Genomic DNA, 72,089 nt, shown 5'->3' on the forward strand with positions numbered 1-72,089 from the left:
CTGCAGAGTTCATGAGTGCTTTAATAAGATTAGAGTATTGGATTAAACCCACGCTCACTTGGATTGCTTCATGGATTTTATCACAGGTGATTAGTGAGATGATAACATTGTATATTCTTCAAACTGAGACGTGTGAGTTGTTATTTGCTAGTCAGTTGCACATTGATAATAAGTAAACGCAACTGTAACTTGGTGTTATAAAACTTATTGTTGTGTGTGATTCGATCAGTAAGTGCAAGTGAGCATTTGAGTCGAAGTTTATCCATTCCTTTTACCCAAAGTGGGATAAAAGCGATATATGTGGGACCCTCGATGATTTAGTGATGACACCCTAAAGTGCTTGGCCAAGCCAGGACTGATTTGATTTGTTCAATCAGTCATGGTCGTCATAAATCGGAAATCGGGAAACAGAACATAGACCGAGAGAATGATCAAAATCCATGTCTCATGTCTATAAGATATCTAGAATGGAGGAATATATGATCCCTTATCTAAAGGATACGTCAGTGATAAGATCAGAGTTCGACAACGGCTTTTGGTAGCTAAAATTTGCTAGTCAATTTTTGAAGTTCTACTTGCAACTATAGTTATTAGACTTATCCAAGTGGGAGACTGTTGGAATAGGTGCCTAAGCCCATAACTATAATTTTTATGTACTTGAATTGATAGTAGCAATGTCCTTTTGGGTTGTCTTCAAACTTGGCAATGGAATAGGATAATTGTTGGAGAGAGAAGAATGATTTATTAATTTATTACTTGGTTAATAAATTAATTTGAAATCAAGATAAATGATTTATTAATGTATTATGGACATAATATAAAATCATATTTTTTAATTAATATTTAATCAGAAATTAATTTGGAATTAATTTTAGGATTAAAGGAATTAATTGAAACTTCGGGGACTAAAGGTGATAATGTTCAAAATTTGAACATTGAAGCATTCTAGAACCTCCCTTAGAGGTGGGGAACGAAATCTAGAGTGTCCTAGGGTTTCCTTGGGCTCTAAGGGTGCCTTGGAAGCCTTAGGGAGGAAGTTAAGGGATTAGGATTATCTAAGATACACCTGCCTTATCCAAAACCTTCCTTATCACCTATATAAACCCCTATATGGTTGGATTTCGTCTAAGGCACTCCAAGAGAGGCTTAGAGCCGAATTTTCCACTTCCCTTCTCTCTCCATAGTAATCCTTGGTTGCTAGGTTTGTTTGTGAGCCATTAGAGGCGCAACATTTGTGGCGCTTGCTACCAAAGTTCAAGATCTTAAAGGATTTGATTGTTATTACAATATAACAATCAAGGTGTGTATCCTAACCCTAATTATATGTTAATTTCGAAAATTACATGTGCCTCCTAGGGTTTTCTAGTTTTTGTGCTCAATGCTTGTATGTCTAATAGTGAAAAACATAGATCCTCAAATTAGGGTTGCATGCACACATAGGATTGTTTGCTATGTATAAAACCCATCAAATATTCATATTATAATTTACCACAAAAGAATATATGAATAATCATAAATCTAATATTCACATTAGAATTACAACAATAATACACATCTACAAAATTTATAGTAAAATAATAAAATAAAACTAGTGTATTCACGTCTTCAGTTTATTTAATGTCTTCATTTGGACCCTCCCATATATATATATATATATATATATATATATATATATATATATATATATGTATGTGTGTGTGTATGTGTGTGTAAGCGCGTTCCATAGTGAACTCTGTTTATGAAAGGGAACCGACAAACTGAATAACAACACTTTGATCAATTGATAATTCAATCATATTAAAAAGATTAACGCAAGAGTAAATAGAACTAAGATTTTGCGAATTCATTTACATTTTATATTAATTTCATCTTAATTTGTCACGAAATTAAATGACATCTCTACGGACAAAATCCTCGACTTGAAGAAACTACTAGTTGTTAATGTTGATACTTGTTATCAATTCAATTAGGTGTTATTTGTTTTTTCTGAGGCAAAATGTTTGCAGTCTGCGGACCACATCTATAGACCTCTGCAATAGAAGAGGTGGACTAAACGTCTTCAATCTGAAAAAAGAAGACTGTTTGTTTTTTTAACATCTACGTGCTACTAAAATAAATTGAAATATAAATAAACTTATTTTCTTAAACTTCAAAGTAATTTTTTAATATTTTTATGACTTTGTTATAATAATTAACGAATCTATATCAACTTTCATGTATTATTGTATAAAAAATAAAAATAAAAATGGTATAAATTAAGGTATATATTTGGTAAAAACCAACAACTTTGGTTGCAAAGTTATAACTAAACATTATAATTAGTGATCAAAGAATTTCATATATAAATGGACGGAAATAAACTTTGATTTTTTCAATTAAATCTATTAAAAACGTATCATAAATATTTCTAGAGAAATTGACAGTACTGTATTAAATAATATTTTACAAAATTTGGCAAAAAACTATAAGATTATATTATGATTTTTTTTCATATTTATATAAACGACTTCAACGACTATTATTATAATAAATCTTTATTTACAAATTTATCAAAAATATCATGTTTATATCGTCGAATGTTTTTTTTTTTTTTTTAAGTTTTGTATTTTTTTTCAAATTGTTTATCATTAATAAAGTTGGAAAAATATAAATTAAAAAAAAAACTTAAAAAATTAAAGATATACATATGTTTTTTTTAGGCTGGAAGATGTCTGAAGATGTTAGAAGACTCGGGTCCACATCTGCGCCAAGAAGAGGGTGCGCAGACATTTTTAGGTCTGCAGTTTTCAAAAAAAACAAACAGTATGCGAAGGCTAATATCTGCGCGTGGTCTGCACGGCGCAGACAGAAGAGGCTACACAGATCTGCAGATAAAACACACACACACACTCTCTCTCTTTCATATATATATATATATATATATATATATATATATATATATATATATATATATATATATATATATATATATATAATGATGATAATTGCATTGATTTGGTTTGAAGTTTTGAATTAACAATTACGGTACTTGAATTAAATGAGAACTCTTCAATGGATTGTGATGATTTTACAATTTAAGGTATTTTATTTTTATCTGATCATCATTTTAATAATCAAATGAACACACATAATATTCAAATATGTAGATTTGATCAATTATTAATGAATATATATATATATATATATATATATATATATATATATATATATATATATATATATATATATATATATATATATATATATATATATATATATATATATATATATATATAGAGGTGGGTTCAATTGAGAAAATAAAAAAGGTTGAGAATGGGGGAATCATTCTCCGCCACTCATTTAATCTAAGCATAAAAGACACGGTGACAAACTTGTAAATATCGTAATAACCTTCAATCTCAAATACGTAACTATAGAGAATTCGATAACTATTCGTTCATCATTAAAAAATTTCCTCCAACCTTCAATAATCATCTAGATTTCTTCAACTAAACTGGAATTTCTTCGCTGTTCATGAAATTGGAATCGGAGTTCTGGACTCGCAGTCACAGTCGATATTGAGGGACTTAGAATCGGTAATCATAGGTTCCCAATCGGATTTTCAAAAATCAAAATCAAATTGAGAAATCGATCAGAGATAGGATGTCGCATCTGAAGTCGAAATCGGAAGTATATGATGATTTGGAATTGATAACTTGATGTTTTTAACATTTTTAAAATAGTTAACTTGTTTGCACTCCAACTGTTTGATGAAATGCATAAATTAAATTACCATGTTATATTCACATATGACTATGTTTTCTCACCTGAATCAATATATGATTATTAAAAACACAAAACAATTATGCAAGTCTATATGTTATTCATATGTGAATAACATATAAAAATTATATATATTTGTCAAAATACCTTCAATATTCATAAGTGAATATACCTTGTAATATTCATATATGAATATACTGTGTAATATTCATAAGTGAATATATCATCTAATATTCACAAGTGAATATACTCTGTAATATTCACATGTGATATACCATGTAATATATGTAATATTCACATATGAAATATCATTTAATACTCATAAGTGAATATATCATCTAATATTCACAAGTGAATATACTATGTTAACATTCACAAGTGAATTCATCGTCTAATATTAAAATATGAATATACTATGTTTATTATATGTTATATTCATATGTTAATGATACTTAAATTGTAAAAAAAAATCATACTTTTTATTAATAAGTAAATAACGAATGTACTGTAATAAAACCTGATGCATTGTTATTCATTTATGAATAACGATAGCTGAAAATATAAAAAAAAATAAAATTTTTAATTTATCTTAAAACTATATCAATATGATGTCTATTTGTAGAGAATAAAAAACTCATGAATTTTGGTATATTTAAAATCATTTTTTGATAAAAATAGCTTATAAAAATTATAAAAAAAACGAAAAAAAAACTATGTTTTTATATATATTAAGGTAATGATTAGCATAGTTTAAGGAAATATGTTATGTTGGAAAACACATGTGCATTCGTTTCCCATTTCCGCCGGTACGTTGGAGGCTTTTGCGGCAAAAATAAATGATTGGCTGAGAATGATTCCCCCATTGTCAACATTTTTTTTTTCTCAATTGAACCCTCCCATATATATATATATATATATATATATATATATATATATATATATATATATATATATATATATATATATATATATATATATATATATATATATATATATATATATATATATATATATATATATATATATATATATATAGGTGGGTTCAATTGAGAAAATAAAAAAGGTTGAGAATGGGGGAATCATTCTCAGCCACTCATTTATATAAGCATAAAAAGACATGGTGACAAACTTGTAAATTTGTTAATAACCTTCAATGTCAAATACGTAACTATAGAGATTTCGATAACAGTTCGTTCATCCTCAAAATTTCTCCTCCAACCTTCAACAATCATCCAAATTTCTTCAACTAAACCATCATTAATGTCATCCAGTGTTAATCAATCATCAATATTCGTTGATGGGAGGCTCGTCGTTCAAGACAAATTTGCAACCCAAATTCATCAATTTCATCGATTTGTTAAAGTTTGGAACTGGAATTTCCCAGATTCGCAAACGAAATCAGTTGGAATTGGAATTTCTTCGCTGTTCATGAAATTGGAATCGGAGTTCTTGACTCGCAGTCACGGTCGACATTGAAGGACTCGGAATCGATACTCACAGGTTCCCAATTTGATTTTCGGAAATCAAAATCAAAATGAGAAATCGATCAGACATAGGTGTCGCATCTGAAGTTGAAATCGGAAGTATATGATGATTTGGAATTGATAACTTGATGTTTTTAACATTTTTAAAATAGTTAACTTGTATGCACTCCAACTGTTTGATGAAATGCATAAACTAAATTACCACGTTATATTCATATATGAATATGTTTTCTCGCTTGAATCAGTATATGATTATTAAAACAAAAAAACGAATATGCAAGTCTGTATGTTATTCATATGTGAATAACATATAAAAATTATATATATTTGTGAAAACACATTGTAATATTCACATGTGAATATACTGTGTAATATTCATAGGTGAATATATCATCAAATATTCACAAGTGAATATACTATGTAATATACCATGTAATATTATGTAATATTCAGATATGAAAATATTATCTAATATTCACAAGTGAATATACTATGTAATATTCACAAGTGCATATACTATGTAATATTCACAAGTGAATGAATCGTCAAATATTTAAATATGAATATACTATGTTTAGTATATGCTATATTCATATATGAATGATACTTAAAATGTAAAAAAAAAAAAAATAATCATAGTTTTTATTCATAAGTGAATAACGAATGTACTGTAGAAAAAACTTGATTCATTTTTATTCACTTATGAATAACGATAGCTTAAAATATAAAAAAAATAAAATTTTTATTTTATTTTAAAACTATATCAATATGGATGTTTATTTGTAGAGAATAAAAAATCATGAATTTTGGTATATTTAAAATAATTTTTCGATAAAATTAGCTTCTTAAAAATTAAAAAAACGAAAAAGACTATGTTTTTGTATATATTAAGGTAATGATTAACATAGTTTAAGGAAATATGTTTTGTTGGAAAACACATGTCTATTCTTTTTCCATTTCCGCTGGTACGATGAGGGCTTTTTCGGCAAAAATAAATGAGTGGCTGAGAATGATTCCCCCATTCTCAACCTTTTTTTTTCTCAATTGAACTCTCCCATATATATATATATATATATATATATATATATATATATATATATATATATATATATATATATATATATATAGAGAGAGAGAGAGAGAGAGAGAGAAGATGGTTCAATTGAGAAAAAAAAGGTTGAGAATGGGGGAACCATTCTCAGCCAATCATTTAATGAGCTTAAAAAACGCATGGTGGCAAACTTGTAAATAATCCAAATACATTAATGAGCGGTGGCAAATTTGTAAATAATCAAAAAACATTAAACCGTCAGGGCACTTGGGTAATTTGATATCACGTCAAATCTCGACAGAAAAGAACCATTTCCCTCTTCGATACACCATAACTCGAAAACCATTTGAAGAACAATCGACAAGAAGAAACACATTTGCAGAAGCATCAAATAACATAAACGAAGAAAAATGTCTTCCGATGAAAACATGAACGAGACCATTTCCTCACTCTTGACAATGAAAGGTAACCATCGGTGTTTTTTCTCGAGTTTTTAACGATTTCGAATCATTTCTAAAATTATCACTTAATTACTTGAAATTTCTCGTAATTTTCGAAAATTATTAGTTGATTTATAACTAAAAACATTGTTTTCACACTGTTCATTCTTCAAAAAAGGTTGTTTACTTCAATTTTACTTGAAATTTATCATACTCGTTTCATTCTCGTAACCCTCCTTCGTTATTACTTTATTTACTTGAAATTTTTGTAAGAATCATCCATTATTATTTGATATATAAATGATTTTACATCATCTCTTCATTTTTCATCTTTATTCAAAACTATTCTAGTCAAAATACAAACGTTACTTAACATTTTGCTTATGTTTTCCTAATATTAACTACTTACCCTTACAGAAACGACATCAACAGTGAAGAATACATATAAACGAAAACCAAGAACAAATCAAAAAAGTAAATAAAATATGTTTTGTTTACTTCTGAACACAAGCAAAACTAATATTCATTCGTGAATATGTATAGCTTGCTGCCATACATACATTATTAATATGTGAATACAACAAGAATTACGTACGTATGTTCTATTCACATATGAATATAACAAAACATATTCATATGTGAATAAAGAAAATATGAATACATATGTTTTATTCAAATATTCATTCATGAATATGTATGTTATATTCACATAGAACATAAATTACTGCCATACATACATTATTAATATGTGAATACAACAAGAATTACTTACATATGTTCTATTCACATATGAATATAACAAAAACATATTCATATGTGAATAAAGAAAATATGAATACATATGTTTTATTCAAATATTCATTCGTGAATATGTATGTTATATTCACATAGAACATAACTTGCTGCCATACATACATTATTCATATGTGAATACAACAAGAATTACTTACATATGTGCTTTTCACATATGAATATAACAAAACATATTCATATGTGAATAAAAAAATATGAATACATATGTTTTATTCAAATATTCATTCGTGAATATGTATGTTATATTCACATATGAATAGAACATATCTTGTTGTCGTACATACATTATTCAAATGCGAATACAACAAGAATCACTTACATATGTTCTATTCACATATGAATATAACAAAACATATTCATACGTGAATAAAAAAAATATGAATACATATGTTTTATTCAAATATTCATTCGTGAATATGTATGTTATATTCACATATGAATAGAACATAGCTTGCTGCCATACATACATTATTCAAATGTGAATACAACAAGAATCACTTACATATGTTCTATTCACATATGAATATAACAAAACATATTCATATGTGAATAAAAAAATATGAATACATATGTTTTATTCAAATATTCATTCGTAAATATCAAACTCATTTATCTTCTACTTACTATTGAATGAAGGTAAGAACACTAACATTTCCGATAAAGATTCACCAACAATGAGAGAAACAAGATCAATGCAGAAGAGGAAAAATGCGAAAGGTACAAAATTCCTATCATATCTAATATATTCATATATAATAAAATTGTATATATTAGTTATATTTTTGAAATAAATAAATATTAATAAATCAACGAGCATATATCATATTCATATATCAGTAACTTATTCAAATATTATATGTTTTCATTTCCCAGGTAAAAAAGAAACAAAAGTACCAAAGAAAATGAAGCATCAAAGTAGGAAAAGTCCATCAAAAAGGAAAACTCCTGAAAAACAACAACTACAAGATTCAGACTCTAATTTTGAAAGTAGTCATCCATCGAAGAAGGCAAAAAAAAAAGGAGTCACCAATCAAAAAAGACAAAAAAAAACCGATGGTAAAAGAATTTTACTTAATGAAAAACAGATGTTCACCAGAGGCATTACTATCTATAATCCTTGGGATGAGCAAAGAACAAAAAGAATCCGTAAGATCTATGGGTTTTGGAGCTTTGTTAAAAATGAAAATCATGGATATACCACTGAAGCTGGGATTTTATGTTCTTCAAAAATTTGATTCTGAGAGAATGGTGATAGATATTGAAGGAAAGGAATTGACTGTAACAGCAAAGTCTATTCATGACATGTTAGGCATACCAATTGGTGGAACCAAACTTACACAACTGGATCAATGGCCTAAAGATGATACAAGTTATGATGAATGGAAGCAACAATTTAAAAAAGATTCAATCATCCGACTGAGTGCAATCAAAAATGTTATTGTTTCTACCACACAAGCTGATTTCAATTTCAAATTGAACTTCTTAGTTCTTTTTGTCAACACTTTTTGCGAGTCAACATCAATGGGAAGATGCAACCTGTTTCCCTTGAGTTATATTTCAAGAAAAACAGATATCAACAACATAGACTGGTGCAACTATGTTTTGGACTGTCTTGTCAAAACAAAAAACTCATACATACCATACTCAGATAACAGCTTCTTTGTTGGACCTTCAACTTTCTTGGTGGTAAGTTATTATAATGTTTATACTTAATTTTTAATAATATTGATTATTCATAATCTAATAGCAAATATTCATATATGAATAAGAAAAATATATTTGTTCACACGTAATGCTTTACATTACTTATTCATTTATGAATAAGTAAAAAATAATATTACTTGTTCATATATGAATATCAATTAGTTATCATTTATGTGCAGTTGTTCTATGCTGATAACATCCACTCGGAAGCTTTAACAGTAACACGTAAACGTCCAACAATTTGTTATTGGAGTTCAGAGAAGATTAGATATCGAGAGACATTTGAACAAGAAAAAGGTAGATTTGGAGTTGGAGAATTAAACGAAGAATTTGTTAATGAACAAAATGAAGGAGATACAGATCTCGTAGACAGTGATTCTGATAAAGATGAAGATCATTTCGGTTGAGGTAATTAGTTTTAACATGTTAATAATATATGATTACATTAAATTATTATATTAAATTCTAATCATATACTTCTTTTTGTTACATAGGCATATGAATCAAAAATATCTAAAATGATTAATAGTTTTGAGAGGATGAAGGAAAAGCTGAATTCAAAACTTAATGATGCGATGACAAAGTTCCCTGAAAAGGAAAGTTTTAGAATTTTCAAAGAAAAGATGACAAATATAATTGTTGAAGAAAAAACTGAAAGCACAACACTTTTTACTTTTCCAATTAATGAAATTGGAGTTGAAGGAATCAATTTGACACCAATAATGGGTCAAAAAACAAATGATCAAACAGAAAATGAAGATAAAGAGGGAAATGGTGAAGAAGACAGTGATAATGGTGCAAGTCAACCAGAAGTAGATTATTTGCTTGATTCAAATGAAGCAGATAATGAAGGAATAAAGAATGATGCAGATAAGAATAAAAAAGAAGGTGAAATTGGAGTAAAAGAGAAAGATGGAAAGAGGAATGAAAATCAGAATGATGAAGAAGAAAAAGATGATCATGCTGAGGAAAAAAATAATCATGAAGAGACTATTCAACAAACTGAAAATGAAAATTTGTTGGATAAAGTTGTTGACAACATTGTGGACAATGTCCTTGGAATTGGAGTTTCAAGTTTAAATATTTAAGAATATGAAATCTAGAATCACCCTGAAATGAAAACTATTTTCGATAATATTGATATAGGTAAATTTTGTCTTAATTTTATTTTAAAAAAATATATAAAAATATCAATACACAATAACAATTTTGTTTGTTAAATTTTGACCAGGGTCACTAATGAGTACAGGTAAAACTAATACTCTTGCAGAAAAGGAAAAATCAGAAGGTGTAAATGAACAAGGAACAAAAGTTGAAAAAACAAAGGGAGATGATATAGGTAAATGAATGATTTAAAATATATTACAATATTTATATTGATTTTTTTAATAACATTGTTTATTCATAAATGAATAATACACTATATAAATGAATAAAAAATAAAAAATATTCATATATGATGTATATGTTTCAGGCAAGGAAAACTCTGAAGATAGAAATGAAGGAGGAACAGAAGCTAAGAACACGAAAGATGGAGGTGAAGAAAAACAAACAGAAATTGAAAAAGGAAATACAGAAGATAGAGGTAAATAGTTGATTCACTAATAAATGAATATAGTAAGTTTTATTATTCATAAATGAATAACACAATATATGAATAAATAAAAAATATAGTATTACTTATTCATAAATAATGATATGTATTACTTATTCATAAATGAATACATTACTTATTCACATATGAATTACTTAATCACAGTTCTTTATCTTTCAGGAAAGAAAAAGTCAGAAAATCAAAACAAGAAAGGAGAAAAAGCTGACAAGACAAAAGGAAATAAAGGAGGTAACAATTTGGATAAACATTTCAAAATATAAACTCAAATATTATAATTAACTTACAACTATTTATATGATAAATCTCCTATCATGCAGATACTCATCCAAGCTTTAGTTTAGGTCTCAGTCAAGATTCAGATCAAACTTCAAGTAAAAAATCTAATGAATCTTCACCAAAAAAAGCACTTACAAAGAAACAAATCAAAGACGACCATCTGAAGGTGGTTATCAGATTAGCAAAGAAAAATGTTCTTAATCCAAATCCAATCTCTGTATCAATTCCTACTGAAGTAGGACCATCAAAGCATGATCTGGATCAACCAAGAGAGAAGAAGCTTGTTGATGCTTTAAAATCACCTTTCAAATGCAGAATAACAGACACAAAACCCAAACTGACACATCAGGAGAGTATTGTCTGTGAATGGTTGTTCAACTTACAAGGCAATACATCGTAAGTAACTTTATTTTATATATATTGATATATGATTATTATATAGATAATAATCTATGACATTTTGATTATATATTTGCAGAGATGTGGTTGTCCAGACAAAATATGGTCAGATAGCAGAAAGAGCAGTTATGGAAAGTCTATATGCAAACACAGAGATTTTTGGAGAAGTTTTAGACACTTGGTCTGATTTACTTAACCACCAAGAACTGGAAAGGGATTTTGGAAATTCACCATACAGACTCTTCTTGAAAGTTGGAGTTTCTGTAAGTTTATGTTCTAACCTTAATTCCTTCCTTATTCATAAATGAATACACCAATATGATGTATTCATTTATGAATATTATATTTTTTTACAACTTAAATTCACATATGATTATACCAATATGATGTATTCTTTAACATAATTATATATATTCAATTGAAATTCACATATGATTATATTGGTTACAAACTGCTTATCTAACTTCAACATTGTCTGATGAAAGAAAGTATGAAAAATTCAAGGATAACTTTCATGACAGTACCAATGGGTACAAAAAAATCTTGAACATAAAAGATATTGACATGGTATGTTAATTAAATTTGTTTTTTTATATATATTTTATCAACAAAATACTTACCATTATATACATAAAAACAAGTATTCTTTCCAGTTGTTAAAAGTGCTCATATTTTTGTGATTGTCTTCAACTTAAAGAAACCGTCAATTGAAATTCTAGACAATAGTGCAGTTGAGGGGGATTATGAAGGGAAATACGGAGTAATAATGAAACCTTTGGTATGTACCCAGTTCACAACAACATAAAAGAACCAATTTATTACATATCTAACTTTTATTTTATTTAATGATCAGAAAAATTTGTTTGTGAGATACTTTAAAGAAATAAACCATCCAAGAGCAAATGCAATCTCAAAAGAAAGTATCAAACCCCAACGACTTGAAATGTCATGGAGAACAGTTAAAAACAAAGTTGATTGTGGGGTATTTGCAATGAGACATATGGAGACCTATATGGGACAACCACTCTCAAAGTGGAAACCAGGTCTTCTGTAAGTCCCTAATTTGCCCGTGTATCAGTCAGATCCATTTGATGGTGCGGAATCCCAATCAAACGGATGATGTCAGGTCAAAAAAATAGAAGAGAAGGAGAAGAAGAATTGATATGAATCTTGTATGTATTGATATGAATTATAATCCGGATACAAAAGATTCACACACGATTTCTCTCTCTGGCCGTAAACTCCTTAGGGTTTATCAATCATCAATCGTTACTCCTCACCCTAACACCTCTATTTATACATGTTGGATATGGGCCGGAAACAAATGGGCCGTAAATGAGTTTACGGCCGTAAGGTGTTTACGGCCGTAAACTCATCCGTAAACTAGACCGAAAAATCCACAATTATTACACAAAAATACAATGCCCAGAAAAGTAAAGTATAAACCATATTTTGACCCAACAATCTCCCCCTTGGTTTATAGCTTTCTTTTCTTAATTGACCCAACAAGCTCCCCCTAAAAAGTAGCTGGCTCTTCTTGATAATCTTCATTGGGAACTTGGCTTCAGCATTAGTCTTCAAATTCTTCACAGCATCAGGATGAACATATGAATCTTCCATGAATAACTTCATCTTGAGCAGTTGGGCTTTTCTTCAGAGTTTGGCATTGATCGCACATTGGGTGAGGAGGCTTCTTGTACTGATTCTTGAAAGATAACACTTTCAGCTTGAGAATCTTCAGAGAGAACATCAGAGAGAACAAATCTTCTAGATCACTTCAGCAGGTTCATAGATAGCAGCAGACTGATTGAGGAGGCTTCAATGCAATCCGTCACATAATCTTCAATTGCAGCTTCACCTTGCTTTTGGGGTTGAAGGATTGAATGTTGAAAGAATGATCTTCATTTCTTGCTCCTTCGAATGAGAATTCTTCGATGCTCACGGACGAAGCTTTGGCTCAGAAATCTTCAACACAAACTCCATGAGTTTTATCTATACCTGAAATCACTATTCAAGACAAAACAAAACTAAAAGAAAACTTAGCACACAAATTAAAACAGAAACAAAGATATTTTTGGATTTTTGATTTTTCTGAACAAGAAATAAAACAGAAATAACACTATTTTTGAATTTTTTAATTTTTCTGATTTTTTTTTTATTTTTTAATTTTTACTTCTCCCATAATATTTAAATTAGAAGAAACTATAATAAATTTAACAAAAATAAAAATGATATCTAACTTTAAGAGAGATTTGGGATCAAAGTTTTTAGATAGCCTTTATCCACTTGTCGGTACCTTCCATATTAACATCTTTGTCTGGTCGATCGTCGGTATTGTTGTCCACTTAAATACGAAAAATTGTGACAAATTTAGGACATACTATTTGTTACAAGACAGGTTGAACTTAAAAACCTAAAATTTACATCTGATCCTAATTTCTTAGATACTATATCTTAAGGTCCATTCATCTGACGACGACCAGGGATATTGTTGTCCACCTAAATTGAGCAGCGAGATCTATAGACAATCTGTATGTGTTTAATTTTTAAGTGTACTGGAACGTGTTTCCCGCTTCCTAATATGCCCCAGCCATCAAGAACTTCCAGAGTACTCCTTACACCGGGTGAGCAGACAACCATTCAGAGAGAGAAGAAATTCAGAATTCTATTGCTAACTACTTCAGAGGGGTTGAGAAGAAGAAGGTTGCATATGCTGTGTACCAGGTCGGATTAGAAGTCGCGCAAAGGAGACAGCATATGGCTAACAGATGAGAAGTATTTCACACATATATTTCACACACATATATATATCCTGCAGAGAAATAGAGTTGCATATGTTGTGTACCAGGTCGGATTAGAGGTCACGCAAAGGAGACAACATATGACTAACAGATAGAAAGAAAGAAAACGATTTTCTACAGACCTAATTTATTGGAATTTACCAGTCGCCCCATCCAACCGGAATTAAGGACAGAATCCGCACATCGAGGAAAAGTTAAGCCACGGTTCCAAGTACGGGTTCAATTAATGTGACGAGTAGATTCCCATATATATATATATATATATATATATATATATATATATATATATATATATATATATATATATATATATATATATATATCTCCCTGCTCAACCTATCCAAACGTCGTATTGTCAGGCTGAATGGATCTAACTAGGTCAAGATTTGTCAAGTCTATAAATTTCCTAAATTCAACTCTCCCTAGTCAAGTCCATTTAAAAAATTTTCGTGCCTACCGACGCATCAAGTCAGAGCATAGACCCTTCAACTTCGGGTACGTTACGCAGACTCAGGTTGCCTGTTATCACATGATCATATCACTTCCCAAAACATCTCCCTCAAACACATTTCATAACCAATATATATTTTTTATTTTCTGATTTTCTGATTTTTTTGGAATTTTGAATTTTTTGAATTTTTGTTTTGTTTTTATTTCTCCCCCTAAATTTGTGCATAGGAGAGAAACGAAAGTAAATGCGCAAATTTAAACTATCCTAAAACAAAAATTAGTCTTTAAAGCGAATCAGGTTAAGAAAAACTTAGGAGTATAGAGAAGAAAACGCAAACCGTAAGTCACCGATTGAATCTGCATCCAGAAGGTCTGAGAACATCAAGCATAATCTCATAACAGATCCGAAAATTCTTCATATCTTTAAGCATTAACCCCGTGTGATCCCTTCTTTCCTTCCTTCTTTCCTTTCCCGCAATGGACACATACTCTCGAACAATATTCTGAGTGTTGTACAGTTGAGAGATGTCCCCAATCATATGCCAGGAGCAGCCACTACCAACAAACCGAAGTCTGATGATATGCCTCCATAGCTGCTCCAACACAGAGCGGGATCAGTTGATCTTTGGAACCCAGTCCATTTTGAAATTGGGTCGACCTTTTTCATCAACGCACGATACTCTCTCCCATGACATATCCTGCTTATCACAAACAGAAGATGTAGAAACGTTAGAAGCATTAGGAATTTTGGGAGTTTGAGCCTTCGGAACCCATTTGTAGTTGGGTTTAACCCATTTCTTTTTTGATCCTATGGGTGGCTCAGTACTTGATTTGAAACTTGAAGCCGACTGCCGAGATGACTTTGACCTAACCAGTCTTGGCTTCACAGTAGTATCTCTTGAACTGGGCTTGTTGGCTGACATTTCCTTCTTGCCCTTGGGATTCGGATTCTTGGCCTTGGGAGTTGAATTCTTGGCCTTTTGCGCGTTCCAGTCGTCAATATCTGAACGTGACCTTGAGGGGTATCTTTTGGAGTGTCTCCCTCTTGACGCATTCTGCCAGCCTTGCACATAGTAAGGAACGTATGCGCGATTTGGATAATTTCGGGCAATGTGACCAGGTGTTCCACAGTGAAAACAAGTCTTTTTCTTCACTGTGAAGTTGTTTCTTCCTGCCCCTGGTGGCGTTTCCTTGCCTCGTTTCTTGTTGTTCTCACATGCACACTTGCGACAGGCACTCTGTTGCGCTGGAATTGGAGGCCTGTATTTCTCAACGACAGGTTTGTTAGAAGCAGCCGAGCTCGAAGCAACAGATTTAGAGTTCAAGGAGTTATTGGTTTGTTCAGAAGAACTCTCCTTGTTCTCATCCTCTGCTACTTTACCTGCACATGTAACAGAAACATCAATATTTTCAACATCAATAACTCCTCCTGACACAAATCCAGCTGGTTTTCCGTATTTAAGATGTGCCTCCCTGTCAATTTCTTCTTGTTTCATAGGGATGGATGTGTAGTTATGATTGTAAGGAGGAGGTACACTATCATACCCTAGACCCTTGTGTTGATTCCTTTTAAAATGCATGCTTTGGTCTATCATATTTGCAACCACCTCACTTGAGAAATCATATTTTCTAACATCAAGTTTGGCAGTTTCAAACTTTCCTTTCAAATATTCAACTTCAGCCACTAGCTCAGCATTTTGTTTGACTACATAATCATAGTTTTCACATTTGTTACTGTAGTCTTCCTGAAGTTTCCTAAAGTCCTTGGTTTTAGCTTCTAATTCAGCCTTCAGGGGTTTCTGTCCTTTCCTGAGTTGATATTCTTCATATCTCAGGTCCTCAACTTCTCTTTTAAATACATCAATTTGTTCTCGAAGAAATTTAATCGTATCTTCACATGACTGAGAAGATGAAACTTCACATGAATGAGAACATGACACTTCATTGACCGGAAGGTTTACAGAACTCTTTAAAGCGTCAAGCTCTTCAATTACTTCAACAATACTAAGACGATTGAGATCTTTTGTCTTCTTGATGACAGCTACGTTCATATCCCACGATTTCGGAAGTGAATTTAGCAGCTTTTTGTTTATATCTGATTTGGACAAGAAGATCCCGACTATATTCATCTCAGTAGTGAGTGTAGTAAATCTCTGCAATTGAGTTTCGAGGATTTCTCCAGGGATATTATCGAAAAAGTTGAAATTTTGTCTTAACATATCCTGACGACTCTCTTTCATGTTTTCAAACCCCTTGTAGACTTTAAAATCAATTAATTAAAAAAAACAACTAGAAGCAAACGTAAAATTTAAAATGCCTCTTTTTTTTTAAGTCAACCTTAAAAGTCAAATTTTAAAAATTAAACTCAAAAGTCAAAACTTGAAAAGTCAAACCGAAAAGTTAAATTTGAAATTTTAAAGGTTAAACGAAAAAGTCAAGTTTTAAAATCAAAGGTCAAACTTGAAAGTCAAAATCAAAATTTAAAATAAAAAGTCAAAAATAAAGAAAAAAATAAAAACAATTTATTATTATTTATTAATAAATTTTTTTTTATTTATATGAAAGAGGAATTTAAAATTAAAAGGAATTGAGTTTTGGGGTAAAAAGTGTTAAAAATGTGAAATTGGTATCGAGAAAAACGGGTTATATTTTAATTTTCGAAGGAATGAAACAAGGAATCAGTTGGTCGACTTGGTTAAGTGGCTGCCTTGTGAACTAGAGGTCACGGGTTCGAACCCCGACAACCCCCAAAACCCTTTCAATTTTTATGAAGTCGCTGCTGCTGCTTAAGAGTCCAAACGCTGAGCCGATCACGAGCCGTTCTTCAAGCCGCCACGTCCGAGCCGAGCAGCGATTCACCAAGCCGCGCTCCACCGCCTCGAGTCGCAAGCCGCTGCCGAGCCGAGATCTTCGGAAACCCTAGCCGTAAACGCGAATGCCGCCGCCGGCCGTAAACAGTTTAAGATTACGTGAAAATTCGACTTCCAAGCTCCAAAACTCAATCAAAAACCCCTTCCAAAAACGCAAAAATATTTCGAAAATAAGATCAAATATTGCCCCAAATAGAGTTTACGGCCCAAGAACTCGGTGTTTACGGCCGTAAGCTTGGATCGTAAACACACAATATTCGATTTTTGGATGAAATAATGAACCTTTTGACTGATACAACTTGGCTCTGATACCAATTGTAAGTCCCTAATTTTCCCCTGTATCAGTCAGATTCGTTTGATGGTGTGGAATCCCAATCAAACGGATGATGTCAGTTCAAAAAAATAGAAGAGAAGGAGAAGAATTGATATGAATCTTGTATGTATTGATATGAATTATAATCCGGATACAAAAGATTCACACACGATTTCTCTCTCTGGCCGTAAACTCCTTAGGGTTTATCAATCATCAATCGTTACTCCTCACCCTAACACCTCTATTTATACATGTTGGATATGGGCCGGAAACAAATGGGCCGTAAATGAGTTTACGGCCGTAAACTCATCCGTAAACTAGACTGAAAACTCCACAATTATTACACAAAAATACAATGCCCAGAAAAGTAAAGTATAAACCATATTTTGACCCAACATCTTCATAAAGAAAGTGCAGTTCAACAAACTACTTTAGAGAAGCTCAGGCAAAGATATGCACACATAATGCTAACTTCGGAAATTAACATGTTGAAGGCTACGGTGTTGGATCTTGCTGAAAAATATCAAAAAGTTGAATTCAAAGTGCGTACTGATCATGTATACAAGGCTATGCAAACAATTCAAAAAAGGTTAAAAGAATATTAATGATTGCTTGTGAAGATGAAAGAATGTTGAAGTGTGATGCTATAAAACAGTTTGTGTTGAAGATGAATGGATTTGAAGTATATGTAAGATGATTGTGCGAAACAAGTTTTAAATGGTTTGTTAAATATTGTTGAACATCGTTTTAATATTTTGTGAAATGCTTATGAACAGCTTTTATTATCTTGTGTTGAATGATTATGTAATAGAAACAACTTCGCTTATTTCTGTTAGTTTTTTATATTTAAATATTTTCAAAGTTTATTTATGTTTATTCATAAATGAATACGAATATGATATCTTCATTTATGATTAAATTAGGAGTAATATGTCAGTATAACAAAGTGTTGGATTAGTGTCTAAGTCCATAACTATTTTGGTATGTACTTGACCCGATGGTGCATGGTCCTTTTGGGTTGCCTTCACCGAAGCAACTTGATAGGATGAATTATGGAGAGAAATGATTAAATATGATTTATTAATATATTATGGGAATAATATATTAAAGGAGAAATCATATTGTTTAATTAATATTAGTCAATAATTAATTGGTAATTAGTTTTGTGACTAAAAGAGATTAATTAAACTTAAGGGACTAGAATTGTAATTATAAGATAATTGCAATTTGGGCCATGGATTGTCTTAAATCAAGAGATGGACGAATTCTTATGGGAAGCCCATAAGGAAATCGTCCATGGGCTTGATTAAAGGAGTCTATGGGTTGCTTAGGGCTTAAGCATCCAAATTAGGGTTTCCTTGTTAGATAACCCTAATAGCCTCACTATATATAGAACCCTTAAGGCTCAAAAACGTGGGGAACTTCTTTTCTAGGGTTAGAACACGTTTTGGGCAGCATCCATCCTCTCTCCTCTTCATCCTCTTGCTTATGGTGTTTGTGAACCATTAGAGGAGTGACACTTGTGACTCTAAGCCTTCCAAAGTCAATTCAAATGAGGAATTGGGATTGTTATTGCTACATAACAATCAAGGTAATATCTTAAACCTAATTATATGTTAATATTGATTTCCATATGCTAGAATTAGGGTTTATAGTCTTGGATTCACAGCATGTACAATAGAGAAACCTAGATCCAAGCATTAGGGTTTGTATGAGCACATAGGATGTCTTATGACCAAAACCCATCACAAAGTTCATATATGAATATAACAAATTTCATATATGAATATAACTAACTTATTAGTAGAAACAAGTTTGCTTACTTATGTCATTTTTTTATATTCAAATATTTTCAAAATTTATTTTTATTTATTCATAAATGAATACGAATATGATATATTCATTTATGAATAAGTTCAAAGTAATATGTTAGTATAACAAAGTTCAGATATTAACATAAAAAAGTTCATATATGAATATTACTTATTTATTAGTATAACAAATTTCGCATATTTATATTCATTTATAAATAATTCACAATATCAATATAACTTATTTTATAGTAATTTAAAAAACAAATATCAACATATCAATTTACCATATCAATATAAATGTGTATTATTCATACATGAATATTATTGTTTATTGTTTTTATCTGCATATATTCATAAATGAATAAAAAAAATCCCTAACTGTCTTTTGCTTATTTAGCAGCTCTAACTCTTTCTGGACATGTACGTAAATTGTGTGGAACTCGCTTTCCACATCCTGAACACATTCTATGTTCTTTTTTAGAATTTTCATATGCTACTTCACCTGCACTTGGAATTCTTTTCTTGATTCCAGAACCTTTATTGCTTTGAACTTCAGGAACATGAATATTAATCTCTTCTGGAATAGGAATAGTAACACCCAAAAGCTTGCATACGACTTCACCATCTGTCTTGCTTTTCAATCCAGGAGAAATATAATCACTCTCAAATTCCTTCAACAACATTTGTTGTTTCTCAGCAAACTAAACTAATCTCCTTTTGTCATCTCTTACAATATCCAAACATGATTCAAAACTATAATATGAATCATTGACTAGCTTTACATTCTCACAATCACCTGAATCGGATTGAACAGAACTAAAACGATAATTTCTTGATATCACATCCTTTCTCCATCTCTTCAAAATGTACCTTTCAGGAATTTCTTTAACACCACATCTCATCGTTATTGTAAAAGCATGTCTGCATAAAACACCCATACACTTAAAATGTTCACAACTGCAATTTATTTCTTTCTCTTCAGCTTTTATTTCAACTTGATACAAAAACAAAATTTACACATTTACATTCATATAAGACTACTCATATCAACACTCATATATATTCATATATTCATATAATATTCATATATGAATATTGATATTCATATATGAATATTATCATATTCATATATGAATATTATTACATTTTTCATAAAAAACAAGTAAAATTACCTTAAATTCATTTTTAAAATCATTTTTACTGTTGTTGTGCTGCACAATGTAAACTTCCCAACCATCTTCAATACCAACATATGAGTACGTACAGAAAAAACATGCTTTATATATTTCTTTTTGCACCTCTTAAAATAATGTACTTGTATAAACCTTTGATGCTTGCAGTTCTATTTCTCGAGGTGTTTGCATTTTATATGATGCTTTCTTTGATGCCCTATCAAGCTCTCGTTGAGTATTCCTTTGCTTTTGAATGGCAGTGTCGTAATTCATCATGAAATTCAAAAGTAAGTTCCCACTTTTTGAATATGTATTAAAGAATGAAATCATACTCTCTGACCTTGATGTAGTCTTCATCAAACCACACATTGGAATATCACTAAAATATCCAGGTATCCATGAATCACGTATTGTAAACATGTCTTTAAACCATCTTGTGTCTTCAAGATTGAATTCCTTCATAAGCAAACCCCACTTCGCCTCAAAAACATCAGGTTTCATATTAATGTCCCAAACAAGCTTCGAAAACCTTTTTCTAAAGTCTGTGTTTGTAAATAAATCATCTGATATCTAATAAGTAATAATAAGTAAAATAACAATCAATATTCATAAATGAATATACTAATAAGTAATATATTTGAAATATATTAAAATAATACCCTTTTTTCAACTTTTTCATTATATGCCACATACATAATCGGTGATTTGAATTACGAAACACATTCTCAACAACTTGTTTTATTGCAGCATCTTGATCAGTTAAAACAAGTGTTGGTTCTTTCCCCTAAGTTTTAAGAAATGCTTTAAGCAACCAAGAGTAAGACTCAATGCTTTCATTGCTTAGCAACCCAGATCCAACAGTAACCGATTTTTTATGATGGTCAATAGCAGTAAACGGAACAAAAACCATTCGATACCTAACACACAAAAAAAAAGGTTCATTAGAGTCAATTTTTGATGTATTAATAAGTGAATATAAAAATATTCATATATGAATAAGCTATAAACAAAAGTAGATAAAATAACTTACTTGTTTGTTCGGAAAGTCGCATCAAACGAGATAACATCACCAAATTCAGCATAATATGCCTTCCCCATTTCATCATCCCAAAACATACAGTCCAAAACATCATCTTGACAATTAAACTCAAATGAGTAATTTGGATAGTGAGCTCGACGGTCATTCATTGTGTTTACTATCATGTGGGCATCTTTATAACCAATAACCCTGTTGATATCTCTCCTTAAATTTTTATAGTCAACTACTTTGGGCTTTACAAACTCATACCCACCTCTCAGACTTGCCCTCAACTTATGAGCCATAGTTGGACCTATTTTTGATATGGAAGCACGCACAATAAACTCTTTTCTGAATATGACATTTGTCTCGCCTTTTTTAAATTGCTTCTCTTCTCAAGTGGATGGTTGTGAAGTTCATCAAATTGAAAAACATTATAATCTGGAGTTCCATACACAGATTCAAATATAATCTTTGCTTGACAACCAATAGCTCTTGAATTTGAATTTCGTTTCCTCCTAACACCACTTGTACCTAATGTGTCACAAGATTTCTTTTTCTGTTTACCACCACGATTACATATAACATGTTTCTTCTTTATAATCTTGTTATCAAATCATGACTGTGTGCTCAGTCTAACATCAAAACCACCAATTTCAGCATACTCAGAATACATTTTGATAGCCAACTTTAATGATTTGAAGATTAAACCCTTAAAAGGAATAAGTTGAACAGGTACATCTGGCTTATAGACATGTTCTCCAATTATATCATCAAAATATTGTGCATCATGTACTGAACTTGAAGATTCACCACCTAAAATAATAATGCATGAATAAAACAATAATATATATGAATACATAAAACTCATATAAATAAAACAAAAAACATTCATATATGAATAAAACATTCATATATGAATACATAAAATTCATGAGGATTCAAAATATATAAAATAAAACATAACTTATTCATATATGAATAAAACGAAAAAAATAATAAATTCGAAATTACAATTAATACACGCTTATTCATAATATGAATAAGACAACAATTTATTCATTTTAACATATTCATATGTAAATAAAACATAACTTATTCATATATGAATAAAACGAAAAAAATAATAAATTCAAAATTACAATTATCACACGTTTATTCATATATGAATAAGACAACAATTTATTCATATTAACATATTCATATGTAAATAAATGATAATCAATAAAATTGAAAACAACAAAATAATTCAATAACTGATACCTTCAAAAAATGAGTTCTCAACATCTTTTTCTTCACTCTCACTCATAGAAGAATACAAATCATCATCAATAACACTAGAATTCGACATAATACACCAAATGATCTATATAAATAAACAAAAACAATCTTAATATCGAATATATCGAATATATCTCACAAAAAAAGTCGTAAATATGAAAACCTGGTTAATTTCGAATATATCTCACCTCAACGTACAAAATATCTGAAATAAACTTAAATCATATATGATCATATGATGTAATTAAGCAATCTCTCTCAATATAGAACGTAAAAACTATAACGATATAACTGATGAAATAAATATCTCAAACTACTTAACAAAAATCCGATGAAATAACTCCAATACATATTCGAAACTTGATAATCTTGATAATGAACTCCGATGAAACAACTCCAAAAGGAATATAATAAGCGTAATTCAAAATAAATTATAAAAAACAATAATTTTGATAATGAACTCCGATCTATCCGATTGAAACGATATACATACCTGATCAAATCGGAAACTCAAAACGAAGTAGAAAACTGAAACACAGATGCGAAACTTCACGATTAATTGAATGAAAACGTATATTTGCTAACGAGTTACATAAATAACTCCGATCTATCCGATTCAAACGATATACATACCCGATCAAATCGGAAGCTGATAAAGAAGTAGCAAACTGAAACACAGATGCAAAACTTCACGATTAATGGAATGAAAACATATAATTGCTAACGAGTTATATAAAGAAAATAATCTTGATAATGAATTCCTCATATCCGATTCAAACGATATAAAGATATCATCAAATTGGAACCTGATAACACGAACAGGTAAGTTCTATGTAAAAAAGTTGCTAATTTACAAAGATATCCTTAATGAAAATGGACACGTGTATTTTTTTTAATTTGAACATGTTAGATAAATGATTGGCTGAGAATGAATCCCCCATTCTCAATCTTTTTTATTTTCTCAATTGAACACCTCTCTCTCTCTCTCTCTCTCTCTCTCTCTCTTTCTATATATATATATATATATATATATATATATATATATATATATATATATATATATATATATATATATATATATATATATATATATATATATATATATATATATATATATATATATATATACTATTTCTTCTATTGAGCTTGCTTTTAAAAGTAAACGATTGAAGTTAATTTGCGTCTAAAGTTTACATGCATTTTTTTAATGCATATGTTTTTTTTTTTTTTTACTGTTTTTCATGTTTTTTTACAGAAGCAAAATATTATTCTTTCATTTGTAATGACTTTGCATCATCTTTAGGTAACTGATTGAGATTTGTTGATCGATTAAATTTCTCTTTAATTGTTTTTAAATTTATATCATTATAATGAGTTGCTTTCAAAGTATGTAACTATTGCTTATATTCACCGTAACTGTTGCTTATGTGCACAGTAGATGTGCATTGGTTCAATGCATAGATGTATTGGTTCAATGCATATGTTTTTATATTTTTTTAAAACAATATAAATGGAAAATTTTGTATTTATATAATTTTTAGATGTTACACTTTATGGTTTATAACAAAAATAAAATTGATATAGATAAATAACAGATTTCATTTAGTCGTTTGATATATATATATATATATATATATATATATATATATATATATATATATATATATATATATATATATATATATATATATATATATATATATATATATATACTAGGTGTGAGACCCATGTATTACATGAGTTTATTTAAAATAAAATTTAAATATAAAATTCTAAACATTTAAAAAGTTTGAATCTATAAGAAAAATGAAAAAAAAATATTGAATTATAAAAATTCAAGTGTTTTTTTTTCTCTTTTAAATTTATAGAAATAATTTAGATAAATAATTAAAAGAAATTAATAAAACTTTAACTTGATAATTTTGAAATTAGAAGGAAAGTTCATAAATAAAATTGATATGCATTTATTATTATATTTAACATTATGTGGTATTTAATAAAATGGAAAAACAATAAAATGACATATGGAATAAAAATTAATTTAAAATTACCACAAAATTACATGTGGCAAAATGAATGAGAATGTGACATGTGGCAAAAAGATATATATATATATATATATATATATATATATATATATATATATATATATATATATATATATATATATATTTACTAACTTATAAAAGAAATCATACTATTTGTATAAATAGATCCAATAAAATTATATTATTTTTTTATGACGTTCAACTCTCTAAGCGTAAAGTACAACTAATCATGAATAAAATGATATTAAATTTTAATCTGATTACCTTTGAAATCTTATCTCTTCCAAAAATTTGATCTGATCTCTTATCCAATTAAAATAAAACAAATAATCCATTATATAGGCCCTTTTATTTGTAATTTTTTAAGTTTTATTTATTATTTATGCCCTCTGATCGAAATTGACCAGTCAGTTGTAAAATCAAATACTTTGTTTAATATTAAGAAAAAAATATCTATGTATGATTTATGACTAATAGAAAATTAGTATTCCATTTGTTATTCATGTTCCATGAAATATGATTGTATTCATTTTATTATTTTTTCGGTTTAAAACTTTAGATAGTAAAGTGGATAGTAGGATATATCTGTTTAGATTTATCTGTATCAAGCAAACCAGGTTGTTAAGATTAACTTTGATTCTCCATTTTATTAACTTTATCAATACCAATAAAGGTATAAGCAAGTCACTTCGTATGGATGTGTCCTGGTTTCTAAAATGAAGGACTATAAACGCACATTACACACCAAAATATTTATTTTCTTTTGTATTGGGAGGGTTACATTTATTTGTTGCCGTAAAACCGATCGATAACAATATGCATATGTTTTGTGTTACTTGAAATCTAACATGTTTCCGTATAGAACTTATTGCCGAATGAGAAACTATTTTTCGCCGCCGCTTTGCGCGGGTCTACGGCTAGTATATATATATATATATATATATATATATATATATATATATATATATATATATATATATATATATATATATATATATATATATATATATATATAGGTTCAGGTTCATTTGAGACCATTCTAATTTTGTGAGATCGTGGGATCAAATCTAAAAATAATTTTAAAATGCAAATTAAATGGAAAAATCCAAAAATTCTTTTTTTAAATATTATTTTCGGAACTTGAAACAACTAAAAAATAATAAAAAAAATCCCGTTTTTTTTTTTTTTTTTTTTTAAAAATACGTGAAATATTCTAATAGAATATTACACTGTACATATTCTAAAAAATAATTTTAAAATGCAAAATAAATGGAAAAATCTAAAAATTCTTTTTTTTTTTAAATATTATTTTAGGAGCTTGAATTAACTAAAAAAAATCCTGTTTTTTTTTTTTGAAAATACGTGAAATATTGTAATAGAATATTACACTGTACATATTCTAAAAAATAATTTTAAAATGCAAAATAAATGAAAAAAATCCAAAAATTCTTTTTTTAAATATTATTTTCGGAACTTGAATTAACTAAAAAAATAATAAGTAAATAAATAAAGTATGTTTCACGGTTTCATAATACTAGACCGTATCATATATATATATATATATATATATATATATATATATATATATATATATATATATATATATATATATATATATATATATATATATATATATATATATATATATATATATATATATATATATATATATATATATATATATATATATATATATATATATGAAACTTCTTTGAGAATGTATCATGGTGGTCATTCTTTTTTGTACTAACTTATGGTTTTGAAACGAGTAATCAGCTTATTTGTGACTCTTGGAGGTTGTAATGAATTACTCTGTTAAATATTCAAACTTCCTTTAGTTAAATCGATCTTTCGACATTATTTTTTACAATATTGGAGAGGATATTGTACTCATAGTGTGTAACATGTGTATATATTCTATTTATAGTTGCATTAGTTCAATGTACGACGCATTGGTTTACTTTAAATTAGTAAATATGATTTGGTAATTGATTTAAGCATATGTCACATTTTATAATTACCTAATTAGTATCTTATATGTAATTAGCAAGTTTCTTAATGTCAAATGCATAATATGCATGATTGAACATTAAAGTTATAATTTTTTTTTAAGTAAGGTTTGATTCATATTTTTTACATGGTCTATTAATCTCAAATGCATAGTGCACAACTGTCTCATCCCCAGTCGACGGCAGAAACGCCGGTGTGAGCGACATCTATGAATATCACAGTCAAAGCATACACGAACAATACAAAAAACCTAAGGTACCAATATTCAACATTATCAAATATATTACATCAATACAAATATTGTTACAAATCTTCATCGATGCAAATAGTGGCGAAATATATATTTAATACCAAATGAGGATGCCATAATACTTGCGCATGAATCCCCTTTGTCTTATTTTCGTAAGAATACATGTATTAAGACACGTCAACAAGTTCTTGGACACCAAAAACTTTTTTGAATCATAAAGTATAATTTCCATAAAATGGTTTTGAATATCAACAAGAGATCAAACTAAACCCTTTTGAATGTATCAAAATAATCAGTTTCACCAAAAATGATTTCATGCAAAAATAAAGGGTTTTTATGAATAATTTATTAATTATTAGATTATAAATTATGAACAGTCGTATTGTAATATTAATTAAGTGTTATGTGACTTAATCTGGTTATGACACTTATCTTTCTGAGTCTCAACTATCCCACTAAATACACTTTCTTTCAATTTTTATAGGTGAAAAAAAAAACCGCGTATAAATTCTTTTTTCAAATCTATACGACAACAAAAAGAATCGACGGTCTATAAGTAGCTCATAACCGAACTTTGACACGAAACCTCTGCACCAACACTACAAAAGGGCATGTTGAAAGTCCACATCAATGCTTTATCAATGTCGTGGAGTAAGTAGAGCATGAATGTTAGCGCCCAAATCGACTCGTTAGACGATGTTTGTAGCTAGTAACCGTTGGCAGGATGTCTATTCGTATAAATCTATACAATCGATCTTATATCTTTTGTTCTTCGTTCCATGTGGATTAACGATTATAACATAGTGGGTTTTTACTAAGATTTATAGTCTTAGTTTAGAAATGAACACCAATTCATATAGGAAAACACATGTATATTGGATTCTAACAATATGTCTAAGCATCTCAGTCCTAAACTTTCCATTATAATTTACTTGAAAATTATAATTCTTGTTGTTTAGGAATAAGTATTGATTTAGCTCTTTTAATATTTGGGATTTACAAGACTTATCATATTTTAGAATTTTATTGTTTATCGTGATAAAATTTGGGCAACATAACAGTTGCCTTTATAACAATTTCCAAATTTCAACCAACATGAAACCAACAATTTCCATAAAACCAAGAACTTACATAATTAATAAGATGCATAATTTTAGGGTAAAACAATTCTTGAATCTGGAAATTAATTACACCATCATATGTAACCCTTTTTGTAATTTAGTAAAAATAATTTGTATTTTTTATAATAAATAGACAAATGTAGTAAATTGTTTTTAAGTTCATAAGTTTATATAATATATATAAAAAAATTGAATTTTGATACTTCAACTAATAATCATATATTTTTTCAAACTTTGTTTTTCAACCATTTTAGGTAACATACTTTTATATTGCACATAATTATAACGAATATCATTTTTGGTCATATATAATTTCTTTTTATACATTCTTAACATGTTTATATATATATATATATATATATATATATATATATATATATATATATATATATATATATATATATATAACAATCTACTTATGATCTTTTGAATTTTCTTGAACATATATAATCATATTTACCTAACAAGGTATAGATATCTCATAATTTAGCATTATACTTATACTTAGGTGAATATTTGGTGATATGTAGACTTTTATATAACCATTTTACAAGATTTTAATCAATAACCAAGTTTGATGCATTTTAGTGTATAAAAACTTTTAAATCATTAAAAATTCAACAAATACACATGTATTCTCCCCCAAACTCAAAAATTATAAGCGAGAGACCATAGACCCTAGACGTGTGAGTTTGATTGATTTGAGAAAACAGATTACGGGGTCACAAACTCGACTTTTTTCGAACGTGATGTGTCACACCCCAAAACCAAGAACGGCGGAAACGTTCTAGGGCGGAGGACGTCATGTACAGTATCACAACAATGAAAAGTAGTAAACAAGCAACAACATCATCCATTGCATTAATAGTATAATTATTATACAATTGTGTTTTGTCAAATTCTGATATACACTAAAGCATAAATCAAAATGAAAGATGTGTCTTGATCGAGCACCATCTTCCTGAACCTTGCATCGGTACCTGTCTATGATGACCCGAGGATACAAGTTATTTTGAAAGAGAGTATCAGCTTTAAAGCTGGTGAGATCATAAGTATTTTAGTGGCTTAATTTGTATGTAAGAATTTGTAAGTTTATGAACTGTAAGTATAAAAATGTTTGTAAAACAACTGTAAACGTTTGAAAAACTCTAGAAGTCCCTATGATTCCTACTATTATATAAGGGTGTCTTCTACCAAGACCTAACTGTTCTCAATGTAGTCTTCTACCAAGACTTGTTCTAAATGTTCGTTTCATGTAAAAGTGTGTAATTTTCCCAAGTGTAACTATCATTAACAAAATATAGTTTTTTTACATTTATAGTTTAAGTGAAAAGATCACTAAATATATGTACAGGGAAAATTAAGGTAGTACTAAAATGTAGTGCTATAAGAACTATTGCTGTACTAACTACCTTAAACCGGATTTATATTAAGGCATCATGTGATTAATTGTACCATACTATTGACTGGTAACAACGACATAAGAATGGTCGTAAACAGAAATGACGTTTGGCACCCGCAGACCTGCAGGTCCGGCTGTAGCTAGCAGCAAGGTGTAGGATAGTCAATCTAGTATAGATCTATACGCAAACTCACGCTCTCCCTTCAAGAGACTCTGGCTACAACTCGGGCCATGACATTTAAGTCATGCTCCGATTCATATCACAATTATTAACGTATTCATGTATATGTAATGTAATGAACTGTTCTAGCTGTAATGTACGTGCTCTCTACCTAGCAAGTATAGTAATGTACTGTAATGTTCTAGTATCGTTGTATATGTTCTCTTTCTAGTATAGTTGTATATGTTCTCTTTCTAGTATAGTTGTATATGTTCTCTTTCTAGTATGTACTGACTCATGAATGAACTGACTCATTGTATGATATCGCGTTCTAGTAATGGTTCTAGTATCTTCCTAAACTACCCATATGGTAGTTTACTAGTAATCAAACTTGGACGTATGAACATGGATGTATACCCTTGCTACCAAAGGGCATTGGATGAACTGGAAGGACCTTTTATGACTATATATGTACACATGATATATAACTAATATTTAAACGACCTTCGGACGAGTACCCGATATCCTATCAGACCACATCCAAATCGAGGAAAAGGAAACAAGGTGGATAGCCTTCCTAAGTCTTTTAAACATTACTTATATAACTATACATATAGAGGCATTCAATTTATAATATAAAAACATAAAATAAGTTTTGTAAAACCTTTGAACATAATTATTATCTAAGAAAAGATCGACTTGATGCCGATCTATAAAACGGTTTGAAGGCATGGGTTTGATAAAACAATTTAGTTTAACAAAACATTTGTTTGAAACACAATTGTAAATAAGTTTGAAATAAAACATACAGGGTAAAATGTACAGTGTAATAAGGAGTTTTAAAACATATAAAATGTTTATGAAAATCATTTGAGGGAAACTATTTGGTAAAATGGCTAATGAGTAGTAAATCATATAAACGCTGCTTATTAATCACATGTGATTGATATAATAAGTAGCATGATTCTAATTGTATCCCCCCATAAAACATTTAAAAATAGTTAAAACATTGATTAAGGGGTATGAACTCACCTGTTGTGGGTGATACAGATGAATTGAAGAGGTAGGACCGCTAGGTGTCAAGTGAAGTCTTGAACACACTCTATGATCCTAGTTAACATATAATTTCACATATATGTAACAAATTAGTCTATAAACAACTAATAAACAAGTCAAGACACCCTAGGACATGCTAAACACCTTTATCAAGTGTTATTAGCCTGTAGCATTGCATCTAAGTGTTTGTAGGGGAAACTATTGTGTGTAGGGCTCAAGGAAAACTCCATAAGGGAGTTCACTACCCTAAAGACACTACTAAATGAGTTTACAGTCGTAAACTCATGAGTTTACGGCTGTGAACTCATACTTATGTGTCCAATTGATGTTTGATGCTCTATAAGGCCATAATAAGCATTTCTACTTAATGGCTTGGTCTATGGAAGAGTTTAAGGCATAATACAACTCCTTTTTGGAGTTTACGGCCCTGGGATCATATCCCTTGGAGATTACGGTCGTAATCTCCATTGGGAGGATGTTTATGGAGTTTTCAAGTCCTTCATTGCACTAGGAATAAAACTAGGCTTTTGTACTAGGCTTTAGAAGAGTTTATGGCACCATTTGGCACCATTTTATGGAGTTCACGGCCCTAGAACCTTTTGGGCCGTGAACACCTTACTCTTGGTGTTCTAAGGGTATTTGCTAGCCCCAAACACACTAGGTTACTTGTCCTAATTAGTCTCTTGGCTTAAGGAGGATTTTTAGGGCATTTTGGCACTTAAACATGGAGTTCACGGCCCAAGAACTTCCTTGGCCGTGAACTCAGTTTCATCCTTGTTTCTAATTGATTTTGGTGTCCTAAACATGCAATGGTGGCTTCTAGTTTGAGTTCTAAGGCTTTGAGGGTCATTGGGACACTTTTGGCCCTTAAAATGGAGTTTACTCCCCAAGTGTTCTTGGGCGGTAAACTCCCAAATCTTGGGGTTTTGGCATGATTTTGATGTTATAAACTACAATCTAAGCTATATAATATAACTAGATAGAAGTACTCACGATTTGGGATAAAAACCCGAAGATCCGTGAGAGAGAATTTGGCTTTTCTCTAGTTGGAAATGTAACTAATGAACTATTTTGGTTCAGATTTCTATATATAGTCCTGAGATTTTTTGGCAGAAAATATTTTTATTCCCGGAATGAACTCTACTATCCTAGAGTATTGGAATAAGAGTGTTGCACATAACCCTAGTGCATCCACTCTCCTGATATCTCCTTAAGTGTAAATCCTGAAAAACTGCCAAACTTATACCCGAAGTTTGGAATTTCACTGTAACTATTCTAACTTCTATTGGATTTATATGGTTTGTTCAGAATGGAAATTTCAGGTTGTCACATGATGCTTTATAGATGATTTAAACACACAAAATGGAAAACAAACATGTTAGGGACATAGGAAATCAGATTTTGACTCAGATAGTCCATCAGAGCAGCTCGCCGGAGCTCCATGTGTCCTCGGCCACGGTTGTGCGTGATGTCGGTTGGTGGCATTTTCTAGCCGATTTTCGATGGAAAAAGGGGTGTGATCAATAGTAGATTGTTTTTCAAATCAAGTGGGTCGATGAGAAACAATTTCGGGGGTCAAATCAATCGATGAAAAAGAGGGTTGTCAGTGGGTTTACTCACCGGTTTTCTTCTGTTTCCAAGTCTCCAACGATATTGTTTCTGTTGGATTAGGTGTCTAAGCCCATAACTGTAATTAATATTTACTTGAACTGATAGAAGCACAAGTCTTTTTGGGTTGACTTCACTCTTGCAACTTGACAGGATGACTTTTGGAAAGGAGTTGAATTTATTATTTGGAATAATAAATTTATATAAATGATTTATTAATATGTTATGAAAATAATATATTAATTGAAAATCATGTTGGTTAATTAATATTTAATCAACAATGGATTAAATGGATTAATTAAAAGTAGAGGGGTTGTTTTGCAAATCATTGATAGCTGTGAAACTGGGCTCTTGGACTCCTTAGATGGGAGTGGACGGAAATTATAGGGTGTCCCTATAAATTTTTTCGTCAAATGCCTTATAATGAAAAGTCCATGGGTTGTTTAGGCCTTAAGCAAAGAATTACTGTTTCCACATGTAAACCCTAGCTTTGGGACTAAGCAACCACAAGTATATAAGGAGCCTAACCCTTATGGTTTTTTGGCCCCCAATGATTTTGATGGGTATTATACAAACAATCATATGTGTGCATGCAACCCTATAGTTGGATCTATGTTATCACTATTAGTTATATAACTTTATGAACACAAAAAGAAACCTGGCATGCTACTACTATTTTTGAAATCCACATAGAAGAATAGAATACCTACCTTTTGTTATTACATAGTAATAACAACTAGTTCCTTGAATCTCCTTAGCTTTGAAAGCAAGTACCACAAGTGTAGTACCTCTAATGGCTCACAAACACCAACAGAAAGAGGATGACTTAGGAGAAGAGGAGAGGCACCCAAAAACGTCTAGAAACCCTAAGGAAACTCTTGGCCACGTTTTTGGTGCTCTAAGGGTCCTTAAATAGTGAGGCTATTAGGGTTATCAAACAAGGAAACCCTAATTTGACTGCTTAGGCCCTAAGCAGCCCATGGACTCCGTCCTTAGAGGCCTTGGACGGTTTCTAATGGGTTTCCCCACAAAATTCGTCCACCCCTCTAATATGGAGTCCATTAGCCCAATATTCAACTATCACACAATTGACAATTCTAGTCCCCTTTATTTAATTAATGTCTTTTAGCCACAAAATTAATTCTTATTAATTCTTGACTATTATTAATTAAACAACATGATTTCTCTTTTAATATATTATTCATATAATATATCAATAAATCATAATTAATCCTCTTTCTCCATAAATCATCCTATCTAGTTACTTTGGTGAAGGCAACCCAAAAGGACCATGCACAATCGGGTCAAGTACATACCAAAATAGTTATGGACTTTGACACTAGTCCAACAGTCTCCCACTTGGATAAGTCTAATAACTATTTTGAGTATGACTTCAGATCCTAATTAGCAATCGTAGCTTTCAAAAGCCCCTGTCAACTCTGATCTTATCAGAAGCGTGTCCTTTAGATAATGGATCATATAATCCTCCATTCTTAAGATATCGTATAGACATAAGACATGAATTTTAATCATTCTCTCTATACTGTTTCCCGACTTCCGATTTATGAAGACTGACAACAAACTACAATTGAAAACATCAACTTAGTCTCGGCTTGGCCAAGCGCTTAGGTGTCATCACTAAATCATCAAGGGGCCCACATATATCGCTTTTATCCCACTTTAGGTAAAAGGAATGGATAAACTTCGACTCAATGCTCGCTTGCACTCACTCACTAAATCACACACAACAATATGTTTTATAACACCAAGTTACTGGTGTGTTTACGTATTATCAATGTGAAACCGACTCGCAAGATACAACTCACATACCTCCGTTTCAAGAATATAAGATATTATCGTCTCACCAATCTCTTGTGATCAAATCCATGAAGCGATCCAAGTGAGCGTGGGTTTAATCCAATACTCTAATCTTATTAAAGCACTCATGAACTTTGCAACAAACTTGTGCTATGTCTAAACTCTTCAGATAATCTACAGACTCTTCATGACAGTCTTCCTTCATATCAACTTCCAACGTATGACCGACTGTGGAGGTTCGAATAACCCAGTTATTCTGGAAGTCAAAACATGCAAACTGAAACACAACAATAATACTTAATCCTATATGGCCCCAAACTTGTGGGAGTAAATAAAACAGTTTTGTTTAAACACCATATTGATTACTCATTATTCATCATTTATTGTTTCAGAAAATCAACTTATTACTCAAATTACAACAATAGTTGTCCCATGCACAAAGCATGCACACTATGTTTCCTATGGTCCTTACTTTGTGAAATAGATCAATTGACAACTTTCCAATGATGCTCATTTCACAATTCCCAATTTTATCATTAGTGTTAGAACACAAGGTTCTTGCAATTATTAGAATATGCTAGATTCTAACATTTTATCCAACGATCCTTTCGCAAAGTCATAGCACAAAAGTCACCAAGACTTGGCGAATGAAATTACAAAGTACTCTATCGAAATTGTTACAAGACAATTCCATAGACATGAAGTCTCGCATTCAGAGTACATTCCTTTGAACATTCTTCTTGCATAAAATTTTCTAATCTAGACATAGACTCTCAATATCCAACTCCCAATATGGAAACATATCCATATTTTCCGTATGACAACTCATTCTTAATAGAATCTTATCTATTCATAATAATGTCGATATGGTCCATCCAATACCATACTTCCAACTACTCACAAGCGACTAATCCTCAGGGAACTTTGGATCGTCCCTTGATACTTGTTTAATTATTTTTGTCAAAACCGATTCTAGTCCTTTTTCCCTCGTAATGCGCTAAACATTTGGAAAATTTTAGAATAGTTAAATATTATAACATTTTCAATCGTTCATATACCCGAAGCGTATGGGACACGATGCATAATGTCTTACATAAGGATATGATACTTTATCAATCTTTTGCCATAATATTTTATGTGTCACGTTCTCAGAATTAGAACTACGAAGAGGGATACCGTAATCATAATCGAAATTTGAGAACACACTATGTATCCTTTGACTATATTTATTAAAATTTCTCAATCTAAGCTTTAGATTTTGAAACGAAGCATAATATTCTCTCCCTTAATTATAGCAAAACAACATTTTCTACCCACGCAACTTTGCAAATTGAATCTTTGTTTTTTCTATAATTAATATTACTAACTTGTAATACTTGCCATAATAGTCATACAAGCATAACACTTATGCTCCCGCTATCAGGATGATTATTATCATATAAGCATAACACTTATGCTACCACTAGCTTTGACATGTATTCAGAAAACAGCTGAACTTCCAGAAAACATTGCCTATTGAATTTCTAAAGTTCATATTTCTAATACCAGATGCTTCAATAAGCATTTATCTAAGCTTCTTAAACTTATACACCTTTGCCTTAGATAGCTCATATGTGTGTCTAAACAATTCAGAACTTATATATATAAGTCCCAAATGTTAGACTAATTGCCAAATCTCTCAATTCGAACTATGGAAAGGGATGTCGTAACCATAATCGAATTTTAGAATATAATTTTCACAATTGCTATCTTCTTAAAATCTCTCTCAATGAAAGCATCCCCTCTCAGTCATTTTCATGAAGGAGGGAACCTTATGACACTTAGATTTTATGGTGTATGTGTTCCTATTCATGTGAATTTGCCAAAACCAAGTTTGCGACAAATCTAAACTCATATAGACTGAACTTTCTTAATTTTGATTTCTTGCCTTGTGATAACACGAGTGCCCACCATGTATTCCAAGTAGTTTAGCAACTTATCCTTACATATCAATGTACTTTCCATCGATCAAGATACTTTGTCTGTATGCATCAAAATGAGAACTCATAGAACTCACATGCATAATTAACTCAATTGGAATGGCACAGAAACAAAATAATGTCAACATGATTGGTTGTAAACCTCAAGTCGTGTGCTAGTGATGATCGATAAGGTTTATTCTTGATTTGTTCTTGAAACATTTTCAAGATCATTAAAACTCCCACTGATCTCTTGACATATATGATTCTCTTGTCAGAAAACTTTTCTAGACAAAACAAATATTCAAGAGTTAGTGTAGTTTTTATCAAGACAAAACACTTCACATAATTGGTCCTAGTTGGTCTTTGTCTTATCCAAGACAACACAACTTACCAATTTCAAATGTGCAAGAATAAGAAAACTTTTCCAAATTCCACATTTGTTGAGTGTTATAAACCTTATTAAGACTTGTCACTCAATTCACAACCTTGGAGTATATATAACTCTAAGACTTGATATTAGAATGAAGTACGATTGACTTCTTGATTCAACCATTTCCATAATTCTCGATTCCTCTTCTTAGACATACAAATGCATTAAGACTCGCTTAGAGGATCAATTGAGATATGGTTCCTAATCATTAAGACTTATCATAAAAGGTACTCTCCCTTCTTCTTAGAATAGAGAAACTTTTATCTTTCTGCCTACTTGATTCTTCTTTATTCGTTATGCTATTCATTGAAACTCTTTCAATCAATTCATAATTACACTTAATCTTATAGGTATAATCATATTTACTAACCTTTTAGTAAATCATGTCGAATATCGTATCTCTATTTGTGGTGGATTTGATCAACGCACAACCTAGTGTACTCGATCTCCTAGTCCTTCACTTGACACTTTGTCAAAGAATTAGTATAATTTCCAAATATGAAAGTTTTCATTCATCACGCAACCAAGTTGTATGATTCCAAGTTTCTGTCCAATTGAAACTTGGGCGATGAGAAACTCTCCCTATTTTGGTAAATTCTTGACATCTCCACAAATAACATAATTAAGAATCAAATCCATTATTGCTAATAACAGAAACCTTCAAACATCAATTTTTCATACACGCCATTGCAAGGATAAATAAATAAGATAAAATCAAATTTTATTTTATTGCGGAAAAATTTGTCCTTACAATGCAATTCAATTGAAAAACTATGTTATTACATATTTCTTAGCAATCTATTCTAACTCCAAGTAGTAGCTCAAGAATCTAATATTCAAGCAATGTGATCGAAATCCATTTCTTCACGATTAGATTCAGCTCACTTCTTCCCTTAAGCTTCCTCTCTTTTCTTCGATCCTACAAAACATCAAAATGTAATATTATCACATCATGTATTAAGAATCTAGAATAAGAACTTAAAAGAGTTAGTTAATGGATTTTACCTGAAGTAGAGCCATACGTCTTGACCCTCCCATCTCTTAGATCTCTCAAGTAAATAGGGCAGCTTCGTCTCCAATGCCCCTTCTTTTGGCAATAAAAGCAAATGGACTCTTTTGGAATGGCACAAGGAACTATCTAAGAGTTTACCTTTTCTGGATTTCCATTTTCACCATTTTCAATGTCCATTGAAGTTTGGGAGTTTGATTCACTAGACAAATTTGCTTGACTAGCACGCCAAATCATTGCTGATTCATCAACTATAAGCAAATAGGTGAGATCAATGAGGGTCACGTCATGATCCATAATATAGTACTCCCTAACGAACTCATTATATGATTCAGGAAGCGACTGAAGAACCCAATCAACAACCAACTCACCTGAAATCTCGACACCCAACATCCTTAACCTATCAATGTGTGACTTCATCTCTAAGACGTGTGCAGACACAAGTTTCCCATCTTCGTGTTTACTTGCCAAAAGGGTTTGAGTGATCTTGAACTTTTCAAGCCTTTGAACTTGTGGGTTAAGGAGAATAATTGGAGGAGGTGGAGGAAGTGAAGCATGATTTCTTGTTCCTCGATCATATCGTGGAACATCATCTTCATTTAGAAAACTTGTTTAATGGAATTTGGGAAGACCATGATTGTCATAACTAGACATCTACAAAACAGGAGAAAAAAATTCAAGTTAAGTTGATTAGAATCCTTGATGTAACACCCAAATGAAACATCGAGGCTAGGATCCAACACAATACTTTACAACCTAGAAGAGGGATGTCCTAATCTAGTTGCAGAATATTTGAAGGTAGGTAAATGACGATTTACCAATTTCCACCATGAAAAATGAAAAGGAAATTTAAGTTTTAAATGTATTGAAAACTCCTAGATCTTTTGAGATCCATTGAACTTTTCAATGACATGTTTAAATCTCGATATGCCTCTCGATTTGTGACTGGGATGCCGAGGATCACAAAACAGGGTGTGAATAACCATGCAAATGTACATGGTGCCCCCAATGTTACAGTCGCCTATTCGATGTGCCAGTTAACCACACACGCTCCACTGAACTATGACAAACATCGAGTCACCCTTTGTCACCTTTGCATAGAACTTAATCAGTGTGCCAGTTAACCATACACGCTCCACTAACTTTTTAGCAAGGGTACAAAGTGTAATTTCATGGAATTGCATCAATTCACTTTTGCCTAAAGTAACTAAGATTGAGAATTTTGTAAACATTTAGTTACTTTATTATTCATTATACTTTTAATGAGCAGAGGGTTTGCCCTATCCTACCCGTTCGGCTAACGACCCTCCACCAATCAAGGAAGCGGCGGGTGAGAGTGGACACCCATTAAACGACCATTTTATAGGCCATAACCTTATACCCCCCTTATAGATCGGCTTCGTGAATGAGACCTACTAACGGTAAGACTAGCAGTTTAAGTTATAAATATATGATATTAGACTGTTAATGTTATATATAGTATAAGGTGTATTTTACACTTTTAAAATACTAGGTGGTTTAAACTCTTAATTATACCTTTAATTTAATTAGTCTTAAACCTTTTAATTTATGGCTTATTAATTCTTTCTTTTAATTAAACTTGTAATTAAATCAATAAACCACAAGGGTGAAATTTGAACTTTTCAAAACTTGGGTTTTAGAATTTAACATTTTAAAATTAAACTTTTAATCAAAATTTAAATTCCAAAACTCGAGGGCAAGTTTTGAAACTTTTCAAAACATAAGCAAGAACATTCTAGATCAAATTACAAACAATAATAATTAACCAAGTAATTAGTAATTATCTAAATATGACCTAATTCAATTTCTTGCAAGATAATCTATCAAATAAATCAAATAAATCAAGTGTATCACATAAGGCAATGATTATCTAATTAATTTGACAATTATCTTCTATTTTGGTAAGGATATCTTTTAAATTAAACAATTAATTTAACTTAATCCCTTAAATCCCTTAAAATTCGAAATTATGGGATGGGATAATTCAAAATCTTTAATTACCAAATTTAAACACTTAAAAAATAATTACAAGATATGGCATTTATCCAAATCCCTAAAAAATAGGATCTTATCTTGGGGAAGGAGGAAAATTTCGAAATTCAAGAGTTGGATAACCCTAGAATTCGAAAACTTGGAGGCTAAGGAAAGGGTTTGGGAAACCCTAACCAATTTCAAAATCTTAGAGGCTAAGGAAAGGGTTTGGTAAACCCTAACCAAATTTCATAAATCAGGGTTCAAGAACCCTAATTTCGAAAGTTCATGCCTCCTAGGGTTTATTAGCCATAAACCCTAATTTGTCAAGTTCATACATTTGTATAATGCTAATTGAAAACAAAAACCAATGGCTCTGATACCACTGATGGGTATTATACAAACAATCATATGTGTGCATGTAACCCTAGAGTTGGATTTATGTTTTCACTATTAGTTATACAACTTTATGAACACAAAAAGAAACCTGGCATGCTACTACTGTTTTCAAAATCCACATATATAGAAGAATAGAATACATACCTTTTGTTATTATATAGTAATAACACCTAGTTCCTTGAATCTCCTTAGCATTGAAAGCAAGTACCACAAGTGTATTACCTCTAATGGCTCACAAACACCTAGAGCAAGAGGATGACTTAGGAGAAGAGGAGAGGCACCCAAAAACGTCTAGAAATCCTAAGGAAACTCTTGGCCACGTTTTTGGTGCTGTAGGGGTCATTAAATTGTAAGGCTATTAAAGTTATCAAACAAGGAAACCCTAATTTGACTGCTTAGACCCTAAGCAGCCCATGGACTCCCTCCTTAGAGGCCTTGGACGATTTCTAATGGGTTTCCCCATAAAATTCATCCACCCCTCTAATATGGAGTCCATTAGCCCAATCTTTAACTACCACACAATTGAAAATTCTAGTCCCCTTTATTTAATTAATGTCTTTTAGCCACAAAATTAATTCTTATTAATTCTTGACTATTATTAATTAAACAATATGATTTCTCTTTTAATATATTATTCATATAATATATTAATAAATCATAATTAATCCTCTTTCTCCATAAATCATCCTCTCAAGTTGCTTTAGTGAAGGCAACCCAAAAGGACCATGCACAATCGGGTCAAGTACATACCAAAATAGTTATGAACCTAGACACTAATCCAACAGATTCTAACCTAGAAGAGCCAAATTTCAAAGAGTATTTCCTCCTGTCTCCTTCTCATCCTCTTTTAAAGAGTGTTTGTAAGCCATTAGAGGTGTCACATTTGAGGCACTTGCTTTCAAGAGTCAAAGATCTACAAGGTTTTTCTTGTTATTACTACATAACAAGTAAGGTACACATCTAAACCCTTCATGAATTTCACAACATTTAACACACATATCATACAACACATGCACATGCAAGCAAATATACAAAAATTTTCACAAGACTTTGACTTGTATCCCCCCCCCCCATAAAAAAAAGAAGGAAAAACTCAAAAACAAGGGGTATGAAGCTCACCTTGGGGATTTTTCGGTTTTGAAGAGGAAGATGGTGAGGGTTTTTGGCCTAGCTTGCTCCCTTGTGATGGTTTTCAAATTTAAGGTGGTTCTAAGAGCATGAACATGAAAATGGAGTTACATGTGGAGGGATTTTTAGTGTAATATTGAAATAAAATCATAGAGTTTAACAACAACTTACCAAGTTATGAAGGCTTGAAAAGAACTCCTTGAAAACACACATAACTTACGAATTTTTGGAGGAAAGGAATGAGAGTTCTTTGAGTTTTTGAGAGAGAAATGAGATAATTATGTAAGTTTGAAATGAAGAGTGGAGAGGGGATAAAGGGGTTGGTTGATGAGGAGGGGGGAGGGAGGGAGAAACAATGGTAGGGTTTGACTTATTTGTTATGTGATGTGAGGTTTCTTAGTTGTTTGTTGGACAATATGCCCATGTATGAAGTATAATATTGAGGTGGCATCATATTTGTCCAATGTAGTTTTTTTTATTAGATGAGTTAACCGATCGGCCCAAAGGAGAAAGGAGAAAGAAAAGATTTTTGGGCTTGAAGGGCAATTGAGAATACATTGAGCCTAATAAGAATTTTCGACCCATTAAATCTCATATATGTTTTTTCGGCCCAATGAGATTAAATGGAAAGCTTTTCAGCCCAAAAGGGGCCTACTAGTGGTTTTCGGTCTTGGAAGGCCCATTAGGCTTTAAAATAATTCTTCACGACCCAATAAGGCCCAATAAGGGTCTTACGGCCCAAAACTATGTCCAAGAAGAATTTTCGGCCCATTAGGAAGCCCAATAGTGAATTACGGCCCATTGATACTAAAAACAAGGCTTTAGGCCCAACATGATCAATTTGAGAGGTTATCGGCCCATTAGGGCCCAATAGGAGAGTCTTGGTCCATTACGAGGTTTGGATCGAGAAAACTTGGGTTAAGGGCCAAAGTTGAGTGGACATAACTTATTGGGTTAGGTTTTAAGCTTACAAGAGGAGGTTTCGATTTGAATCGACATTTTGGGATGAATAAACTTAGATAACATTGTAGTTAATTTAAACTACACGTAGTGTCACTTAGTTACACAAAGTAACTATTTGTACATGGATAGAAATTCCTAGCCCTAAAATGCTAGTTGTGACATTATTTATATGTCATCGTACCACCACTACCCTCAAAATTGCTTCTGTTTAGCCGAAAACACCTCGCCCACTTCCCTCTTCCTATATATATATATATATATATATATATATATATATATATATATATATATATATATATATATATATAGTTGATAAAAATAATAATTTGCTAAGAAAAAGTGCATTGTCGACTGTAAGTAATTCTAAATTAATTTGTTAAGTAAAATCAACATAATACTTTATCATATATTTCGAAAAATGTTATTAGGATATGTAACATCCAATCTCGATATAAATTGAGTTTTTTATGTTCTAACTTTTGATTGGGTGATAACGTCGTGGTGGAACATCACGACGACGTGGCGGAGCATTCTGGATCACAGGATTTAAATGACCACCACGACATGGTGGCCTATAACCAGGGCATGGTGTCGGTTTAATGAGAAACCGTAGTCTCTGGGGTATGCGCCCCTATTTAAGGGAATGTGATGGCTAGGGTTTCTTACCCTCAACCTCCATCACACACTCTCAACCTCCAAGCAAACCCTAACATCCAATGTGATTCTTTATATGTTTATCTAATACATATGTTGATATAGTGTGGTTGGGTTGAGACTGTATTGCTTTGTACTTCCAGTCTACAAACCTGGGGCAATCCAACTATGAGGTTGTGGAGCCAGTATGTAGTATATATGGCAATACAACCAGGAGGTTGTGGGCCAGGCTAATCCAACCGGAAGGTTGTGGACCCGAGGGTATTCCAGTCCGATAACTACTTAGACCTATCATACATGATTGTATATATATTTCACATGCTGTATGGTGTTACTTTGGAGAACTCACTAAGCTTCATGCTTAAAGTTTAGGTTTATAGTTTCAGGTACTTCAGATGATCGGGGTAATGTGAAGGCTTGATTGTTCACTTCTTTCAGATTTTATGATATTTTATCTTGGGATATTCTAATTTGTAATTATAGCTTTTGGAAATAGTGTTTTGTATACAATTATAGTCATTGGACTTTTTTTGAAAAAATAAAATTTTACTGTGATCTTTATGATGCTACATGATAATATTTTGTATTTTCAAAATTTAAATAAAAGTTGATTTGTTACAAAAAGACGAGGAAAATGGTATAAATCATATGACAATACCACGGGTCAAAGAGACATGGTATGTGTGTGTGTGTGTGTATATATATATATATATATATATATATATATATATATGTAACATCCCAAAAATTACGACTAAAAATTTCTTTTAAAACCTTACTAAAACTAGATTTATAAAAACGTATCATAAGTTAAACATAACTTTCGAGTATTAAATTCAAAACATAATATCATTATCAGAGTCAAACATTCCCAGGCTAACTGACTATGGTGTGTGCTCTGCAATCTTCCCGAGCTCCTCTTTTGAAAACCGAGTACCTGAAACCAAAACTGAAAACCGTAAGCACAAAGCTTAGTGAGCTCCCCCAACCTACCACATACCACACAATAACACGTAACATATATACTGCCAGGCTGTTCTGGGGTGCCTGACTACCCGGTACGGCCATTCTGGGGTGCCGACCTACCCATACGGCCATTCTGGGGTGCCGTCTTACCCGTGTCAAGCCATTCTGGGGTGCTGACCTACCCATACGGCCATTCTGGGGTGCCGTCTTACCCGTGTCAAGCCATTCTGGGGTGCTGACTACCCATGTCAAGCCATTCTGGGGTGCTGACTACCCGTCGGCCCTAACAACCGACCACAGGGACTGGTCCCCTCATACTACCTCTATCGCATATAACATAACAAGCCAGCATGCAAACATATAATCATATACTGTCAGACGTATCTGGGGTGTCTGACTACCCTTCGGTCCTAACAACCGAACTCGACTACTATCACATACAGCATATCATGCTAGCATATAACATGTCAGGTACTAGCGAACTTAGATGATATCACAAAGACAATCATCTATCATACAACTCCTACTGGTGGGTCGGCATTGTGGCCTTAGACCCACCGCTACTGGAAGGTAACTCACCTGAACTGCTGAGCCCTGCAGATAAACCTCTGGCTGCTACTCAACAATCTCCTGAACCGCTGCTCCTCTAGCTCTCCGAGCTATCAATATACATATAACACTTATTCTGACAGTCAACTAAGTCAACTCTGGTCAAAGTCAACCTTCCAGGTCAACCCTACTCGCCGAGTCTTCCAAAAGACTCGCCGAGTTCATAAGCTCAGGGTCTTTCTTATTCGCGACCCGACTCGCCGAGTCAGTCCATGACTCGCCGAGTCCAACTAGCTCCAAGTCCTGTCCTGTCCAACTCGCTGAGTCACCACCCGACTCACTGATTCGAGTCTCAACTCGAAGGGTTTGAGGTTTCACGATCTGACTCGCCGAGTCCACTAGTAGACTCGCCGAGTCCAAGGCAATCTTCAACCAACTCGTCGAGTTGTTCATACCACTCGCCGAGTCCATGTCTAACTTCAACCGACTCGACGAGCTGTTCATCCTACTCGTCGAGTTCCTCCTCATCTTCAAGCTACTCGCCGAGTCAACTCGAAGGACTCGCCGAGTCCATTAAGATCCACTTACATGCAGAGGACTTCCGAGTCATGCATGAGCTCCAAACTATAGATCTACCCTCCCCAAGCCTATTTCCCACGTAAAGTTGCAACCTTTACGTGTAGAGAGTGAGATCTAGGCAAAATACACCCATAGCTAAGGTTTAGGACCAAGAGACTCCAATTTCCACCCAATGGCTGATACTTTATGGGATTACATACCAAAATAAACATGGATCTGAGGTAGCAACCTCAGATCTGGACCTCAAGCTCAAGATTGGTCTTAAACATGGCTTAAAAGCCCCAAAACTCATAACCAAGGAAAAATATGGAGGAGAGAAACGAATTGATACCTTCCAATGCTCTGAAATGCTTCCCAAACTTCAGATCCAAAGCCACTCCCTGATGCTTCAAGGATTCCCACTCCTTCTTCTTCCTTAAACCCACTCAAAATGGCTAGAAGCTTGAATGAACACAATGGGGGCTTAAGGTGCGGCGTTCTGGGTGCAAGAGGCTGTAAAGGAGCTCTAGGAAGAAGATTAAGATGCTTATATAGGCTCCAAGCCCCGGATTTAGGGTTTTCCTCGCACAGACCAGACTCGCCGAGTCCACTTGGCCGACTCGTCGAGTTGGTCACTTTCTTATCGACCCGGATCCCGCTCCGACTCGCCGAGTCCTTCCTTTGACTCGTCGAGTCCCTCTTAAATTTAGGGTTTCCTTCACTTTCTTGGCTTTCAAAATCCTGGGTGTTACAACTCTCCCCCACTTAAACTGAACTTCACCCTCGAAGTTTACCATGGTCAACTGCCTGCGAACTGCCTCCAACTCTTTGTCTGGAAAATCCTTCACCCTTTTGCCCATCACTCCGGCCACTCACAGCGTCGATCACTACCGATAGAACATACTAAATCCTTCTCTTTCCCATAATCTCCTCAACGTTACTTCCTCCGACTGAAAATCCTGCTGTCTCCCATTCGCCTACCGGATGTACTGAGACTACTCTGGTCTAACCAATCCCCCTATATCTGAGTTACCGGACTCCCACCGGTCACTACACTCCATCGCAAACTCCTAGTCTCTTCCAACGACTCCTAAAGATACTTCGATTATCTATAACTGTTCTATCCATCCTGCCGCTCTTACCGAAACGATGCTGCTGGAACCAGCTTGCTTTTATCCCACCTGATTACTCATCTCCTACTTACTCGAGTCTTTCCTCCTGAATGAAAAGCTACCTGCCTAGCCATCCCTACAAATCACTTATACTCGGCAAAAGGCTCAACTGATCCTGCTGAGAGGGATTTGCCAATTCCAATTCAACCAACTATACCGTCAGCACTTGCATTCCAACGCAAAAACAATACTGACCCAGAACCCTGAAACCTTCCAAACACTGAACTGCCTGCAATACTGAACATGCCTGAAACACTAAACTGCCCGAAATGCTGAACCGACTGAGACGCTGAACGGCCTGAAACACTGAACTGACTGAAACACTGAGCTGCCTGAAACACTGAACTCCAACCCAACTGTGGAGTCAAGGGACTCCTCACTTAGTCTCTTCCACGACTTCTGAACGAAATCTTCCTCTAGGACTAGTTTCCACTAGCTATTCTGTTACTGTGGCTCTCGCAACCTTCCGATCCAACCGATCGGATCCATACGTCACATCCTGACATCATCAATTCCACAACTAACAACATATTGGCTCCCAGACTGACGGTAGCCCACAACATACCCGAACCCCAATGGTCCACTGCGACTCTGATCTCATAACTGATGTGACGATCCAAAGCCCAAATTGCTAACTTAGCCGTAACTGATCCCTTTGGGAAATCCGAAAGCTAACCCGTGGATTCCCATATCCTCACTGCTGCACCCGAACTGGTGGGTACAACTGCTTTCCCGCGTCTAACACGCGCTCATGCTACCTACCAATCTGATAAAAGGCTGCGACTACGCTTGCGGACTTACAACTCTCTAATACTATCTGGCTGCTAGTGGATGCTACGGCTACCCCCGCAGACTTACAACACTACTACTGCTATCTCGAGAACATCCTGACTATCCCTAGTCCCACTAGTGATTCCTCATCCTGATTTCTAAAAAAAACAGTCCTTAGACTTTGAATTCTGCATCATCCTCTACATCTTATATCCTTGATATACTTAGCGCTTCGTCGAGGAATCCTTCGGCTTGGTTCCCAAACCAACCGTTTACTAATCCGGATACAAGAAGCTATTGTTGGGAAGTTTCCACCCTCCCAACTCCTGAATCTACGCAACCTGCATGCCGCCTCAGACACTGGCTACCAATACGAAAACATCTCTTGCTACCCGTTCTCAAGATCTTCATTCCGACTCTCATGCGTCCGACAGGTGGTCCTCCATTCCTGGATTCCCAACCAGCTTCTAGCCATCTCGATTACATGATCTAGCTGCTGGGAAAAGTTCTGGAACTCCCAATTCTGAACTTCTCAATCCATCCATCACTGTGCTACTACCATTTCTTTTCGGAGGCTACGCACTCGTTCTGGGTCTACGTGTCTCTTATCCATGAATACTCGGAGGGTTCTCCCCCACTCCGATCCTGCTTACCCCTTGCTGATTCACACTCAAAAGAGATCCTGATCTTCACTACCATTCCGGAACATCTACTAGGGAACCCAAGCCTGCCAGGTAGGAATTTAACCAATCCATCCCAATCACTAACCACTCCGAACTAGTGGAACGAACCAAATCTCTCTCAACCATGCTACAGTTACTGCATCCTCCGAAACCTTCTCCATAAGAGCACATCCCCTAACTACCAACCAATTATCCGAGGTATGCAAATGGCATATAACATAATCACAAGCAAGCCACACTTCATTACTCAGTGCTGCTCGAATCCCTGCTGAAATCTACCGGAAAACTCGGCTCTGAGCCGTAGGCACCCTTGCCGGGCCTCGACAATTGCTGGCGGTACTCGAAGTCCCAAGGGCAGGAGCTGGCACCTGCCCTGCTGGATACAAACTCGGACAGTGGGCCTTCCTGTGGCCCCTCTGACTGCAATGGAAACATAACGGCTCAAGCCCCTGGGCGATGGTAACAACACAGTCTCTGCTAAAATGACCAATCTGGCCGCACTTGAAACACCCAACATCGCCACCACTTCTACGCCTACACACACCCATGTGTGTCCTTCCGCACTTCCCGCATCGACTGCGGCTCTGATAGTTCCTCGTCCTCAAATCTGGACCCTTGGGCCTCTTACCCGAACCCGTGGCTACCTGAGTCTCATCCATTTTCCTCTTCCCTTCTAACTCCCTGTCCGACTCTCGCTCCTGCGTTACCCCAACGGCAACGCCTGCTGACTGAGCAACAGATTTCTGATCCTGAAGCCTCGCTATCAATCTGTCAGTGATCCTCACGACCATGACGGGCAGATCCTCGCGAATGGCTCGCGAGACTTCCTCAACTATCCAATCATGCAATGGTCTCTCTTGGAGACAGAATGCCCCACTCACCCCTGCCCCCTGATGGCAGGAACTAGAAATGGGATCTCCCTCCCTGATGGATCCCTGAACTCCATAAGATTCGGGACCTAGACGAGCCCCAATCTGTCCTGAAACTAACCCGGCCTTAAAGGCCTCAAGATGACTGTCCATGAGCTCCACAATGGCCTCTCTAACCGAACCGAAAATCACTGGAGTCTGATCAATGATGTTGCGCGTAATCTCTGCGGAAATGAAATCCCTCATCTGATCATCAAGCTGCCCGGCTCTGAAGCCCGAGCCAGACCCCTCCTCGACACCTGAACTGCTAACTGGTATCTCGCGCAACGTCACCATGCTGAACATATAACAAAATCCTGATCAATTTACATACTACTGCTGAGGAATTTCTCACTCACTACCCCATTCCTGGTTTCGTCTTGGCCCCTCTTGAATCGAGTACGGATCCTATGCTTCAGTAGTATGGGCCCCTACTACCTTCCACATCTATCCATACTTTCCTCAAGAGTTACCTCAACTCCACACAGTCCCCTTTACTCTTCTACTGATCTCTGCTACTCTCATCCTAGGCTTGCCCTTGGGAACCTCTGACTCTACCCACACAGTCCTCAGCTGCTGAAGGCCTCCTAGTAATGCCAATTAGTCACCACCTGAATACCATCACATGTGACGAGGCTCAGATAATCCTTCAAGTACAAGACTCGTCCCTACAACGGTTGGACTCAAACGAGAGCTGCGCAATAGGGCCAAATCCAGCACTCTGAGATTATTCGACCCTGATCACATGTGATGAAACGTATTCACCTAATGGCTAACTCTCATCACTCAGAGTCCCACAAAGCACAAAGCAAGCAGCATTCGGATAAAGGAGACATACTCAGGCAAAACTATTCTCATAACGAGAAACTACACTAGCATACAATGCTAAGCTCGTGCTACCAGGCATAACCTAAACAGGCTATCCTACTGCTGTCTACTCATTACTAGCATGCAATTCTCATCAAGCTGGAACACATAAAGCAGGCACATAAGGCATCATCCTAGATCCTTAGTCCTATTCTAGCATGCTGTTCTACTGAAGCTGGAACTGAAACTGAACTGAAACTGATACTGAAACTGATATTGAAAATAATAACATAACTTGTATGGGTAAATTGGGAGTACTTACTTGAGCTCGGCTGATTGCATGCACCACACCTTTTTCTCTTTTTAAAACTCTTTTTGCTTTTTCTAAAATTGTTTTCTTTTCTCAAAATTCTTTTGTAATTACGATTTTTCTTTTGAAAACTATATACCACTTCCTTAGTTTGAGTTCAGACACACTCAGGAGTGCGCCCGAATCCCTCAAACCAAGGCTCTGATACCAACTTGTAACATCCCAAAAATTACGACTAAAAATTTCTTTTAAAACCTTACTAAAACTAGATTTATAAAAACGTATCATAAGTTAAACATAACTTTCGAGTATTAAATTCAAAACATAATATCATTATCAGAGTCAAACATTCCCAGGCTAACTGACTATGGTGTGTGCTCTGCAATCTTCCCGAGCTCCTCTTTTGAAAACCGAGTACCTGAAACCAAAACTGAAAACCGTAAGCACAAAGCTTAGTGAGCTCCCCCAACCTACCACATACCACACAATAACACGTAACATATATACTGCCAGGCTGTTCTGGGGTGCCTGACTACCCGGTACGGCCATTCTGGGGTGCCGACCTACCCATACGGCCATTCTGGGGTGCCGTCTTACCCGTGTCAAGCCATTCTGGGGTGCTGACCTACCCATACGGCCATTCTGGGGTGCCGTCTTACCCGTGTCAAGCCATTCTGGGGTGCTGACTACCCATGTCAAGCCATTCTGGGGTGCTGACTACCCGTCGGCCCTAACAACCGACCACAGGGACTGGTCCCCTCATACTACCTCTATCGCATATAACATAACAAGCCAGCATGCAAACATATAATCATATACTGTCAGACGTATCTGGGGTGTCTGACTACCCTTCGGTCCTAACAACCGAACTCGACTACTATCACATACAGCATATCATGCTAGCATATAACATGTCAGGTACTAGCGAACTTAGATGATATCACAAAGACAATCATCTATCATACAACTCCTACTGGTGGGTCGGCATTGTGGCCTTAGACCCACCGCTACTGGAAGGTAACTCACCTGAACTGCTGAGCCCTGCAGATAAACCTCTGGCTGCTACTCAACAATCTCCTGAACCGCTGCTCCTCTAGCTCTCCGAGCTATCAATATACATATAACACTTATTCTGACAGTCAACTAAGTCAACTCTGGTCAAAGTCAACCTTCCAGGTCAACCCTACTCGCCGAGTCTTCCAAAAGACTCGCCGAGTTCATAAGCTCAGGGTCTTTCTTATTCGCGACCCGACTCGCCGAGTCAGTCCATGACTCGCCGAGTCCAACTAGCTCCAAGTCCTGTCCTGTCCAACTCGCTGAGTCACCACCCGACTCACTGATTCGAGTCTCAACTCGAAGGGTTTGAGGTTTCACGATCTGACTCGCCGAGTCCACTAGTAGACTCGCCGAGTCCAAGGCAATCTTCAACCAACTCGTCGAGTTGTTCATACCACTCGCCGAGTCCATGTCTAACTTCAACCGACTCGACGAGCTGTTCATCCTACTCGTCGAGTTCCTCCTCATCTTCAAGCTACTCGCCGAGTCCACTCGAAGGACTCGCCGAGTCCATTAAGATCCACTTACATGCAGAGGACTTCCGAGTCATGTATGAGCTCCAAACTATAGATCTACCCTCCCCAAGCCTATTTCCCACGTAAAGTTGCAACCTTTACGTGTAGAGAGTGAGATCTAGGCAAAATACACCCATAGCTAAGGTTTAGGACCAAGAGACTCCAATTTCCACCCAATGGCTGATACTTTATGGGATTACATACCAAAATAAACATGGATCTGAGGTAGCAACCTCAGATCTGGACCTCAAGCTCAAGATTGGTCTTAAACATGGCTTAAAAGCCCCAAAACTCATAACCAAGGAAAAATATGGAGGAGAGAAACGAATTGATACCTTCCAATGCTCTGAAATGCTTCCCAAACTTCAGATCCAAAGCCACTCCCTGATGCTTCAAGGATTCCCACTCCTTCTTCTTCCTTAAACCCACTCAAAATGGCTAGAAGCTTGAATGAACACAATGGGGGCTTAAGGTGCGGCGTTCTGGGTGCAAGAGGCTGTAAAGGAGCTCTAGGAAGAAGATTAAGATGCTTATATAGGCTCCAAGCCCCGGATTTAGGGTTTTCCTCGCACAGACCAGACTCGCCGAGTCCACTTGGCCGACTCGTCGAGTTGGTCACTTTCTTATCGACCCGGATCCCGCTCCGACTCGCCGAGTCCTTCCTTTGACTCGTCGAGTCCCTCTTAAATTTAGGGTTTCCTTCACTTTCTTGGCTTTCAAAATCCTGGGTGTTACAATATATATATATATATATATATATATATATATATATATATATATATATATATATATATATATATATATATATATATATATATATATATATAGACACACACACACTAGTTGTGTACCCGCGCAAAGTGGCGGATGACCGGGGGAGTAGTTTCTTTCGGAGGTTACGATCGTTTCTCGGTGGCGGTGTAACAGATCCTTATAACTTCAAGTTACATGAGGCCCATGTCAACGATGGGGGAGATTCCTTACTAGGGTGGAGTAGATGGTTGTATCAGCAAAATGTTTGATTGATCAGCATGTCACAGGTAGACTTGGTGGTATCGTTGTTGGCACCATGGTCATTTGCATTTTCCATATTCACAATAATAATTCCTATTTACAATAAGAATCCATGTTTACAATAATTACAAGTGTTTTAGGGGATCCATATTCATAAAAAGGAAATCACACAAAAGGAAACCACCACTCATAAGAATTGTCTTTGAGATGATATATATAAATTAAAAAAATATATATGTGGTGATTATTAAAGTTTATCTATTCATAATAAAGATTAACCACTTGAGTAGTGGTCTATAAGCAAAACATTCTGAGACATGTGGATGATATCTTATATACTTGAGTTCTAATTTGGTTGTTGCTATTTACTTCTGTTGCCATGAATGTCCGTTTGCAGTGACTCCAGAACATGAGGTACACCCTCATGTGTGCACTGTGGATTAGTCATGGTGTGAGCGTAAGCTAGTTCGGATACACTCATTAGTGGAGACCCTTTCCATAAAAAACAATGAAATAAGATATATGTTCGTTCATATAAGATTAATCCATTTGTTCAAGGTTGGATGAAATCGTATTAAAATAATATATTTATTTTAACCATTTAATATGTTATAATTAAATATAACTTATATCACATTGATGGTAGGTAATCATATGTTATGATATTTTTTATAATACATAATATTTATTTTTATTAATGACAATTTTGAGATTATAAAAAGTTAACAATATAGTTGAAAGAAATAAATAGATATGTCATATGCATATAATTTGTAATATAAGAATGAACTTTGTTAATTTAACTTTATAAAATTATTAGATTAGTTTGGTATAAAATTATAAAAAATAAATAAATAATAGAAAATTAAATCAACTGTTTGCTAAAAAAACATAATCATGATCCATATTTTAACAAAATAGAAAATAAAAAGAAATTACACTTACTGTGATTATTTTTAGATAATACTTGTTTGGACTTCTAGTAAAATAAACACTTGAAGCGTTATGATGACTACTAACTAAATGAGTCTATTAAACAATATGATCTTTGTTTAAAACTTAATAAAAAAAATCTTAGCAAAAGGTGTTTCACTTTCTTCTTTTACCTATAATATTTAAAACCTTATTTTCAATATCTATGACATTATAAAATTGAAAGGATGCTACTAAGTACTATAAAAAAAGAGTAAAATGAATTTGGATGGGATAAAGTAGTCTTTTAATATATATGGAGGGACTAATGCTGTAATCTCTCCAAACCACACTGAGAAAACCTATCTATTTTTTAACTTAGGCACCAAACCTGTGAATTTGATAAGCACATGGACTTAAACGTTAATTTACTTTTATTTCACATCTACATTGTCTACTTGTAATATTTATACGACGTCGTTGCGAGAATATGTTCTGGTCGTTACTTCTACACCAACGGAAAGAAAGAACAAAAGAAGCAGAAACCAAGTGATCCGAGTTTACAGAGAGCTCCAATCACTCTATAATTCCCACAAATTCTAGGGTTCTTGTTTTCATTTTTCTCCAACTCAACAAAATGCGGATATCGACAAGCATATTAACGATCGTGGTTGTTATATTAGGGTTAGTTTCATCACCTTTGGTGAAGGGAATGAGGTTCGACATCAAAACAGGAGCTACAAAATGCATAACGGAGGATATTCAATCGTATTCGTTGTCTGTTGGAAAATACAGCGTTATCAATCCCAATGAAGATTATCCATTGCCTGATAGCCATCGTATCACAATCAGGGTTAGAGTTTAAAGTGATTTTGTTTGATGTCGTATTAATCAATCTAGAGTTTCTTTCCTTATGATAACTGTTTTTTGACTGTTTGGATGTGCATTTCTAAAGTTATTATTACGATTAGTAATCAATTAGCTCCAAAAAAATGATTCAGTGTATACTAGAAGGCTAGGTAAATTGAAATAAATATGTCAATTGAAGTAGTTAGATTATTTCATAATTATCTTTAAATATTAATTTCTTTAGGCTTGAATCCAATTTATTAATGCTTGGGCTAAATGCAAACAATCACAACATAGTTTCATCATTTACCAACTTATGCAACATACTTTCTTAACAATTTAGTGTAACAAACTTATCAATTTTTACCATTTAATGTAAGTTGTACATATCATGGTAAACATGGTGATTTGATATATTATATGGTTAAAAAAATATTCTACATGAATTATTAAAATGGTGAACTTGTCACAATATAGATAACATCGCCACTTGGGGCGAATTGTCACTATGCGGATCAAAAAGCTTTTGGTGAATTTGCATATACTGCAAATGAGGATGGGGATTATATGGCATGTTTTTGGGTTGCTAAACAAAATCCACCTACAACATTAACTGTTGAATTTGAATGGAAATCTGGTCTATCTGCAAAAGATTGGTCTAGAGTTGCTAAAAGAGGACAAATTGAGGTCAGTTTTACTTTTCCAATCTTCTACATTATGTATAGACAATTTTTAAGAACATATACAATTTTTAACATGCATTTTTTTTCTCACTAGATGATGGAACTTGACTTGAAGAAATTGTTTGATACTGTAAATCTCATCCATGATGAAATGTATTATCTACGCCGGAGGTAAGAAATTGTTTTATACTCTAATGATAGCATTGCACTTTCATTTTTTTTATCTTATTGGAATATTGTATTTTGTAAAATCTTTCCAATTTTAGCAGTTTTAGAAATAAACCAATGGAAGTACGTTACTAATTCTTGCATTAAATCTTTGGAATTCAGGGAGGAATCAATGCAAGTTTTAATTAGATCAACAAATTCAAAAATGGCGACTTTTAGCTTCTTTTCCCTCATTGTGTGCTTAGCTGTCGCTTCTATGCAACTATGGCATTTGAAGACATTTTTTGAGAAGAAGAAGCTTATTTAGACAATTAGACGCTATTTTCCATGTCTCTCTCTCTTTTTTTTTTTTTTTTATTCTCATAATATTCTTTTATTTTTTATTATTTAATGTCGTGTGTTAAGGTTACAATCTATTTCCAATGACACAATTGGAAAAATCCCGTATGTAACGCTTTAAAGTAACTATGGGAAATGACAAATTCTTTAGTTCTAATTGTTTTATGTGTTTATAAAAAACCAAGAGTTTAGTTTTAAAAACGAATAATATTCACAACAAGAATACAAAGTATTAGGGACGTCGCTTTTTGCGACGACGTGACCTTTTGCGATGACATCAGACAACCCACGCTTGGTGTGGCCGCTAAAACGCCACTGTCGTCGCTAATAACTTTATCGCTAAAGGTATGGACCGGAGATCTGTAGGAGACACGCCACTTTCAATCCTGGCCTTTGGTTCGGAACATGATCCAATGGATAGGGTTTGTTCCTGTGGAAAGCAATAGATACGACACCTTTAGTAGCGACCTGTTGTCGTTATTGGTGTCGATCTGTTGACCCACATTGGACTAAATCTTGGCCCTACGATTCTCACCCAATCCAACGGTCCATAATCTATAGAAAGGGCGCGTTGAGTTCCCTCCAGAATGTTGCCGTTGATAGCCTCTCTATTGCCGCTATTAGGGTCACCGCTAAAGTGTCGCCTCTTTTGTTTAGTTTCCTCACCATAGACGATGTATGCTCTGTAACCATCTCCAATGGCTCTCTCCGGTGACGATTTGCGACATCACCGCTGATGTCACTGCTCTCCACCGCCGATTGACCTCCAAATCCGACTCCCACATCCAATTAACCTCCAATGGCGACTCCACTGACTGCCGACTGCCACCTATCCATTGCCGATTGTCACCTTCGATTCTAACCCGACGAGGTTCGTTTTCTCTACCTATTTCTCTTTCTCTTCTTTTTCGGAACACCGGTTACGTACGACGAACACTGAATGAATTTTTTTTTTTCTGTTTTTAAGTTCCCATTGTAAGGACACACATCACCACTGATTGTAGTTTTGTTTTTCTGGCAAGAACATGTTAGTAAATTTGTAACACCCATAAAATACAAGCCAATATTAAACTTTTCAAAACATTTAAAACCAATAGTTATTACAATTTTTGTTTCCAAATAGTCTATATAAGAGTTTTCCCAAACATCATAACAAAATATGAGGAGTTGTACGATCACGCCTTCACCTTGCCACGATCCCCTGATGTACCTGAAATAATAACTAAAACTGTAAGCCCGAAAGCTTAGTGAGCTCCCCCAAAATACCCATACACGTAGTAATACACATAGAATCATAAACAACATACTATGGGTCCAGTCAACCATCGGGTTGGAATACCCCAGGCCCTCAACCAACAGGTTGGATTGCCAATATACTATGGGTCCAATCACCATCAGGATGGAATACCTCAGGCCCACAACCAACAGGTTGGAATGCCCACATACTATGAGTCCAATCATCCTCGGGATTGAATACTCACGGCCCACAACCAATAGGTATGAATGCTCAGGTCTATTGGCCTCCGCACAAAGTAGATAAGCCTCAACCGCCAAACAAACATGTGCACATATATATAACAGATAATCACATATCAGTCTATAGACAACAACCGATCTAACAGATCATACCACATAGCACATAATACCATCCTATCTACCAGGATACCGATCTAACAGATCATACCACATACAACATAATATTATCCTACCCTCTAGGATACCGATCTAACATATCATACCGCATACCACATAATATTATCCTACCCTTGTTAGGGGTGTCAAACCCAACAAATAAAGGGGTACAATAGACTCCAAATACACTGCTTTAATGCACTAAAAAGTAGTACAATGCAAGCAGGGTCGAACCACAGAGACACGGGACAAAAGTCTATACCTCTTTGCACAAGGTACTTTGGTCACAAAGGGGGGTTTGTTTGCAAAAGTAAATAACTAAATAACAATCTACTTAAAAAGCATGCACAAAATGAAATAGATTTGTAAACAAATTGTAAAAGTGCTTCTTATTCTAGTTCTCAATGTTGTTGTTCAACTTGATTATGACTTGATGTAATTCATGATTGCTATTCTAAGTTGGTACTGAAAGATATTAACACGCTCTAATACCTCTCGCTTCCCAAATTATCTAACCAAAACACGCTCTTTGACTAGACATAGCTTTACTAATTCAACCTAAACACGGTCTTAGATTGCATTGAAAAACTGCATTAAGTATTGTACAAGCTTCCCAACAATGTTCATTTCTTCTCATACGCTCGGAAGTGTGAAAACATGTGATATATGTTTTACAATAAGAAAACTTATTGCTTGTTATCAATTATTAACTCAATAGAACGATTAGGTGCCCTAAAAGTTATTTAACTGCACAAAAATTCAATTCATGAAAGTGGCCAATCAAACACAAATCAAATTCAAGGATTCTAGTTTAAACAAAAACATAATCACTAGAATGGAATCACAAATCAAACATCAAATCATATGCTTCAAGTCAAGCAATCAACATGTTTTGAACAAGAACTAGAAACTAAGGTTTCTTAGCCACACATGGCTAAGAACAAATCAAACAAGAATAAATATGGAATTGGAATGTTTAATCCTTACAAAAATGAAATCAAAGTGTTTGCAATGATTAGGTCTTCTCAAAAGCTCTAAGAATTCTCCCTAAAATCACCCAAGATCGCCCAAACTACTCCCAAAACCGTTCTCCCTTCAAATGACGTTCTTCTGCTCTTTTAATTAAAGTTCACGTGACTTGCCTTTTGCCCATGTGTTTTTGGCATGGCCATGCCTTTTGCCCATGTGTTTTTGGCATGACCATTTGTCTTGACCATGTGATTTTGGCATGGCCCATGCTTTTTGCTAAAATTCCAAAAAGTCTTCACTTTGGCTCCATCTTCATGTTTTCTGCCATGGAATGACCGATTCATCTTCTCTTCATGTTCCAAAGCTCTATGCTCCAAGCATCCAAGCATCCATGCATCCAAGCTCCACGTTCCATGCTCCATAATGCCTGCAAAATAAATCAAAAATAGTGAAATACTAGACATTCTTAATGAAATATGCAATTACCCTAATAATCAACTAAATGCAAGAATTATGAAGTAGAATGCTCTAAAAAGACGGAAATAAACATGCAAAATAGGTGCATAAAATGCACCTATCAAACCTCCCCAAGCTTAGACCTTTCTTGTCCTCAAGAAAGAGAAAATTGAGAATCTACCTAGAAAAGACGATAGGTGACTAAAAAGAAACTAAGATGAAAAGAATGGAAGGAACGAAAAGGACTAAATGGAATTAAGAGTGCATGCATGCAATAAAAGAAGAACTAATGAAAATAACATATGTACAAAAAGGTATTTTTTTTCCAAACATTAATGCAATGAACAAAACAAACGAACATATTCAATCCAATTAACCTCATTATGTCATACAGTCGAAGGTGTAACTGTCGGGCCTTGAGATAACTTGACATTAACCCCACAAAGATATATAACAAGTAAAACAAGGTTTTTAGCCATTCCCTAACGCAACTCAACAAAATCAAAAGTTACAACACTTGTTCACTTTTACAGGTATTGGGTTAGCACATGGAACAATTTATGGTCTTACTCTCGTGAAAACATGTGATGCAAAATATGCTCATTTTCATTTTTCAAATCATGACAATGACCGACTCCAGCTATTTGTTGACTAACAACAATCTTTTTCTAAAAAATATTTTCTAAAAATTCCCTAATATTTACCCAGATTGGTTACATGTTTCAAACCACATATACCAGTCAAAGTAGTTTACAGTCAGTCCCAATGTTTACAACCAAACATTTTTTCAAACACATTACTCAATTAAACTATAAACATAAATATATACAAACTATCTAATTATATTTTTCTATAAATGAAGCTCATGGCTTTCTTTGAAATCCGTGTAACGGGCTTCCAACCAACACATCCAAATCAGATGACCTTAGTGTGCTAGATTTAAAGAGATCCCTCGGGTTTACTTGCCCGAACCTTAAAGGCCACATATTAGCTTTATTTGTTATTATTAAGTTCATGACTTTCTATGGAACCCGTGTAGCGAACTTTCAACCCAATCAGTCCCAAACAATTTTGCTTTAGGCAATTAGGTGTAGAACACCCCTCGGGGTTTACTTGTTCGAATCCCAAAGGTCACAGATTAACTTAATAATATTTTTTCTTTTTTTTTTTTCTTTTTTTTCTTTTTTTTTTTTAATTTAATTTAATTTAATTTAATTTTTATTTTTATTTTTTATTTTTTTTATCTTGTTTGCTAGGTTTATTTCCTTATATTTTAATCTCGACTCTTTTAGGGGGACTGATGTAAACACGCAAAGACCCGTAAATATAGTCGGAAACAATGTCCCCAAGCAGGGTATTTAGAAGAGAATAGGTAGAAAAGACTTTTTAGAGCGCTGGAGAATTCGAGTCACTGAAATTTTATATTCATTTTATGGCTCTTTTGAATTTGGAATTTGGATATGAATGAGCAATGACTCATACGACCGATCGTGTGTTCTAAGGGCTAAACTATATCTGTCGTTATGCTTCGATGTTGATAACCTTATCATTTTTTGTTTTGCACGAGTAGCTTCGGGAGACGTGTTCATGTGAGATTAGGTTGCTTCAAGCTTTTAACTAAAAAACGAACAAGTTCTAATCTCAAGCCACGACTAATTTACCACTTCAACTTATTTAAGAAGATTAGGTTCCTTTAGATTGATTTTTTTTTGTATGCTTTGAAATGAATGCATGGAAAAAATGAAAATAAGATTTTACTTTTTTTTTGATAAAATGCATGTGGGGACTAACTAGAACCTAATATACAAAGACCCCTCCCCAAGCTTAAGAGTTAGCATCGTCCTCGATGCTCGTAGAGGGTAGGGAAATCTACTAGCTGCGAGGGGCCCAACACTACATGAATTGCATGGCTTGTTGTACCGTTTGTGTCAATTGTTGAACGTCAGCGCGAATGTCAGCAACAACTTGATCAAGGTGATCAAAACGCCTCATGTATATGTCGTGGTACTGAGTCGCCCGCCGAGTGTAGAAATAACGTGCAGTCTCTACTGGGGCAGCAGAAGTGGACCCCCTTGCAGTGGGAGCAATGGAGTGAGCAGGAGGAATAGGGATGTCGTCTTCGTGGTCGACGATTGGCCGCTCAGGAGCTCTCGAGATGGGCGCGGGAGCGCGTGGGATGGAATTTGCAGAAGTGGTCTTTGGTAGACACCACTAAGTCTGAGTGATGTCCTACTGGAGTTGGAGAGTGCTGAAATCCCCAGTAGGAACTCGGAGGTATGGCTCACCTTGCACCAGCCATGTGATACTACCATCACCTTCTCTATGGAAGAATGATGAGGCTATAAGGACATTGGATGTGATGGTATTAGTTCCTTGTGTGATTTTCTTGAGGTTCGGGCGCTTGCTCTCAAAAAGCTCGGCACAAGCAAGGCGGGTGGCAAGATAGGAGATAATCCCGCCACAATGAATAGGGCCAGAATCGCTGGTAGAGATGTTAAGAAGTTTGGAAGCAAGGAAGGCGCCAAAATGAGGTCTCTTCAAGCCGGTGGCCATGCACCAAAGAATTTCTAACTCCATCTTACCGGCTCTGCTAACGTCTTCTTGGGGGAAGACAAGGTTAGCAATAACTCGGAGAGCCACTCTTAAGATTGGATGGATGATATGAGATGCTTTGGCGGATCGAGCCTCATACACATCAAGTCCCGTGATTTCCTTCCAAAAGGCTTTGACCTGGGCTTTAAAAAGATTATTTTTCTCTCGCATGTAGCCTAATTTAGGACCATATGTATTGAATTTAGAAATCCCAACAAACCCACTAAGATCGTCTAGACTCGGTTTAAATTGCAAACGCATGAGACGGAATGAGAGACATTTGGCATTGTCATTGAATTCCAAAGATTGTAAGAATTCAATGGTTGTGTTTTTATACGATTCCATTGGTGCCAAATTGAGAAGTATCTCCTAACTGATGTTGCTAAACAATCTATGGACATCATCATAAACTCCTAGTTCTTGGAGAGTGGGAACATCTACAAACCGTTGTTGAGAATATCCGCGGTCCTTGAGGTGAAGGAATCGCTCACGGTGCTCAAGAGAGTTATGAATAATGGTGGTGACACCATATTTGGATTCCAATTGTTCTTTTGGTTGTGGGTTTTTTCGTTTTGGCATGATGACAAACCAGATTTATGACAAACGGGTGGTGCCCAAAAATGATAACACAACTAGACAAGCACGAATGAACAATTGTATGAAGCACGAGAATGGATTCACAACTATTCCAACCAAACAATTTTAAATTCAATGCGTAAAACTTGAGCTATGGAAGGAATGTACCATTTAAACGCTTGGATTTGAGGTGTTGGCTTGTATTATTCACTTCATCTTCAACCTCAAGAAGGCTTGAACTCTTCAATGGTGGAATGTCCAATTGGAGATGAAAGCTTCTAATCTTCTTTCCAAAAGTACCTCCCCAAGCTTGGTCTTGAACCCTATACAAGAACTTTTGAAACCCAATACAAGAATTAATTCAAACTATATAAATTAAGAACTAGGGTTTATGAAGAAAAATTCAATTTTTACCCATTGAATGATGAATTCGACCTAGATGATGAATGAAGTGAAGTTAGGAAGCGATAGTAACATACCTTTGTGCCTCAATCTTGGATTAATTGGAGAAAAAAAAATCGAACCCTAGCCTAGGGTTGTGGGGATCGGCCGAGAATGGTGAGGAGAGGGAAGGAGGGAAATCAAATCACACGACCATGAGAAGAAATAAGGAAGAAAAGAAATGAGGAACGCATGGTTACAAATCGATCAATCAAGGCTGCCGTGTGCAAGTATACAAGTGCGATTCGAAGGGTTGTTTATCGGGGGCTTGGCTTGGACGCACGGGCCATGTGTTTGTTTGAACTTGCGATTTCTAAGTGCTTTCACAAATGGAAACGCACGGTCTAGGCAGGCCGTGTGTTTTTCTCTTAGCCCATGCGATTTTCAAGTTAGCCCCGTGAAAAAAAATTTAATCTTTGCAATCTTCGATGGTAGCGCACGGGCTAAAACCTAGGCCGTGCGTTTTGGCCCTTTACCCATGCGATTTCGAACTAGCCCATGGCAAAATCTTTTTTTAAAACCTCGAAGTGGCCGCATGGACAAAAAATGATGACCATGCGTTTTAGCATGAGCCCGTGTGTTTTTGGCTTACTCTGTGCGTTTTCTTTCTGTTAACATGGAATTCACGATTTTTTTTTTCAAAACCAAATTTTCTTTAACTATTAGATAGGAGAATTATTTGTATGTAAACCTCGAAAAGACGCAAAAACATTGCAACACGGATGAAATAAATCAAAATTAACAAAATAGAAAGAATTACTCCCGAGTTGCCTCTCGGTTAGCCGCCCTTGTTTCAAGTCTTTGGCTCGACTTAGTCCTTTAGATTCACTCAATGTAGTCTGGGCGTTCCAAGCTGTCAATCTCCATGTCTTTCTCCTGGAAGCCTTCATAGAAGACCTTTAACCTGTGACCATTAACTTTAAATACTTTTCCAGTTTTGTTACTCTTAATCTCAACTGCACCATGATCAAATATATTAGTAACAATGAACGGTCCCACCCACCGGGACCGTGACTTACCAGAAAACCATTTAAGTCGAGAGTCATAGAGTAATACCTTTTGACCAATCTCAAAAGGTCTTACGGGAGAGGTACTTATCATGGAATGCTTTGGTCTTGTCTTTGTAGATACGTGAACTCTCGAATGCTTCATTTCTTATCTCCTCCAACTCTTGGATCTCTAACTTTCGATGAAAACCCGCTTCATCAATCTTCATGTTTAGCTTTTTGACAGCCCATAAAGCTTTGTTTTCCAGTTCAACAGGGACGTGACAAGCTTTGCCAAACACAAGTCTATAAGGTGACATCCCAATTGGAGTTTTATATGCAGTTCGGTATGCCCAAAGAGCATCTTCTAATCTCAAACTCCAATCTTTGAGGTTTGTGTTCACTGTTTTCTCAAGTATGGACTTGATTTCTCTGTTTGACACTTCAGCTTGTCCATTTGTTTGCAGGTGATAAGCTGTGGACACCCGATGTTGGACTCCATACTTCTTGAGAACCGATCCAAGAGTTTTGTTGCAGAAGTGTATGCCCTTGTCACTGATCAAGGCTTTTGGAGTTCCAAACCTACATAAAATGTTAGCCTTGACAAAATCTACAACAACTTTTGCATCATCAGTTCTTGTTGCCTTTGCCTCTACTCATTTGGAAACATAGTCAACAGCCAAAAGGATGTATAAATTCCCAAAGGATGAAGGGAAAGGACCCATAAAATCAATACCCCATATATCAAATATTTCACAAACCAAGATGGGGGTTAAGGGAATTTGGTTTCGGGAACTCAAAGAATCGGTCATTTGACATCTCTCACAACTTTTACAAAAAGTGTAAGAGTCATGAAAAAGTTGGGGCCAATAAAATCCACAGTCTAAAATTTTCCTGGCAGTTCTTTGAGGACCAAAATGCCCTCCACAAGCATAACTATGACAAAAGTTGAGAATAGATTTTACCTCATGTTCTTCAACACATCTTCTTATTACCTGATCTGCACAATGTTTCCAAAGGTACGGTTCATCCCAAATGTACCTTCTCACATCTTTCTTGATCTTATCTCTCTGTGACCTCGGAGGTCGGTTGGGAACTTTCCCGTCACCATGAAGTTGCATATATCTGCATACCAAGGTGGTGTTTGGATAGCAAACAAGTGCTCGTCCGGGAATGTGTCATGGATGGGAGTCGCATCTTCGGGTTGAACTATTCGGATCAAATGATCGGTGACTAGGTTCTCTTTCCAGCTCTTATCTTTGATCTCAATATCGAACTCTTGCAAAAACAACATCCACCGTATTAACCTCGGCTTCGAATCTTTCTTGGTAAGTAAGTGCTTTATGGCTGCATGGTCTGAATATATGATCACTTTAGTTCCAAGGAGGTATTGCCGGAACTTCTCTAGTGCAAAAACAATAGCGAGCAACTCTTTTTCTGTTGTGGTGTAGTTGCATTGTGCACTATCAAGGGTCTTTGATTCATAGTAGATGACATGGTGTGCTCGATCCACCTTTTGACCTAATACTGCCCTACAGCCGTGTTTCTCGCGTCACACATGATCTCAAACGGGAGATCCCAATTAGGTGGTTGGATGATTGGAGCGAAGGTGAGTAAATCCTTCAAAAGATCGAAGGCATCCTTGCATGGCTGAGTGAACTCAAATTCAGCATCTTTTTGGAGTAGTTGACACATCGGCACTGTAATCTTTGAAAAATCTTTAATGAACCGCCGATAGAAACCTGCATGGCCAAGAAACGAACGAACTTCCCAAACATTTGTCGGGTAAGGAAGACTTTTGATAACATCTATCTTGGCTTTGTCAACTTCCAAGCCTTTTCGGGACACAATATGACCTAGAATCAATCCTTTGTCCACCATGAAATGGCATTTTTCATAGTTAAGCACAAGATCTGTGTCAATGCACCTTTGCAAAATTTTTGTTGGATTCCTCAAACATTCATCAAAGGAGTTTCCATAGACTGTGAAGTCATCCATGAAAACTTCAATGATGTTTTCAACATATTCAGAAAAAATGCTCACCATGCATCTCTGAAATGTTGCAGGTGCATTGCATAGACCAAAAGGCATACGCCTATAGGCAAATGTGCCAAAGGGACAAGTGAAGTTGGTTTTCTCTTGGTCTTCCGGGGCTACCGAAATTTGATAAAACCCGAGAAACCATCCAAGCAACAATAATGAGATTTACCCGCCAATCTCTCTAACATTTGGTCAATAAATGGCAAAGGAAAATGTTCTTTTCTCGTTGAGGCATTCAACTTTCTATAGTCAATACAAACCCTCCACCCGTTTTGCACACGGGTTGGCACCAAATCTCCCTCAGAATTCTTGACAACTATGACCCCGGCTTTTTTCGGGACTACCTGAACATGGCTCACCCATTTACTATATGAGATAGGGTAAATCATACGTGCATCCAAAAGCTTCATGATTTCTTTCTTTACCACCTCCATCATGGGTGGATTCAGTCTTCTCTGTGCCTCTCGAGTTGGTTTGAAGTCCTCCCCCATGAGGATCTTATGCATGCACAAGGAAGGGCTCAGCCCTTTTATGTCAGCAATTGTCCACCCAATAGCTTTCTTATACTTTTTCAGCAAAGTCACAAATTCATCTTCTTCTGCAATGGACAGCTTGTTGGAGATAATGACAGACAAAGTCTTTTCTTCCCCAAGGTATGCATACTTCAAATGATCTGGAAGAGTCTTCAATTCTAGCTTAGGTGCCTGCACAACGGAAGGAAGAAGTTTTGTGTTAGAAATTGGCAATTTCACATTACTATTATCATACCTCATTTTCTTCTTTTCTTCCATGCTCTCCACAATTTCCAGCAACTCTTCATCTAACTTGAAATTTTCTGCAATCTCTTTGACTGAATTGTTATCAAAATTCCTGCTCAAAACTAACTCCAACAAATCATGGTTAGTCAACTATAAACACTTTTCAATCAAATGTTGGATTATATCAACAAAATTTATGCAATGAACATCACTTGGGTACCTCATTGCTTTATAGATATTGAAGTTGATGACCTCCCTATCGAATTCCATGGACAATGTACCATTGTAGACATCAATTTTTGTTCTTGCTGTTTTCAAGAATGGTCTACCTAAAATTATGGAACTCGAGGATGGATGGTCATCATCTCCCATATCAAGCACATAAAAATCTGCAGGAAAGACAAGCTCATTAACTTGCACAAAAACATCCTCTAATACACCTTTTGGGTGTACTATAGAATGATCTGCAAGTTGGATGATCACCCCTGTTTTTGTTAAAGTGCCTATGCCAATAGATTTATAAACAGAATATGGTAAAACATTAATTGAAGCTCCTAAATCTAACATAGCACGGGGGACATACAAGTTTCCCAATTTGCAAGGAACGGTGAAAACACCTGGATCCTTGCACTTTGGGGGCATCCTTTTCTACAAAACTGCAGAAACATTTTCACTTACTTTCACTGTCTCATTACCTCGTAGCTTCTTTTTAGATGTGCAAAGTTCCTTAAGGAACTTAGCATATCTAGGTACCTGTTTGATCGCATCTAAGAGGGGAATGTTGACTTCAACTTTCCGGAACATTGCCATGATTTCACTATCTTCTTTCTCTTTTTTGTTGCTGCTTAATCTTGATGGAAAAGGTGGTGGTGTGATCTTTGCTTCTTTCTCTTCCGACTTCTTTTTCTCCACCATTTCTTCTTTCTTTTCATCCTTATTTGGTGGTTCTTCTATCACCAACTACTCTTCTTCTACTTCTTCGGGCATCTTCGGGCCGTCATATTTCTTTCCGCTCCTTAAGCTAATTGCACAAGCATTGTGCTTTGGGTTCTTTTCTGTTTGAGGAGGTAGTTTTCCTTGATTCTCCATTTTGCTCACCGATTGAGCAAGTTGTGCCATTTGTTGCTCAAGATTCTTGATGCTTGCCTTGGTCTCTTGCTGAAAACTTTGGGTGCTGGTGGCAAGGCTTTTGACTATGTCTTCTAAGGACATACTTGAGGATCCGACTTGTTGAGGAGGAGGTTGTTGTTGCCTCGGTTGGTAACTTTGTTGTCGGAACGGAGGCCTTGCTTGGTAATGGGGTGGTGGTCATTGTTGATAGCCCATGTTTTGGTTGTTGTTCCACCCTTGATTGCCTCGGGGCAGATCATAAGTTCTTTGATTATGCCCGGAATAGCCGCCTATAACATTTGCTTCTTCATATTCTTCTTCTTGCAATTGAGGACACTAATCAGTCGGGTGTCCCACTTGAGTGCAAATGCCACAGGGACGAGGTGTGGATTGCACACCTTTGTCCTTAGCAAGCATCATTACCACCTTAGTCAACTCGGATAGTTGAGCTTCAATTTGAGAAGTGTGCACCTCTTTTACACCTTGAGGTGCATCTGTGTACCAATCTTCATCTTGACTAGTATGCTTTGAATCCTCTGCCATGTTTTTTATGAGATCTCGAATCTCCATTGGGGTCTTGTCAGTCAAAGATCCTCTACTTGAAGCATTAAGAAGTCTTCTTTCCCAAGGAGTCATGCCTTCAATGAAGTATTGAAGGATTTGATACTCACTAATACCATGCTTTGGGCAACGGGCACAAAGCTTTTTGAACCTCTCCCAATATGTATGAAAGGCTTCTCTTTTGTGTTGTTTGATCCCAATTATCTCTCTTCTTAGGGCTGAGGCTTTCATTTCTGGGAAGTATTTGTCTAAGAAGAGGCGTGCAAGATCTACCCATGTGTTGACCGTCCCCGGTGGAAGGTCATAAATCCAATCTTTTGTTGAGTCTTGCACTGCGAAGGAGAATGCCCTAAGCTTGATTTGGTCTTCAGTGACATTGTGTGGTTTCATGCCAACACACACAACATGGAACTACATGAGGAACTTGTGGGGATCTTCATTTTCTAAACCTCTAAAGGTTGGGAGTAAGTGAATGAGACTGGATCTCAATTCAAGGTTTGTGGCTGCCGGATAGGTGATGCAAAGAGGTTGTTGAGTAGCCTCTTGCCTCGCCCATTGGCGAAGGGTTTGTTCGGGTGGTGGATTTGGAGGTGGATTCCCTCCATGGTTATCTCCCATGGTATGAGTAGTGGTTGAAGTTTCTATGGGTGTAGTGTTTGGATTGTGATGAGTAGGTGAAGAGGGTGGGGTGGTATTTCTGGATGAGGATGGTTGAGGTGAAGGTGATGGACTTTCTGTTTCGGATGCGGACACACTTGAGAGGGGAATATCCTCCCAAATGTTAATGACCGGGGGATTGGATGATGAAGAAGTACCGGAAACCGGTTGCCTCTTACGAAGCTTGGCTTGCTTCCTTAACTTCTTTGCAGTCTTCTCTATCTCCGAGTCAATTAGAAGTGGTGTACCTGTACGAAAAGATCTAGGCATAAACAATTAGTAACACTGTGTCCCCGGCAGCGGCGCCAATTTGTTAGGGGTGTCAAACCCAACAAATAAAGGGGTACAATAGACTCCAAATACACTGCTTTAATGCACTAAAAAGTAGTACAAGACAAGCAGGGTCGAACCACAGAGACACGGGACAAAAGTCTATACCTCTTTGCACAAGGTACTTTGGTCACAAAGGGGGGTTTGTTTGCAAAAGTAAATAACTAAATAACAATCTACTTTAAAAGCATGCACAAAATGAAATAGATTTGTAAACAAATTGTAAAAGTGCTTCTAGTTCTAGTTCTCAATGTTATTGTTCAACTTCATTATGACTTGATGTAATTCATGATTGCTATTCTAAGTTGGTACTGGAAGATATTAACACGCTCTAATACCTCTCGCTTGCCAAATTATCTACCAAAACACGCTCTTTAACTAGACCTAGCTTTACTAATTCAACCTAAACACGCTCTTAGATTGCATTGAAAAATTGCATTAAGTATTGTACAAGCTTCCCAACAATGTTCATTTCTTCTCATACGCTCGGAATTGTGAAAGCATGTGATATATGTTTTACAATAAGAAAACTTATTGCTTGTTACCAATTATTAACTCAATAGAACAATTAGGTGCCCTAAAAGTTAATTAACTGCATAAAAATTCAATTCATGAAAGTGGCCAATCAAACACAAATCAAATTCAAGGATTCTAGTTTAAACAAAAACATAATCACTAGAATGGAATCACAAATCAAACATCAAATCATATGCTTCAAGTCAAGCAATCAACATGTTTTGAACAAGAACTAGAAACTAGGGTTTCTTAGCCACACATGGCTAAGAACAAATCAAACAAGAATAAATATGGAATTGGAATGTTTAATCCTTACAAAAATGAAATCAAAGTGTTTGCAATGATTAGGTCTTCTCAAAAGCTCCAAGAATTATCCCAAAAATCACCCAAGATCGCCCAAACTGCTCCCAAAACCGTTCTCCCTTCAAATGACGTTCTTCTGCTCTTTTAATTAAAGTTCACGTGACTTGCCTTTTGCCCATGTGTTTTTGGCATGGCCATGCCTTTTGCCCATGTGTTTTTGGCATGGCCCATGCTTTTTGCTAAAATTCCAAAAAGTCTTCACTTTGGCTCCATCTTCATGTTTTCTGCCATGGAATGACCGGTTCATATTCTCTTCATGTTCCAAAGCTCTATGCTCCAAGCATCCAAGCATCCATGCATCCAAGCTCCATGTTCCATGCTCCATAATGCCTGCAAAATAAATCAAAAATAGTGAAATACCAGGCATTCTTAATGAAATATGCAATTACCTTAATAATCAACTAAATGTAAGAATTATGAAGTAGAATGCTATAAAAAGACGGAAATAAACATGCAAAATAGGTGCATAAAATGCACTTATCAACCCTCTAGGATACCGATCTAATAGATCATACTAGCATAAAATAACTAGATAACAATCCAAAGGGCCAGCCTTGGTGCCTTAGACCATTAAGTATAGTGAGGATAACTCACCTTGCAACTGCCGAATGGAAATAGAAAGCTCAACTCTTGGATCACCGCCACGAACTTCACCACCTATATCCAACAACACAAGGTTCATAAATTCCCAGATACCCCAGAAGACAACTAGTCAACACTTGGCCACAGTCAAAGTCAACTACGAGGGTCAACAATCCATGTTGACCTGAACTTGTCGAGTGCAATCGGCCACTCGCCGAGTTCTTTGCTTAACTCGTCCGCACGCCGAGTCACCAAAGTGACTCGTCGAGTTCCTAAGGTTCGCTGTCGAAACTCCTTGGCCACTCGTCGGGTTTTCCCCTAGCAACTCGACAAGTTCACATGCATCCAATAGTTGGGAAAAACCCTAACCGACTCACCGAGTCACTTTACTGACTCGCCGAGTTGTTCATCCAACTCGTTGAGTTCAGGACCATCTTCATATGACTCGCCGAGTCGACCATGCGACTCGCTGAGTCCCTTCAATCCTTCATTCATACAGATGCTTTTTAAGCTATGTAAAGGCTCCAGATTGTATATCCAACCTCCCAAGGCCTGCTTATCACGTACATTTGCAAACTTTACATGTATGCAAAGCTTTAAGACCCTAAAATGACAAAACTAATCTTGCAATGAATTCAACACTTGAGGGAAGGCTCATACTTGCCAAAACTATTACCTTTATGGATCTAGAGACCAAAGGAAGTCCAGATCTGAAGTTTCAACTTCAGATCTTGGCTCAAACACAAAAGCCTTTCTTAAAACCCACCCAAAAAGAGATTAAAGACGAGATAAGCCAAAGAGACAACTTAATACCTTCCAGAGAGTGTCAACTGCTGTATATCCTTGCTTCCCACGAGTTCCTAGCTTTAATTTACTTGTTTGCCCAAGTATTCCTCACCAAGATCTCTCTTCAAATCTCTATCACACCAAGGAAACACACACACACACACACACACACACCCGATTAGGGTTTAAGGGTGCCAAGAAGCTGTAAAGGGCGGGTTGGGGAAGGCCAATGTTCCTTTAAATAGGGTGCAAAACCCCAAGATTTAGGGTTTCATCTGCAAGCTCTTACTCGTCGAGTCCCTTCTTGGATTCGGTGAGTAGATCACTAAAACACGCAGACCAACCCGCAGCTACTCAACGAGTAGGGCAGCCAACTCGTCGATTAGACTTTCAAATCAATAAATTTCTCACATAAACCAATACTTGAAAATCGGGGCGTTACAGTTCTCCCCCACTTAAACTAGACTTCGTCCTCGAAGTCTGCCGTGGCGAACAGCTCCGGATCGTGCTCCCGCATCTCTGCCTCTAGCTCTCATGTCCGTTTGGATCCCCTCCCATGCTCCAACTACACCTTCACCAAAGGTATTTCCTTGTTTCGCAGAACTTTCATCTTCCTCTCCAGAATGGCCATAGGCCTCTCCACATAATTCAGGCGCTCATCGACCTGAATATCATCCAATGACACCAACTGCCTCCTGATCCATAATACACTTTCGCAAATTCAAAACGTGGAAAGTGTTGTGAATTCGGCTAAGCTCCTTCGATAGCTCTAGCCTATATGCTACCTTGCCAACCCTGGCAAGGATCCCGAATGGACCAATGAAATGGGGACCCAATTTCCCCCTCTTCCTAAAGCGGATCACACCCTTCCAGAGTGAGACTTTCAGGAGTACCATGTCACCCACGTGAAACTCTAACTCCGATCGGTGCCTGTCGGCGTAACTGTTCTGCCGACTCTGAGCGGTCTGCAATCGCTGCCTAATCTGCTGAATTTTCTCGGTAGTTTGCAGAACTACCTCCGTCCTTCCCATCACCCTGTGTCCAACCTCACCCCAACAAACCGAGGTGCGACATCTCCATCCATACAACATCTCGAAAGGTGGGGCGCCAATGCTGTAATGATAGTTGTTGTTGTAGACAAACTCTGCAAGCGGTTGGTGGGAATCCTAACTCCCACTAAAGTCAATGACACACGCCCTCAA

At 34.9% G+C, this 72,089-nt stretch overlaps 2 protein-coding genes across 2 annotated transcripts; one reads left to right on the forward strand and one right to left on the reverse strand.

The window, feature by feature from the left end:
• Positions 1–20,181: 20,181 nt before the first annotated feature.
• Positions 20,182–22,287, reverse strand: LOC128133726 (protein FAR1-RELATED SEQUENCE 5-like). The gene is made up of 6 exons (XM_052771255.1): positions 21,995–22,287; positions 21,830–21,881; positions 21,686–21,748; positions 21,108–21,534; positions 20,575–20,786; positions 20,182–20,463 (listed from the first exon to the last, which is right to left on the reverse strand). The coding sequence occupies exons 1-6, from the start codon at positions 22,285–22,287 to the stop codon at positions 20,182–20,184; spliced, it is 1,329 nt and encodes a 442-aa protein (XP_052627215.1).
• A 31,867-nt stretch (positions 22,288–54,154) lies between these two features.
• Positions 54,155–55,500, forward strand: LOC111894051 (transmembrane emp24 domain-containing protein p24delta9). Its single transcript, XM_023890126.2, has 4 exons — positions 54,155–54,346; positions 54,820–55,029; positions 55,120–55,196; positions 55,356–55,500. The coding sequence occupies exons 1-4, from the start codon at positions 54,206–54,208 to the stop codon at positions 55,498–55,500; spliced, it is 573 nt and encodes a 190-aa protein (XP_023745894.1). The 5' UTR covers positions 54,155–54,205.
• The last annotated feature ends 16,589 nt before the right edge of the window (positions 55,501–72,089 follow it).

The sequence above is a fragment of the Lactuca sativa genome, chromosome 4 (assembly GCF_002870075.4).
Source record: "Lactuca sativa cultivar Salinas chromosome 4, Lsat_Salinas_v11, whole genome shotgun sequence".
NCBI classification, from domain to species: Eukaryota; Viridiplantae; Streptophyta; class Magnoliopsida; order Asterales; family Asteraceae; genus Lactuca; species Lactuca sativa.

Excerpts from the sequence above, each read along its gene's own strand:
- LOC128133726 (XM_052771255.1), bottom strand. The coding sequence starts at position 22,287 with ATGGCTCATAAGTTGAGGGCAAGTCTGAGAGGTGGGTATGAGTTTGTA. Across the intron at positions 21,882-21,994 it reads GCGACTTTCCGAACAAACAA|GTATCGAATGGTTTTTGTTC; the intron begins GTAAGTTATTTT and ends TTTGTGTGTTAG. Across the intron at positions 20,787-21,107 it reads AGCATCAAAGGTTTATACAA|TTGAAATAAAAGCTGAAGAG; the intron begins GTACATTATTTT and ends TTTTGTATCAAG.
- LOC111894051 (XM_023890126.2), top strand. The coding sequence starts at position 54,206 with ATGAGGTTCGACATCAAAACAGGAGCTACAAAATGCATAACGGAGGAT. Across the intron at positions 55,030-55,119 it reads CTAAAAGAGGACAAATTGAG|ATGATGGAACTTGACTTGAA; the intron begins GTCAGTTTTACT and ends TTTTCTCACTAG. Across the intron at positions 55,197-55,355 it reads ATGTATTATCTACGCCGGAG|GGAGGAATCAATGCAAGTTT; the intron begins GTAAGAAATTGT and ends TTTGGAATTCAG.